The sequence below is a fragment of the Diabrotica virgifera genome, chromosome 5, assembly GCF_917563875.1.
Source record: "Diabrotica virgifera virgifera chromosome 5, PGI_DIABVI_V3a".
Classification (NCBI taxonomy): domain Eukaryota; kingdom Metazoa; phylum Arthropoda; class Insecta; order Coleoptera; family Chrysomelidae; genus Diabrotica; species Diabrotica virgifera.
The window spans coordinates 134440840-134504682 of NC_065447.1; the positions used below are offsets into that span (position 1 = coordinate 134440840).

The window sequence follows — 63843 nt, forward strand, 5'->3', positions numbered from 1 at the left end:
AAGAGAGAAACAAAGGAGAACGATGTATCAAAACAGGTTACACAACTTAAATGGAATTTCGCCGGCCACGCTCTGCTGCAAGAAGATGGAAGATGGAATAAGCGAATTCTACACTGGCGACCATGGAAACAGAAAAGAAAAAGAGGAAGACCGCGGATGAGATGGACGGACGAACTTCGAAGTTTTACAAAATTAGATAGAATTAGATTAAATGAAGTAAAAGACAGACGTACTCTCAATCATTTATTGTAACTTCCGACAGGAAGTTATTTTGTCGGAAATTACAATAAATGATTGAGAGTACGGCTGTCTTTTACTTCATTCAAAATTAAGTTTCACATGCAACCCATTCAACATTAGAATTATATTAATATAACAAAATTAAAAATAAACTTATAATGATTTAATAGAGATAAACGTGCAATTAAAATTTCAGATTGAGGTTACTTTACTTATAATTTATTGTTTACAGTTGAGTCTGGGAATCTTTAGCCGTACGTCATCATTTAAAGCGTACGAAATAAGTCGATGATAAGTCGGAAATTGAAATTTACTAAACGCAACAGCAAGTGACAGTAAGTAACTTGCTGTTGCGTTTAGTAAATTTCAATTTCCGACTTATCATCGACTTATTTCGTATGCTTTAAATGATGACGCACGGGTAAAGATTCGCGGACTCAACTGTATATATGATCCGTAAGTTTCATGGGTTCAAAGTGATTATTTTTGAAAACGCTGTAGCATGCTATACGCTCTGAGCTTCGCTGGTGTCGCTCCTAGCGGTTACTAATTCAACTTTTACCGGTAATTTTTAAATATATTATTTAATTGTTATCGCTTAATATTTACAACGCTAAAAAGTAATTAAATTGTAATAGATTTTTTAAAGATTTTGCTAATCATTTTGACGTTCTATTGATGAAATATTAATTTCTTACTTCGGATACTTTGACAATAATCGTGTAGATGGCGCTAAGATTATAATAGATGATTTATAATTAGATATTACGGAACATTAAAAAAACTTAAATTCAGTATTTAAAACGTAAGTATATTTAAGGTAAAAATATATACCACAGCTTTGACCAACTAATATTGTTTATAATTAATGTTTTTAATTTTAATTTTAAATTAATCATTTTGACATTTATGTCAAATTTCCAGTAAACGTTTACAAACTTGTCACTACTGGCGTTCGCGAATTTGTAAATATCCCCTCTACGTACGAGCTCACAGCGTATACGCTCTGAGCTTCGCTGGTGTCGCTCCTAGCGGTTACTAATTCAACTTTCACCGGTAATTTTTAAATTTATTATTTAATTGTTATCGCTTAATATTTACAACGCTAAAAAGTAATTAAATTGTAATAGATTTTTTAAAGATTTTGCTAATCATTTTGACGTTCTATTGATGAAATATTAATTTCTTACTTCGGATACTTTCACAATTATCATGTAGATGGCGCCAAGATTAATTTATAATTACATATTACAGAACATTAAAAAACGCAAATTCAGTATTTAAAACGTAAGTATATTTGAGGTAAAAATATATACCACAGCTTTTGTCAACTAATATTTTTTATAATTAATGTTTTAATTTTAATTTTAAATTAATTACTTTGACATTTATGTCAAATTTCCGGTAAACGTTTAAAGACTTGCCACTACTGGCGCTCACGAATTTATAAATATCCCCTCTACGTACGAGCTCACAGCGTATAGTTAAAATATTTTGAACGAGTCACTAATCACGAGTGTGTGCCAATTTTGGACAGGCATATCTTAACCAATGTTTGTCTTACAGGAAAATAAAAACATTCAAAACATCGAAAAATGCAAAACATACATTTTTTTACTCTTTGAGATTTTAGGTATCACGAATAATTTTAGTTATTTAAAAAAAAAGGATTTTTTTTTCAAATTAAAAAAAATTAAAAATTTTACTTTAAACATTTTTTTTTTCAAAAATGAGCACTTTGAACGGATGAAACTTACAGATCATACAGTGAGGACGTTTAGGTTCGAATAAGCTTATTTTCTCGAGAATGGGAGAACAGAACAGCAGAATGTCTCAACAACACAATCTGGAGGAACAGATACCTCACTCTCATTTGGTATTTGCATAAAGCAGACAAGAATATTTGATCGATATCAACAGCTAAATTTCTATGAAATGGGCTTTCAAAATTATATGAGATTATTTGGATTCGTCCGCATTATAAAGCTGGCGGTAAATACCAGATCATAAATAAGGAATCTACATAAAATTGGTTTGGACAATTTTGAAACTGGCTGTTAGTACAGGTGGCTGTTAACACAGGAGTTATTGTACCAACAAAAACATAAAATTCAAATAAATGCATCTCGAATATGACGCGTGCATTGGGGCAATAATGAAAAAATAATGGAAAAAAAATAAAAACTTTTCAAGTTAATTGCGTAACGGTGTAAAATACAAAAATATAAAGTTAATATTTATTTACCAGAGTGTACTACCCATTTTTTACAAGTCAAAGGATTTTTTATTGGAAATCTGAAGAGTCTTAATCCAGGACTTTTATAAGGTGATAAACCATACGTAAAATACGCACATATATTTCCAGTTTCCAGACATCTGTAAAAAACCATTTATTTATTACTGAAGTAATATTATTTAAATTCAAAATCACCTTCATTAAAATTTTAATATACCAAATGGCATATTCAAGGGATTCATGATGTTAATAATTAAAGGCATATATTTTCGAAAAATTTTAAAAATAAAAATGAAATATTAAGTTATTACAGACGGCCCGTTACGTTATTACAGACGGTGTATATTATTACAGTCGAAAAATTTAAAAGCAGAATGAAAGATTACGTTATTACAGAAAGTCCCTTCATTATCAATCAGCCAATCGTGCCAACTACTGGACATAGGCCTCCCTTAGTTCTTGCCAGTGTCACAGTATAAATAGGTTCCACAGTAAAACCACTCGTCGGTCGGCGCTTTGATCTCAGAAAGTAAACCGGCAAAGTACGAAATTGGTAATTCACCAGTGGTGGATGCTGGCGGAGGCCGCACGCTCCTTTGGTTAACCTTACAGAGCCGTACTAAATCTTTCTGGGCCTACATTATTATTTATTAAAATAAAAAATGCGATTTCTCATATTTAACTGTCCAGATGTTCTTACTAAATGTTAATATTACAAAACTAAAGGGTTTAATAAATGAAAAACAATATTACAATTCAATGTTTATATTTCAACTGTATTTATAATATCAACGGTATTGCGCAACTTTTAAATCTCAATGGTTTTTAATATATTGTACACGTCATATAAACGTCAAATAAAAAGGAGGTTAATCTCGAAGCTCTCACGGCATTACTGTACTCTGTTTTTAAACCAGGAGGAGTAATTTAAATTTACTGCGTCGTAACGCTTGTTTGTAATTCGTCCAACGGCAGGCAAGTTTACTCCACTGTTATGAAATTTTGACACTATTGACATTTATGAAATTTTGTCACTATTGGCATTTCATAGGTTAATTTGGTTATATCGGCTATTTTTTGCGTTTTCTGCATTATTCGTTTAGTTTCAGTTGTAGTCTGCAAAAAATTAATTACATTTTGCAATAGTCCTAACTTTTCATCAAATCAATCGCGTAATGTGCAAGAGTATATCAATTAAAATTCAAACTGCTTAAAAGTTAACCATTTATTCTATATATGTATTATGTAAAAGTTTTACATGGTTTTACAGTAAAACCAAATCTTAAAATCACAGTAAATGAACGGAAAAAGTTTTTTAATAGTCTCGAGAAGCCTTTTATAATTTATGGTGATTTTTAGCCACAAATTTAAATAAAAAAAATTTCTCTTCGTCTTTCTTATTTTTAACAATTTCAACAATTTTTTAATAAATTAAACGAATATTAACTATTCTAATTGTGAAATAAGCCACAATTTAACTTGAAAAAATAATTTTATTAACGTTTCGACTTCCAATTCAGACGCCGTTGTCAAAATACAAAAATAAATTAATATTTTGTATTTTGACAACGACGTCCGAATTGGAAGTCGAAACGTTAATAAAATTATTTTTTGAAGTTAAATTGTGGCCCAAGAAAGGACTTGAGGAGTCAGATCAACAAAGCATCTGCATTGTCAGGATGTCTGCGGGACATAGTCTAGTCAAATCCATTTTTAAACCACAAGTAAATCCAGTGACCACAGGAGAATGGGTTGATGCGTTTTTAAGAAAATTATGTCCAGTGTTATCCACTACACAATATTATCCACTTCAGTGTCATTTAGTTTGTATGAATTAGAAATAAGTCTTAAGAATAAGGGCGAATATTAATATACCTTATATTATGTTGGCAAATTTATATCAAAATAGAAAAAAAACACTATTAAATTTTTTTATTCAAATATGGATATCAGAAGATATTTCAGATAGTTGGAGAGAGTACCGGGTGATTCCTATTCTCCCCCTAAAAAAATGAGAAACTTGAATAATATATAGCAAAATAGCTCTTGAATTAAGTATAGAGCTGCAGAAAAATTTATTATATAATATTATAGAAGAAGTAATTATCAAAAAAATACATTATAAAACTAAATTATGAATTACTTAACTAACTAAATTATCAAAAAAACATAAAAAGGATTATTTATTAGAAATTAATGTTAGTATTAGTTTACGGATAAAATTGTATACGAAACATGACTAGAGATATAATTAAATCATTGAACGGAGTTTTGTGGAGTACCAAGATAGGGAAACAAAGAAAAATGAGAATATACAACACCATGATTAAGAGCACATTGGTATAGGGATCCGAAACATGTGAGAGTAAAGGAACACCAAAAAAGTAAAATAGAAGCTACCGAGATGGACGCCCTAAGAAGAGCAAGTAGAAGATCGAGATTGGACCGGGTTAGAAATGAGTAAGTAAAGCAAATAATGAATTTACAGGAAACGGTCATAGATGCATTGAGAAGAAACAATTAACGTGGTACGGACATGTTCAGAGAATGGGGGAGGAGAGACTGCTAAAGAAAATTATGAAATGGATGCCTACAGAAAACAGGAAAAGAAGAAGGCCAAGAGCGACGTGGATACAAGGAGTAAGATGATCAATGAGTGTACGAGGATTAGAAGATGAAAATTGCAATGATAGAAGATATTGGCAACAAGGCATCGGACAGCGTCGGAGGACGTTTTGAACCCGAATTTATATATATAAACATATAATATAAACAAAAAATCTTTGGAAAATATTTCCTGTTTGTAAACATAATTATTGTATCTTAAGTATTTAAAAAACTGCACGTAACATTTTACTATTTCCAATAATAATGATGCTATTCTGTTAAGGTGGTTAAATAAGCAAATTAAAAATTATATACGTACCCATCAGCTTCCTTGGGAAATCGGAAAAAACTGTAGTTACATTTTTTTGAATTGTTCGTGCACATTTTCGCTGAACACCGACTAATACCAGTTCGAATTTTACTCATGTTCAACTTCACAATATTAACAATTATTCACAAAACTAACTCAATTTAAGCAAAATACGGCACTGTTAACCCGTACGTTCCTACTCGACTAGCAACGGAAGAATGGTTCTCGGGCGGCCAGGAAATATGCGCAGTCGCCCTGCGCGTTGAAAGATTTTACTTCCAATTTTTCGGAGAGTGGTTCTACTGTGGAACCTCTTTATACTGTGCCAGTGTTCTCTACACTGGGCCGCTTGTAACCAGTTTCTCTTTTTATATCGTCGGTCCATCTAGTCGGTGGTCGTGATCGGCTTCTTTTATAGTTTCTGGGCCTCCATTCCATGATTCTTCGTATCCATTGTCCATTTTGTGTTCTAGCTAAGTGTCCTGACCAGTTCCATTTAAGCGTTGTAGCTATTTCGATGACGTCTTTGACCTTTGCCTGATTTGTTGGTGATTTGTTGGTTTGTTTTGTGGTCTCGAAGGCTCACGTTTAGCATTGCACGTTCCATGGCTCGTTGTGTAACTCTGAGTTTATTTGCGGATTTTTGCGTCGGTGTTAAAGTCTCTTCTCCATACGTTTGTACAGGCAAAACGCATTGGTTATAAACCTAAAATACCTTAGAATAAACAGAAATAGTACATTTTCTCATGGTTTTTGCTATAAATTTTAAAGAACCACTTGGATTGACATGAAATTTGGCGTACGCATAGCTAACATGTCAAAGAAAAAAATTGATTTTGTGCCGATGTGTGCTTTTGCCTTGGAGGTACGTTTTACTACTTCTCGGCGGTTATAAAATATACGACCAAATGGAAAACTGACTAATTTTAAGAACCTTTTGTTTTATAGAGTTTTTTCACTAAGTCAGTGTTATGTTCGAGTTATTTGTGAGTGAATATGTTCATTTTTCAACAAAATAACATTGCTTTTAGACAGTTTTTTGCAAATAACTCAAAAATTAATGTCCAGTTGTACCAACAAATAATAGGTATACAATATATATTATACAATATGCATACATACACGAGTAAAGCAAATTGTGAAGTGGTAACGATTAAGTTTATTTGAGATGTTAATTAGGGGGTGATTTTCCCGATTTTTTACCGAAAAAAAAAGGAATCAACTTTATTTTGAGCGTAACTTAGTTACTTTTGATGCTAGAAATTTTTTTATAAAACAAAAATAGAGCTTTTTAAAAATTTTTAACATTAAAAAAGTAGTACTTTTCCCCAAAAAGTGCTAAATTTTTTGGATATTTCACGTTAAAATATTCAATTTCGAATTTGACGAATATGAACATAGTTTTCATTAGCTATAACTCTGCTTCTACTAGGTCTAGCGACCTAATATATACACCATTTTTTTTTTGCTTTTTTACAGGCTATATTTTTACTAAGAATGTTTTTTTCGACAAAATATTTACTTTTTAAGTTATTTATAAAAAACCATCCAAAAACGTGCTTATTTTGTTGAAAAATTAATATAGTGCATTCACTGAAGGTTTTCACCTCCGACTTCGTTGAACCCTCAAATCTATTTTCATGAAAATTGGTGAGTAGTTAGAGGATATCTTAAGGAAAAAAAGGTGACATGATGCCAAGTTGAGCTTTGACCCTGGGGGTGAATGCCACCCCTTCTCCAAATCTCGGGGATGAAAATTATTTTATTAAAAATAATACGACAAATCGATACAGGGACACATTCTAAGCAAAATTTGATGTATAAAGTTATTAATATAAATCAATACTTTTTGATGTATTAAAGATAATTTTTTTTATTTTTTCGTAAAAACATGCTTGTTTTAAAGCTGTTCTTCACATATAACTAAAAAACTATAATATTTTGCAAAAAAGTCATTACCAAAAAAAGTTATTGCCAAAAATGGGTAATTGAATGTATATTTTTTTCGACGAGTACTCAGATCTAAGTATTCAAGCTTAAATAACTTGAAAACGATGCGTTTTATAAAATATACCTGCTAAGCTCTTGGCAAAGTACTTCGGAATGGTTTACTGTAATCGGCGGGTGTAATTTCCTCACCAAAATAATCTTTTACCTGCGTTTATAAGGGTATGTCATAATCCCACAGGTATCTTCCTCACCAAGACCAAAATGGTTATTTCAGGTAGATTTTACTAAAAGGCATTCAATTGAATTATTTATCTACTATTAAATTACAGTAGGTACCTATAATTATAATAATTAATTAATTAGTTATAGTATTTTATTTTTAGTCACAATTGGAATTTTGACAAAAATGGAATGTTTAATAGAAAGTGAAAGCGGTAAACCTTACGCGGTATTGGTATTTGAAAATTTTATTTTTTATAAAGTGAAAGTTTTAAAAAGTGAAGAAGTATTCTGGAGGATAAAACAACTTGTATTGCGAAATTTTTTACTATTGGTGCAACTTTTACAATATCTAGAAGTAGCCGACAACATAATCATGAACCAGATTGTCAGAAGTTAGATCGAAAAATTGTTTATAACTATTGTAAACGTAAAGCCCAAGAGAATTGAAAAACCAGCAAAAATTATACGCCAAGCACTTGCAGCTAATTTGTCTGAAACAATTACTACGATTGTTGTCAGTTACATAAGAAAAAATATATAATTATCGACGGAAAATGATGCCTGGTCGACTTCCTTCCAATATTGATGAGGTTCAAGAATTTGTGACGGGGTGTGCTCAAAAAACAACCAAGAGAGAAAATGTTCTCTTTATAAACTGTGTCAAAAGTAGGATAATTGTATTTAGTTGTGAAACAAATATAAGACTTTTAGCCACATTGAATTTTATTATATGGATGGCACATTGCAATTATTAATTATTCATGGGCTAATTAATGGGCATTATATTTCTTTATTATACTGTTTACTGCCAAACAAAAAACAGAAATTTACAACAATATTTTTTATTTGTTAAAATCAGAAATTTTTAAAGCTCTCAAAATTGAGTTTAATGCTAGTAAAATTTTTGAACATTTAGAAAAGGAGTGCAATTATTGAAATGTGTCCGAACACTGAAATACATGGTTGTAAATTTCACCTACACTAAGCTTGGTATAGAAATGTCTTGGTCTCTTGATTTAATATCAGAATATAAAAATGATTCTGAAAGAGGCAAGTGGCTCAAACATACTTTTGGCCTTACATATAAAACCAGAAGACGTATCAGATTGTTTTGTGTTTGATTTAATGTCATGCAAACCAAGAAAGGGAGCGTTCAAGTATTACGTAACGCACCTTGGGGGGAGGGGGGTCTTGCATAACGTTACGGCGCGTTACATGGGGGGAGGGGGGTCAAAAATCTTCAAAAACTGCGTTAGGTAATATTTGAACGCCCCCAAATGAAATTTAAGATAGATATGTTGATTATTTAGTTTAAACTTATATAGACGAAAATGCCATATTATTCTCCCCATATTTGTGGACAGAGGCAAATTCTTTTGTTATTCGTATTACGAATGCTTGCGAATCTTTTCATTCTCATTTTAATTTATCGTTTTGTAATACGCCTCCATCCATATATATTTTCTTTGAAAAGATTAAAGAATTTCAGGTAGATACGTATGTTAAAATTTAAAGTTTGCATATTGCAAAACCTATCAAAGATAAACAAGTTAAACTGAAATTGAAAAATATAGTAAATTTATTAATAAGATATCAGTCTAATCAAATGACTAGAATGGATTTTGTAAAGTGTCTGTCTTATAGTAAATATTAAATAATAATTTATATGTCTTTCGTATTATCTATATTATAAACTATTATTATAATGTATGGAAATCAATGTCTTGTATTCGGATTTCGGATGCTTTCATAATAGACATTCTTAAATTAAACCTATATTTTTATTTTATTACCTGAGCGAGTTGGTGAGGAAAATACCTACCGGATTAATAGGATCCTTTAAATTTGGTGAGGAAAATACCTGTCGGATTATATGTTTTTACTGGTTGGTGAGGAATTTACCTCCGTCCACTGTAATGAGGCCGAAATCATTAGACCGATAGCAGTAGACCGAACTCATTAGACCGGAAAGCACTTTACCGAAACCTCACTAGACCGAACAGTAGGAGACCGGAAAGCATAAGTACATAATACAGCGTGCTCAAACAGGATTGTAATCTGAGCAAGGGTAGCATCAACCTCCCTTCATCCTTTACGCAGACTTAGGACTGGCAGCACAAAGTACCTACTGGCGAGTTTAGAGGTTGTTATTTTTTGCTTTCTTTTTTGGTTATTTTTTTCTTTTTCTTTTTACTTGTCGCAGTAAAAGAGATAAGACAAATGTAATTACAATACAACTAAATGTTATTTGGATTATTATTAGAAACAATTAAAATGGCGTTCACGTCACTCTAGCCTTAATTTATTTTTACCTTCACTAATTTGTTTAACGGATGAAAATTATTTCATATCAGACTGTACAGAGTAAAAATTTACACGGTCTATAATATAGACGAATTTTATTATATAAAATAATACAAAAAAATTCAATAAACAAAAAGACAATTTACATAATATGTACCATTTCGGTCTAATGCTGTTCGCTCTAGTGAGGTTTCGGTAAAGTGCTTTTCGGTCCAATGAGTTTGGTCTACTGCTTTCGGTCTAATAATTTCGGTACAATTGTCGTGTACCCTTCGGAATACCTATCAATTGAGCTTAAGAAGAAATTAATAGCATTAAAATTAAGCAAGTTATGATGAAAATCAGATAACCCTTTCGAATTTTTCAGAAAAAAGTGAAAAATAAAACATACGCAATTTCCACAAAAATTAAAATTTATAGTAAACCTTAAAAGAATTTCTATATATTAGTGTAAGTAATGATTTCAATAATTTTGACCGGTTAAAAATGCATATTTTTGAAAAAAAGATATAATTCAAAAAAGCAGAATTTTTAAAATTATAGTACTTTTCATTTTCCTTTGATAATAACTTTAAAAATACTAAATATACGTAAAAAATGATATATAACCAAATTTTAGTTTTTTCTGTATCAAATATGATACCCTTTTACTACTTCGATAGGGTACAAAATTACCGAGATAGAGACTTTTAAAGCTTAAATTTTGCTGCGAGAACCATGTAACCGGGGCCATTTAACCTTTTATTTTTAAAAAAAGTAATAGGTTTAAAAGATTAAATTCAACGTGGTTTAATAGCTCTTGGAATTATCTTTCAAATGGTTTTCAGGCGAACCTGAGATCGTAAAAATTAACGGAGTTATTAAAAAAAGAAACAATAACATTTTGGAAAAAATTTTAAAATATAAATTTTGAAAAATTTTTGGAGCATAAATTTTAATACTATCAACTTGTTCGAGAGCTAATTTGATAGATATTTCTAAGTCTTTTGACCAATATTTAATAAGTTTATGTTATAAAATGCATCATTTTCCCGTTTTTTTAAGCTTGAATACCTACTTAGATTTGGGTACTCGCCATAAAAATATAAAATTCAATTACTTAGTTAGAATTAAAAGGTTTTTCTAGTAAATAGTCTATTTTATTTTTTATTAGATTCAATTTTAGTAATACTTTTTGCAAAAACTTATAGTTTTTGAATTATTTATGAAAAATCGGTTAAAAATATGCATTTTTTTTACGAAAAATTAAAATCTTTGATCTTTGATAACTCAAAAAGTTTTGATTTATTTTAATTTTAATTTTAACTTTATATAACAAATTTTGCTTATAATTTGTCCCTCTACCGCATTATGGGATTATTTTTAATAAAATAATTTTCACCCCCGAGAAGGGGTGGCATCCACCCCCAGGGTAAAAGCGCAAGTTGGCACCATGTCACCTTTCTTCCTTAAGATATCCTCTAACCACTCACCAATTTTCATGCAAATCGATGGAGGCTTAACTAAATCGGAGGTAATAGCTCGTATCCACCTTCAGTGACTGCACTAATATATTCACTCGCAAATAACTAAAAGATTATTAATGAAAAAACTCTATAGAACAGGGTTGCTTAAAATTAATAATTTTATTAATTTCCAGACTTATATTGGACATATAGTTTTTCACCGTCGAGAAGGGGCGAAACACACCCCAAGGCAAAAGCACACATCGGTACAATATCACTTTTATTCTTTGACTTGTTAGCTATGTGTATGGCAAATTTCATGTCAATCCAAGCGGTTCTTTAAAATTTAGAGATTTTGCAATATTGTACCGTTGTATGGGAGCAAATCATGCTAAATGTGCAGTCCCTCGAGCGTTATGGCGACATATTGGGTTTTGAAGAGTAGGTCCTAAAACCAGAAAAAGTTAAATAAAGTTTTCTTTATTTACCCGTTAAATAAAACCGTTAAATATAAGTTACTTATTTTTATGTAAGGAATCCAAATCTGCAATAAAAATGGGGGCTCCTATTTAAGATTTTAAAGTAACCTCCACCCCACCTCCGTGGTGGGTCGTGTTTGGTACCATTCGATAGATTTTTTTAAAAATATTGAATAAGTGTATTTTACAGTTTTTCGATCTGATGTTCATTTCGAGAAATATCGCGAAATTCGTATTTAAATTTACCCCCCCCCCCTCTCCGTGAGAAGTCGTGTTTGGTATCGTTCGAGATTTTTCAAAAATATTGAACACATATTTTTCAGTTTTTCGATCTGTCATTCATTTCGAGAAATAGGTATTCGCTTTTTTCTTGTGAAACTTTGGGACTCTCCCATTTCCTTACGCCCTGCTCAAATCGTCAGATTTTTAAAATATACACTCTTTCGCATGTACTTAACTTACCTTATCTTAATCTGACAATTTCTAGTTTTTTTAAGGATAGATTTGTTTTCGGACCCCCCTTAACGAACGCCCCTGTTTTAAGAGCCAATATATGGTAGAGGTATATCTTCAGGGTACCAAGTTTTTTCCCATATGATAATCTGACACACTCGAGTAACTGCAAAAATCCCCGCTGGGGCTCCCCTACCATAACGAACTTACTAAAGGTTTTGAATGAGATATTTGTAATTAAAAATTACACTAAATTTTCTCTTTTTTTTTCACCCCTGCAACTTATTATAATAAAAATTATAGAAGTTTTTAGGGACTATTGACCATCGGTAATAAGGCAATCTTTCATTCTGCGTTTAAATTTTTTAAAAATACTTAATAGTTTTCTCAGGATTCGAAAAAAATGAATGCTTTGAAAACACATTATCACGAAATTTTGCGCCTATGGCCTTAAAATACGGTAATATATAAAAATAATTTATATCATTGTTTAAAAAAGAAACTTTGTGTAAAGTTTAAAAATTATAATTTTTTAAGAAAGAAAACAAAATGAGGTGTTTTTAAGGAGAACGGAGCAAAATACAAAATTTTTATGCATGTCAAAATTTTCATTGTGTTTTAAATGAATTCTTTTTTTGAAGTATTTTTGTTTATATTTGTTTTTTAGTTTCAAAAGTATTTTTGAAAAATTTAAATGCAGAATGAAAGACTACTTTATTACCGAGGGCCGAAGTCCCTTAGAATAAATAAAAAGTTTCTTTTAAATGAAATATTTTCAATTAAAAATCACACTAAATTTTCTCTTTTATTTTCACCCATGTACCTATATTATTAAAATAAACATTATAGAAGTTTTCAGGGACATTCGGCCCTCGGTAATAATGTAATTTTTAATTCTAATTCGTTTAAATTTTTCAAAAACATTTATTAGTTTTCTCAGGAATCTTAAAAAATGAATATATTTAAGTCACATTAAAAATTTTGACGCATGTCAAAATTTTACTCGGTTCCCTTTATACGCTGTGAGCTCGTACGTAGAGCGGATATTTACAAATTCGCGAGCGCCAGTAGTGGCAAGTCTGTAAACGTTTACCGGAAAAACATTAATTATAAAAAATATTAGTTGGTCAAAGCTGTGGTATATATTTTTACCTTAAATATACTTACGTTTTAAATGCTGAATTTAAGTTTTTTTAATGTTCCATAATATGTAATTATAAATTAATTTGCGCCATCTACACGATAATTGTGAAAGTATCCGAAGTAAGAAATTCATATTTTATCAATAGAACGTCAAAATGATTAGCAAAATCTTAAAAAAATCGATTACAACTTAATTACTTTTTTGCGTTGTAAATATTAAGCGATAACAATTAAATAATAAATTTAAAAATTACCGGTGAAAGTTGAATTAGTAATCCGCCAGGAGCGACACCAGCGAAGCTCAAAGCGTATACTTACAATCTTTCATGTGTAAATTTTTTATTTAAATTTTAAAAACGTAGGATTTAAATATTTTAAACTAAAAGGGAAGTTCCCTAGGTTGGCTGTATACCATATAGTTAAAAAACTCTAACAAAAAGTAAAACCACTTCTATGTAAATTGGTATATTTATTAAAACTTAAAAATCCCAATGGATTGAATAAAATATGTCCAATTCAGAACGTTTTCAGACCTATCGGTCCATCATCAGTGAATCTACAATAAAATAAGTAATCCCACTATTAGAATTGAAAGATGGTTGAAATTTTTAAAAAGCTAAAAATGTGGTTAGATTACTTACGTGCATACTTGCTAAATAGCCCCAGAACCAAACAATGGTTGAATTTAAAATTCAATTTACATTATTTAAAAATAATATTCAACAGGCTAAACGCCGATGTTACAGGATATTGCCTATGGGAACATGGTGAAACCCTACCAAAACCTCAATCAACCATCTTAGGCCAACTTTGACTATAAAGTGACACTAGTGTGTATGGAACTGTTTGAAGTGACATTGACAGTAGAGAAAAAGGTAGTCGATTTAAAGTTAATTAACCAAAAGGTCATGACCCACAACAAATGATAAAAATTTTAATATCTGAAAATGTCTAACATTTTAAATCTATTGGTTATTGAAAAGAACTTGTGTTATACAAAATTAATTTAGAATATAAGATTATTTATATTGACTGTATACCATAACATTAGATTGATCAAATTGATAGAAAGAAAGTTGAGCTGCTGTCAATAATGATAAAAAGATAAAAATAGATGAAGGTGAGAGAAGAGAAAGAATCAGTATTAGTTGGAATGTTATTGTACAAAATGAATAAATTGGTAGGCAATTTAATCTAGTCTATATTGTATTGGTGGTTGTATATGTAAAAGGAAAATATTGTTATTTCAAAAATATAATAAATAAATGCAAATTTTTGTAAATAATGGATTTGAGTTAGGATACAGTCAAATAATTAAAAGCGAAATAAAAAGGCAAATAATTATGTGAATGAAAAAGAATTGTAATTATTATGAGATGTTTTATTTTTTAATTTTATTTCAAAAGTTTTGAAAGAATTCTTGTGACAAAGTGAGGGTATGTGAAGTTAGAGATAAAGAAAAGTATGATTATATATAGTTACTGTTATAGCTGTTAAATATTTTACTTACCTCGAATATTTTATAGATTTCCTATAGGGTAAAAATATTAATATTCTTCACGGAAACACTAAACTGTAGGTGTCAATACACTTAGGGCCAATTTCTCATATCGAGTTTAACTCCAGTTTAACCCTGAACTTCTAGTAAACGTCAGTTTAAAGTCAAAATCGTCTTTCTCAATTCGCACGTTCAACCGATGGCAGTTTAAACTTGAACGATGCTTGAACGGTGGAATTCGGCCGTTCAAAGATTTCAGAACTCAGTTCAGATGATTTCATGGACTACGCATGCGTTTTATTAACACGAAACGCTGTCATAATATAAATATATCCTATTTTATTATATTAAGCCTAACGATAAACGATAACATTATTTTTGTTTTTATAATATTTATTTATAATTATTAAAATGACTATTTGACTATAAATACTTAAATTTAACTTTATTCAAAAACAGCATAAAAAAGGTAGTTCAAAATGGCGACAGTTTTTAACCTTTTGCCATCTATTAGCATTTCTCGAAAGCTGTAGAACGAGCACTGACATGAACGTGCAATGAGAAATGCATTCCAAACAAAACCGAAGATCACCGGTGATCCTGGTTCAACTGAACCATAGATTACCGCAGGTATGAGAAATCGACCCTTATTGCCACTATATCACTGTCTATGAGATATTGCAACACTGGTAGATTGAATTTAGAGGAACAAAATGGACGCTGACTTTAGTTATCGTGGCACCATCTATTATAGCGTAGCTAAACAAATATTAGTAGATTTCTATTCAATTGAGATAGAAAGAGTGGTGACATCTAGTGACTGTCTCAAATAAAATCCAACAAATTTCGACATTAGTTTGAGTGGGCGCTGGATCTTTCACAACTCTCACTGGAATGGGTAATGCAGAAATCGTCACGCGCAGGTCGCAAAATGAATAAGTACCAAGTCGGATATGACCCTATTCTTATACACCCAACTCGCATACAGATTAAGAAAATATTTGATGGATAATAATTTTGTATTATAAATGGGAAGAAAAAGAGAAGAAGAGACGATCTACTATATAAAGCTAAAGCTAAATTAAATACCTAACCTATTTATAATGCCGAAATTTACAGGTTTCAAGTTTTAATGTAGAGCATAATTATGTATAGTAGAAACGCAGAAACCAAACTGGAGGTGAATCAGTAAATAATTTCTGGTATTTTAGAGAAGACAGCAATTGCAATTTTCAAGCATATCTAAAATCTGCCAAAATCTTTATCACTCATTGATTGACTTAATGGCCATTAGGGGAGAAATATTAGCCTACAGGTCCAGTAATTGAAGAAAGAATAAATTCCACTGATCACTGATAGAAAGAGTATTAAAAGAAAAACATTTAGTGAATGATGAATTACGGGATATAGATAAAGCCAATAGTAGACAGGATGTCTCCTAGGCAAAGGAACCAGATATTTTGGATAAACAGGAAACAGATAGCTTGTTGAAAATCCTTGTAGGTGAGTCAAAGTATGTGTATTACTGTACCTAGTAAATGAAAAACAAGAATAAAAAGCCTGGACTGTGGTCTGATAATTTTATTCTGCTTCTGTTTTTTTAATGAGATTTTGTTAATAATTGTTATACAGGGTGGGCCAAAGAAAACATAAGTCCACCTCGATATTTGGCAGTAGTTATTAGATTTTAAGGAAATGACGAAACAGGTCAATTTTTGTTCTAAGGGGGACATTTTTACGAAACACCTCTATCATTTCGTCGCTTGGATGCAGAAGTAGTCTAAGTCACAAGATGTGAATTTTACAGGAGAGCATTTTTTTGTTTGTTTTCCAGTGCTGCTTAACATAGGCTAGTTCAAGATTTGACCAATATGATCGCTAGTTGTAAAGATGGACCTACAATACTTCTGCATCCAATGTAACGATGCTTTTACTTTTAAATGGACATAAAATATCAAATTAGAAAAAATGGACATAGGCTACTTCTACAGTGGAACCCCGATAAGTCGGCCCCCGATAACCCGGAAGTCCGGCTAACCCGGACCGATTTTTATCAGACAAACATTACAACAATAAAAATGTATGTCCTTTATGCTGGATTTTCCAATTTCTTTTTAACATCTTAAAATATTTTCTTTTATCTTTCCTTATAAACATATTGTTCGAATACTATAATATCTTATATTTTTCAGGCTAATTTTATTTATCATTATAAACTTTCTTCGTAAAAATTTGTCGCTTTAGCGAATTCCTATATAGTTCATTCGTTTCAATTTTCAATGTCAAACACATTATACAATGAGAGATAATGCGTATTTGTGTAATTTGATACATAATATACCTTAGTAAAAATGACTGGCATGGCAGACAACGCTCTTTGTCGTGTTATCGAAACCAACAGGCCAGGGCCGGACTGGCTCCTAAAAAAGGCGCCAACCCAAATTCTAAAAAAGGCGCCAACCCAATCTCTAAACAAAGGCGCCAGACCCCCTTCTAAGCTTTTGCATCAAACTTTTTTGAAATCCTAGTGCATTAGGCCTGGATCCCGCGTACCAAAAAAGTTGTATAATAGCAAGCTGAAAATTTGTTAATAGGTTAACGATGTCTAGTCGGATAAACTTGGATGTATGGGAACACTGGAATATGTGAAGTTTTAATTGTGGTAACAGGTTAAACATTTGAAACGTCAGACTACGAAAACTGTCACATGTATTTTGTCGGACAGAACTTCCAATTTATTTTTTACTCACTCATTAAACTCTCATGGAAAAATCAGACTGGTACCAACTGAGCATTTTAATAAGTCAGACACGTAGAACATGTTAAATGACAGAAATTATGTTGGTGATAAATAGCAGTCTGATTTTTGCATAAGAGTTGAATGAAAGGGAAACAAATTAATTGGAAGTTCTGTCCGACAAAATACATGGGACGTTTTCGTAGTCTGACGTTCCAAATTTTTAACCTGTTGTACAATTAAAACTTCCCTGTTCCAGTGTTTCCAAACACAAGTACATCAAAGTTTGTCCGATTAGACACTGTTAACTTATTAACAAATTTTCAGCTTGCTATTATACAACTTTTTTTGGTACGCAAGATCCAGGCCTACATGTAAAGTAAATTAATATTACTTGTGAATTTTTTTAAGTTTAATATTAATTTAAAACAATAAAGTAATTTACCATTTTTCAACTGCTTCTACAGAAGAATCTACTGGTTCAAAAACATTGATCAACAATCATGATCATTGGTGTTCAACAGAAGGTACTTTTAAAATCATTTCAAATTCTTAGAGCGCTCTAAAATAGCAGAGTAAACCTCGATAAAAAAGCCGCAATCACACTGTTTCAGGTGATCCGTAAGTGAGCAGTGAATGGCCTAATGTCAGTCGCTCGCAAACGGAGCCCTCGGAGAACTGGCGAAAGTTCTTTGTAATTCAAGCCTTAGCGTGGGCAAGGGCTCACTGCCTCACCGGACAGTATAATTCTCTCCTAATCGCGGGAACTATATGGATAAGTATTTAATCACTTAGGAAAAAATAAAACAAAACGAAGTGAGAATGGAGCGTGTCACCGGTGGTGGTGCAGCTTTAACAAGGTATGAATGAGATGATAAGGTGTTCATTCTAGTAAAGGGAACAAAGGAAAAATTCTAAGCGAAGAGGGAAAGAGGAAGAAAGAGACTACGATCTTCGGAAGAATGGGATCTGTTCGAAGATCTCCGGTCAGTGGTAGGGACCTGACCAAGACGGATCTCCCAGGGGAGACAACCTTGCAAAGGAGCTCCTCATTAATGGTAAGAACAATGGATAAACTTACCAGAGTTTCAAATAATTTAGTGAAACTAATGTCCGACCATACAAACACGAAGGTCGAGATCAAGAATGAGGTAAAAAACTTAAAGATAGTCACCAAAGACATGAAGAGCAATCTCAGACAAGTCGCCCTCGGCAGCATTGAGAAACGAAATAGAATTGTAGAGCACACCGGTGAGGAAGGAACGACTAAGGAAACGGCAGGAGTGTCCACACAGGTCGGCTTCGAAAGAGTTCTTTCCCGAAAAACTTAGTGAAGAAGAGATAGAAATGATCGCAACGGTTCTGAACTCAGGAGAAAGAGGCTTTAAAAAATAAAGGACATCATAAAGATGGGAAGAAGCTCACTATAGGGTCGCCAAACCGGGAAGATAGGATAAACCTACATGCGACTTAGTAGTGGTCATGGAATCAGTGAGGGGGAAAGGTTTCACGACCTGACAAGGAAAAACAGGAACTGGGAGTATGTGCAGGAGGTACATACAGACCAGGAAAGGTGGAGTACTTCCAACTTAGTACTATAAGCACGATGACAAGGACGGGTCAGAAGGAAGAGAACCGGGAAAACCGTCAGAATATTTTCATGGTCCCTGTAGAGAAAAGGGTGACGGAAATCGACGGGGACAAGAGACTACTGGCAATTATTTCTAAATTGAGGAAAGACATGGAGATACTGGGGACCAGAGAGGCGTCCCTAAGAGTAGTGGGGGCTACAAAGGTAGGAAATTCAGGAAGCTCCTGGAAGTTACATTTATGGGTATGGACTTTCACCTCGCGCAGGTGGAGTATGAATGCGGGGAAAGTAGGATGTAGACGCAGAAGGTGATCATGAAGGAAGGTAGAAAATCCCATGCCGAATTGCTCAAGCAAATCAAGGGTAGCCTAGACACAAAGAAGGAGGCGATTAGCATCACAAGCGCTAAGAATACTACGGACGGGACTTCACCCTCAAAGTGGCAGGGAAAGAACAGGCCAAGCGCCCGAAGAAGAATATCGTGGCCCGCACGGAGGAAGGAAAAATAGAGAAGGGAACACAAACGTCATGGTCGGACTGACACACATCACAGCCAAGAAGCCTCTGGAAAGAAAACATATACCAATTGACTGGAACTCGTGCAAGATTCTAGAGAGACTGCATGCCCAGCGCTGCTTTAGATGCCTGCAGTTCGGGCATAGTAAAACCGACTGCAAGGGAGAAAACATGACGGACTCCTACTACAGATGTGGCAAAGGGGGCACCAGGCACGATAGTGTAGTAGTAAGGCGACTTTTTGCCTCACTTGTAAAGAATCCGGTCACAGAGCCGACAGCTTACAGTGCCCGCAGTATAAAAAACTCATCCTCGAAAAGCGGGGGCTTAAGAGACACCTGGCCACAAGGGATGAGGAAAGGGTGGATGAAAGCACCTAGGACCAGAACTCAGACAGCCTATAGGTATGTTAGAGAGATAAGAACCATCTAATTCGAAGTTCCTTTAAATAAATATGGGAAGGGCGAGGGCCGCTCACGACGTTGCAGAGGTACTCACACGAAGGGAATGTTATCACATTTAGTCTCTCAACAAAGAATCATTAAAGATAAGAGATCTAACGTGACCATATACGTGATGAACCGAGGAGTTGGCATCACCAGACACTTTGTTAAGAATCGGTATGTTGAAGTACAAGTTTGATACCTGATGGTGTGCAATTGCTATGTTTCACCAAATGTCCCGCTTTGAGTATATGAAGAGTATATTGACTCGATTATCAAGAGGCTGGGACGGAGAGTGTACCGGTCTCCGGTTACCGATGGTAAAACCCATCGTCTATTTGTTGACTTCAAAGCCGCGTACGACAATGCTAAGAGAACAGTACTATACCAATCAATACATGAGTTTGTTACACCAGAATAACTCGAATGACCAACTCCGACCAACTAGAATGACAATGTCTGACTTAAAAGAGTGCGTAAGTATAGAGAAATATAATTCTAGAACTTTTGAAATAAAGGATGGACAAGGGGATGCGCCGGTAACCTGAATGTGAACGATCGTCCATGGAACCAAAGAGTTCAAGATGGGAGAGGGAAATACCTATGATAATGGATCCATGCACCTACGTTCGTAGGTAATAGTAAATACTTTCCGGACATCTCGCTGGTTTCAACGTTACTTCTAAACAGGGTCGTAAGCTGAACTGTTTTAAAAGAAGAATCACTCAGCTTACATAAATATGTGAGTTTTGAACTAGCGAGCAAAAGGAAGAAACGGAAAGATGAAGATATCGATCTAAAGAGATTTTTAAATGAGTAAGTCTTTGTGGGTGCTTTTAGCTTGATTGGTCTGAGATGCGAGGATGTGAGTGAGTTGATCGAGGATCTGAGTGGGGCACCGGAGTTGGCTTGTGTTAGGTCAAATGGGTGGTATGAAAGAAAATAACCGTACTGGTAGAATGAGGGGCTTGAATATCAGAGAACGAATTGTATGAGAGTAAGAATGGAGTGGAAGAGGTTATTAAAATTTCAAGCAGGAAAAAGATAATCAATGAATTAAAGCGAATGCAGAACCAGTACAGAAATGAGATTACATGATTGAAGAGAGAAAAGTGGAGTAACCTGCTTCAGGATCTCAAAAGAGGTATCTGGGGACAGTGTTTCAAGATGGTGTGTATCTAACAGAAGGGGAAAAGACACACTATCCCCTGCCCGAGGAGAAGAGACTGTTTAATACGAGAGCGCTTTCCTCAAGTGGAGAACAGACGTTTAAGTGTTACTTGTTTCATAGAGGCGGTACCCTTTACTGATTTGGAACTCGGCGAGGCCGTTGGATGGATAAAGATCCGAAAGGTACATGGCATAGACGGAGTCATACCGGAGAAGCTAAGGCTTGCCGCACAACTGAACCATAAGAGGTCAGAAAAACCTTTGTGCCATTTTCGAGCTATGTGTGTTGGCCTTTGATTACCTGATACGAGTTGAATTTTGTTGTACCTACTGGCTTCATTATGATGTATGATTCTAGGGTGCAAAAATCCTGTATGTATGATTTAGTTATGGCGCGCAGAAAACTGCACTCATTAGGCCAATTGTGGGATGTAACACTATTGTAATATAATATAAACAGATGACATTGATACCTACGAAAGGCTCCTGAATCGTAAAATAGCCGCGCGACTCATCTAAGCTATTTATTATAACAGAAACCGTGGATACGAAAGGCGCCCGAATCTTAAAAATGGTCTTCGAGGGCGCCGCGCGTCCTCGGAGCAGATATTGATACCAACAACAGGTCTTCGAGGGCGCCGCGCGTTGCATCTAAGCTTTTTATTATAATAGAAACAGCGGAAATTGATACCCACGAAAGGCGCTCAAATCGTAGACATAGTCTTCGAGGGCGCCGTGCGTTGCATACAAGCAATTTATTATAATAGAAACAGTGGATGTTGATACCTACGAAAGGCGCCCGAATCGTAAAAATTGTCTTCGAGGGCGCGCGCGTCCTCGGAGCAGATATTGATACACACAAAGGCGTTTGAATCGTAAAAATGGTCTTCGAGGGCGCCGTTCGTCGCATCTAAGCAATTTATTATAACAGGAACAGCGGACATTAATACCTACAAAAGGCGCCCGAATCGTAAAAATGGTCTTCGAGGGCGCTGCGCGTTCTCGGAGCGGATATTGATATCCATGAAAGGCGCCCGAATAGCCTACGTTATTTGATTATCTGATATCTGGTATTTTGTTGTACCCACTGGCTTCATTATGTAGGTTTCTGGTGCCAAACGGCGAAATCACAAGCAAGTAGAAACATTTTTTAGGGGAATGGTAGCTGCGTCATATTTGTGTAACAGTTCAAAAAAAAATTTTTCAGCGTTTAATTTTTTTAATGGATAGATAGTAACCAAGGCAAAAGGCGCACCGGCCCGATGGCCGGTGGGCCGGCGGGCCAGTCCGGGCCTGCAACAGGCATCTGTAGTATTTATCCTTTATTTACTTGAAACTGTCTAGCATTGTTTAGAAAAGACTATTAAAAAATTATTTTTCAAACAATGGTCTTAGTCTTCACTCTTATTAAATAACATAAGTTCGTTCTCGTTGCGAGACGGTATTGTGTGTGTGTAGTAAAGTCGCATTGTTCGTTCCGTTCTGTAATCGTTCGTAAATATATTCAGATTTTGTGTTGGCGTGATTTTTGGTCTACGTAATGGCAATAAAACTTAAAATGTTGTTTTTGTTTCAAAATGATAACAAAAGACAGTTTGGACAATCGGTGCAAAGCTAAGAAAGCTAAAAATGAGACTCTCGACGACGCTTTGTATGTGTGGAACGCGAACGTGGTTTACAAGTGTCTGTGTGCCAATTATAATGGAGTTTATCTGTAAGCATACCATATTTTAATAATTTTTACCATTTTCTCCGGCTAACCCGAATTTTCGATAACCCGGATCGGCCGCGGTCTCGATTAATCCGAGTTAACGGGGTTCCACTGTACATCCAAGCGCTGATTTGTCAATCCTCTCCCTTCCACTTCCTTTCCAAACCCCTTATTTGTAAATAGGGAATATAACATGTGCGGCACATGATTAGTAAGGCCTTGAGATGGAGCATTCACGATTTTTTTTCGATATTTGCACAGTCTTTGCAAAAAAACTTTTAATATATTTGAAGCACAACACCTATTTATGTACTATGACATGTTAGCAAACCATAGGCATTACGTTTCATTTTTTAAGAGGTGTTATACTTCAAATCAAGACGGTGCAAATGTCGAAAGAAAAAACTTGGACGGTCCTTATGTCTGAATACTCCATCTAAATGCCTTTCTAATGATGTGCCGCACATGGTATATTTTCTATTTAAAAATAAGGGGTTGGGGAAATGAAAAGGAGTGAGTCGACAAATGACAGATGTAGGTATCGTAAAAAAATGTTCCCCTTAGAACAAAAATCAACCTGTTTCGTCATTTCCTTAAAACCCAATAATTACTACCAAATATCAAGATGTACTGTTTTCTTTGCCCCATCCTGTATACATAACCCTCAAAAGATTTTTTCTTTGCAGGTGAATACATTCTTGATTATATAAAAGCCATTCAGTGGGGCAGAACCCATGAAAAAGATGCCATAGGCCCATAGAGCACCTAAGATAAAATTATAGTTGTAATGTTCTACCAACTGGAGTATGGAACAAATTTGGGACTCCTTGGTGCTAGTTCTGATGGAATTATTGAAGAAGGATTATGTTGTACAGTAGACTCCCGTAAGTTCGGCCTCGGTTAGTTCGGTCTCCGCTTAGTCCTCTCTTAGGCTCTCTGGGCATTAGTCACACACTTTGCACATCAGAAATCATTAGAAAAGAAAATTCAGAAAAAAATTACTGACTTTTTTTAAGTGTTTGAGAAGCCAAACCACCAATGTGCAATAATATTTTTAAATTTTATTAGGCTTAGAGTTGTGTAAGTATTGATTTATGGTATTTTTGTAACAGTTTATCTTTTCATATATGTTAAATATATGTCAGAGTATTCCTCTGTGTTGTCTTCTACTTAATGTACAAGTGTTTTGTTTTTGGTAGATCCATACAAACAATTAATGGGCATTTTTTAGATAAGCATCGGTTAGTTCGGCCACTTTTAAGTTCGGCCTAGGGTCCGGTCCCGAGGTGGCCGAACTTACAGGAGTCTACTGTATTAGCGATTATGATGAATTTTGTAGGTTACAATCTTTATGTAGCTAAATAGGGACTGTTACATGTAATTTTCTCTGCCATAAAGTTGAAAATTCAAGTTTGTGCATTAATGCAATAAATTTTAAGAACTATAAATTTAATGAAATAATTCTAAATAATAATTGTAAACGAGCATGTTTCAGTGCGTCACAGTTTTTTGATTTCTTTCTAACGCATTAAATTGTATGTGACAGAAAAAAAGGCACGTCTGTGATTACAGACATTTATAACATTTATTCTAGTTGTCGATACATGGCGCTATAATCGAAGAAAGAATTATATCTACAGATATAATCTGTACAATTTATAAGACTATACAAATCAAATACCATTTTACAAATGCAATAAACACAATTGATTTGTTTTTATGCCAAATCGCAAATAAAATGTGACAACTGTCTGATTTAACTAAAATGTCATGTTAGAATAAATGTCATAAATGTGTATTATCACGGACTTCCCTTTTTTTCTATCATCTGTGACGCACTGAAAAATGATCATGAAAAGGACTCTAGCATAATTATATCAAACAAAGTCCCAAAAGCATGGATTTCACAGGAAACGTAAAAATGTAAGTAGGTGAGAAGTTAGCCACAGTTTTAGTGACTTAAATCTAAACGAGTATAAAACTGTGTGTACCTATATGACAATAACATTGTTGTTTTCAGTATTTTCTTTACAATTTCATCACATTTTCTCACCTTTTAAACTTTCCTTGGATTTCTACAAATGTTTTAAAAGCGAGATTAGCTAATTCAGTTCAGTCATTCTGGAGCTGTTGTAAAAAATATATAACAAAATAAAATGAAGTTTATTAAATGTCATGCAATTTTTACATATCGAAACTGCACCGGACACACTGAGTGACTTGTTGCATTAGAGTTTTATAAGATTAGATACTGAAGAATTGCTGAATTACGATATAAACTCTTTTTAGAATTATGTTAATTATTGTAAGAGAAATAATTTTAATACGCCATGGTGCATGAAGTTTAATGATTTTGTTTTTAGTGGACCACAATCAATTGTTGATGATTTTGCCAATTTCTTCAGCAGTTGTGACGTTCCGTCACTTATCTAATTAATTATTAATGGGAACACCTTATTGGATTATTGTTAAAATTATTTTTTTTATAATATTAAAAACCCGTTCGCACAAAATTCCCTTAGCGACGTCATACTGGGTGTATCGTGGCCACATTGATATTTCGTGAGGTTGGTACTGACGCCTGTCGCCAGCTGTCACGAGGTCGGAACGGTGAAGGGAGGCCATTGACTTGGGAGTGTCATGTGAGTGCAGATGGCGGCGTGAATTTCTTTGTAAATTAAATAAGTTATTTCCTGTTGCATAGTTCAATTATTGCTATTGCAAGTTATATTTGTTTTTTTGGGTGAATTAAAGTGACGGAATAATGGAACTGTAAGAAAACGGATCTCACGCCGCCATTCTGGAGAAATCTCATTACTGATGGTAAACCCTCTCTAACACCGAGAGCAGACACTTCCAACGTTCGATCAATCAGGGAACAAGCCAAAGGATACCGTCTCCCATTTGTTTTTGTATTGATTCATCATCCTGCACCCTCCGAGGGTAGTTTCATTAGCTATTGGGCAGTTGCACCACTTCGGTGATAACTTCGTTCCACGGATTTGGTACCAGACACCAAGGATCGTTGTTGGAACATGTGAAAAGGGGTTTGTTTTGGGGGACATTTGTTCATACCAGTTAAAGACATATTTTTTTTTTCTAGTAATATTCAGGACATTTCATACTTTCATAATTTAATTACACATATATGTTTTTCTTTCTCCACAAATTTAAGTACATTTTAGATATAACAGCCATACCTTACAGTTAGTAGTGTTCCCCAAATTTATATAATTCCTGGTAGAAGTTTCGAGCTCGAATATTCTCCACCTACATGTTCTTTTCACTTGGTTTGTATTAATTTTAGACTTGTTTCCTCATTTAATTTAAAAATAATATTAGTTCAATTCACCTAAATTTAAAATCATTTAACTTGCTTCATAATTTTCAATTTTTATTAGATTTTTTGGTAAATATTATTTAACTTTCGCTATTAAACTTTTTATATTAAATTCGAATAAATCCCTAGTACCCATCCCCTCAGGAAGGTACTAGTTTTACTTGCTGTTAGTATTTAGAACCACTAGTCAGAAAAGGATCTTTGTATCCAGTACTAAGTTGGTTCATTTAGGGACTTGTTACCCATCAACTCATTGAGAGTTGTATAATATATATTATATACATTAGGTATTTTCATTGTTCTAATATCAGGTAGTATTCAATTAGGGTGTACGTATTACAATCGTACAAGTGTTATTTGGTGAAGGGTTCATACTAATCTAGGTGTAGTTTGTACTTCCTATATTAGAGGTACTCATTTGTAAAAATTTTCTAACCTCATTCACATTATTGTTACATTATTTAATTGTATAAATCTGTAAATGACTTTCACTAGTATCTACCATTTCTTGTCATTTTAGAGTCACATACTAGTCACTTGTTTTAACTCAGAGATTGTGAATATCTAGTAGTTATATTTAATAAATATATACATTTATTGTGAATTTTTTTTAATTCTTTAAATTTATACATTTAATATACTTGTACTACAAATTTAATATACTCTATAGCAGCGTAGAATACCTGGAAGAGTGTTAACCTAGTTAGCCTTCTTCTGGCGCCCAAAAATTTATTCTATTTTCATTATATTATTATATTTACTCTATCTATCTTCTGAACATTATCTTAATATCTTCTTTTCTAGCCATCATTATCATTTCCTTTAATTTATTGTCTGGTCAAAAATAGGCGTGCAAATTGGCAGAATCCTTCCTTGAGTGTCAAGTGGCCATTCTCTTGCATATTTAGCTAGCCATTCAAGTTACATTTATCTATTCATAATTTTTTTCATCCCCTTTCTCTATCAAGTATACTGTTTTCATTTGCATAGTTCCATACTAGTACTACTGCAAAGTAGTATTCTAGTTACTTCGGCTTCTTCAACGTAGAAACCATCCATTTTTGTTCCTTTGGCTACATTAAGTAGGTCTTCTTTTTCCTACGTCTGTTTGGAGTTTATCACTCTCTGTGCATTCACTCCAACAGAAAATCTTCTTCTTTCTTGTTACATTGGCGCCCAACGTGGGGCTCGAACCCACGACCCTGAGATTAAGAGTCTCATGCTCTACCGACTGAGCTAGCCGGGCTCTATTATTTAGAGGGTGGCGGCGTGAATTTCTTTGTAAATTAAATAAGTTATTTCCTGTTGCATAGTTCAATTATTGCTATTGCAAGTTATATTTGTTTTTTTTGGGTGAATTAAAGTGACGGAATAATGGAACTGTAAGAAAACGGATCTCACGCCGCCATTCTGGAGAAATCTCATTACTGATGGTAAACCCTCTCTAACACCGAGAGCAGACACTTCCAACGTTCGATCAATCAGGGAACAAGCCAAAGGATACCGTCTCCCATTTGTTTTTGTATTGATTCATCATCCTGCACCCTCCGAGGGTAGTTTCATTAGCTATTGGGCAGTTGCACCACTTCGGTGATAACTTCGTTCCACGGATTTGGTACCAGACACCAAGGATCGTTGTTGGAACATGTGAAAAGGGGTTTGTTTTGGGGGACATTTGTTCATACCAGTTAAAGACATATTTTTTTTTTCTAGTAATATTCAGGACATTTCATACTTTCATAATTTAATTACACATATATGTTTTTCTTTCTCCACAAATTTAAGTACATTTTAGATATAACAGCCATACCTTACAGTTAGTAGTGTTCCCCAAATTTATATAATTCCTGGTAGAAGTTTCGAGCTCGAATATTCTCCACCTACATGTTCTTTTCACTTGGTTTGTATTAATTTTAGACTTGTTTCCTCATTTAATTTAAAAATAATATTAGTTCAATTCACCTAAATTTAAAATCATTTAACTTGCTTCATAATTTTCAATTTTTATTAGATTTTTTGGTAAATATTATTTAACTTTCGCTATTAAACTTTTTATATTAAATTCGAATAAATCCCTAGTACCCATCCCCTCAGGAAGGTACTAGTTTTACTTGCTGTTAGTATTTAGAACCACTAGTCAGAAAAGGATCTTTGTATCCAGTACTAAGTTGGTTCATTTAGGGACTTGTTACCCATCAACTCATTGAGAGTTGTATAATATATATTATATACATTAGGTATTTTCATTGTTCTAATATCAGGTAGTATTCAATTAGGGTGTACGTATTACAATCGTACAAGTGTTATTTGGTGAAGGGTTCATACTAATCTAGGTGTAGTTTGTACTTCCTATATTAGAGGTACTCATTTGTAAAAATTTTCTAACCTCATTCACATTATTGTTACATTATTTAATTGTATAAATCTGTAAATGACTTTCACTAGTATCTACCATTTCTTGTCATTTTAGAGTCACATACTAGTCACTTGTTTTAACTCAGAGATTGTGAATATCTAGTAGTTATATTTAATAAATATATACATTTATTGTGAATTTTTTTTAATTCTTTAAATTTATACATTTAATATACTTGTACTACAAATTTAATATACTCTATAGCAGCGTAGAATACCTGGAAGAGTGTTAACCTAGTTAGCCTTCTTCTGGCGCCCAAAAATTTATTCTATTTTCATTATATTATTATATTTACTCTATCTATCTTCTGAACATTATCTTAATATCTTCTTTTCTAGCCATCATTATCATTTCCTTTAATTTATTGTCTGGTCAAAAATAGGCGTGCAAATTGGCAGAATCCTTCCTTGAGTGTCAAGTGGCCATTCTCTTGCATATTTAGCTAGCCATTCAAGTTACATTTATCTATTCATAATTTTTTTCATCCCCTTTCTCTATCAAGTATACTGTTTTCATTTGCATAGTTCCATACTAGTACTACTGCAAAGTAGTATTCTAGTTACTTCGGCTTCTTCAACGTAGAAACCATCCATTTTTGTTCCTTTGGCTACATTAAGTAGGTCTTCTTTTTCCTACGTCTGTTTGGAGTTTATCACTCTCTGTGCATTCACTCCAACAGAAAATCTTCTTCTTTCTTGTTACATTGGCGCCCAACGTGGGGCCTTATTTTTGGTCTAAGACAGTATTCATTTAGGTCATTTCTTTTCTTTTATCTGAAGTTTCTTTGTTATTTCCGTTGGTATATCTATACTCATTTTATTACTTATTTATTTTATCGTTAATATTTTCTGATATTTATCAGGTATTCTTATACGCTGTATTTATTTATTTTTTTTCCATATTTTGAGACCTCATTATAGTTTATGATTGTGCAACTCACATTCTAGATTAGATTTTGTATTTTATTGGGAACTTATATTTAATATTGCTATTACTTATATTACATACAACATATATTTTATTCCTCCATCCAATAGTGGTATATTTGGAGGTACACTTAAGCGTTGATCATATATATTTTTTTTCTAGAGTGGTAGTAAGTTACATATAACTAAAAATTTATTTCCAGTATTTAGGTACTAGATTTTCTTAAGTATACTTTATTTACTGGATCATTTATTTATTTACTTGATCTTATTTATTTATTCGCTTATATACCTGATAATATATATTTGCTGGCCGTTTTGATTTTGTTGGTGTGTTGCTAATCTTTTCTCAGTACTTATATATTCTGCGTGCAAACTTAGTTATATTTCATACTTCTGATCTTTGGACTGTTTGTCAATAATTTTGTTATCATCATGTGTGCTTTTAAAGTGGAACATCTTCTGGTGGACGAATTGGACTATGAGTTGAATATTAGGGACGTAGTACCAGAGGAGTCGGCAACAGTCGATAGAAAACGCAATCTTCTGCGGGGTGCTTTAAAACAAGAAGCAGGCAATAGGAGTTTTCTCCAAATTTCAGCTGCACATATTCCTTTTGAGGAACAACAGAAAAGAATCTCTGAAACATTAGACAGCTTGTCTAAAAAAATCGAGAAGTTTCGGGGAACTGTAAATGATGCAGAATACGCGCGATTAACATCTCGTTTAGCCCATATTTCTGGCCGTGTACACTTGTTACACTGTGCTACTGAAGAACAGGAACCTTTTAAGAAGTCTGTTTCTCTTAGAATATTAACCCTAGAGGGTGAACTTGATTCTAGAGTTAACCCCGTAGCTACCTCTACTCCTAATGCTCCCGTCAACGTATCTAGCTTCACCTACCCCAAACCTGTGCAAGTACACAAATGGGGTATTTCATTTTCTGGTGAAAAACAGCACACTGATGTAATGTCGTTTTTAGAAAGGGTTGAATGTCTTCGTGTGTCTAGAGGTGTCTCTGAAGAGGATTTGTTTGCTGCTTCTGCTGAACTGTTCACCGGTCCAGCTTTTACATGGTTTATGAATAATAGGGGTAGTTTTTCTTGTTGGTTGGATCTGATTAAAAGGTTGAAGTCAGATTTTCTTCCTTACTCATTCCAGGACGATTTACTAGATCAAATTAAAAATCATAAGCAGAAACCTGGGGAATCTGTTACTATGTTTATTAATACTATATTAGGTATGTGTAGTCGTCTAGACACTCCTTTGTCAGATTTATCTAAAATTAAAATTATCCTTAAGTGTCTATTACCCTTTTACCATCAACAATTAGCTCTGATGGACATTCAGAACATTGATGACCTCACTGTAAAGTGCAAACGTTTGGAGGAAACGTTATCCTGGTCTTCTCAACCTCCATCCACATCTAGATCCTCTTCTAATTCTTCTTCTCAGCCAACTTCCTTTAGGCAACGTTCTTGGCAAAATAAGGGTCATGAACATAATGTTTCTGTTGTTAGTTCTGTTGTCTGCTGGAATTGTGGTCAGGTTGGCCACCCGTTTTACAATTGTAGGATTCCTCAAACCCGTATTTTCTGCCATGGTTGTGGCCTAGAGAACACCCTTAAAAGGAACTGTTCTAAGTGTTCGGGAAACGAAATGTCGGAGTTCCGTCCCCTGAGCGTTTCTCCGTCCACCTCCCAATCAGGGAATCAAACTCCATCAGGCAACGAGACCGTCGGCCCAAGCACACCCAGCAACTCAAACCCATCTTCCAGTCGGAAAGGGAAGAGAGTACCGTTCAAGAAACAAGCACACACCACAAATCAAAATCAGTCCAGAGATTAACTTTTTGTCAGGATACGTTGAATTCGCAGGGTTCACATGATTACAAATCCACAAATTCTTCTTTAATTAGTAGTGTTAAGCATAATAATAATTTTGATAGTGAAGTAGTTCCATATAACGGTTGTAGCCAACCAAATACTTTAGACTTAGATATTAATTCTCTATTGGTTAGGAAACAAAATGATAATAGGCCGTATCTACCTATACAAATTTTAGGACAACCGTGTTTAGCTTTATTAGATAGTGGCTCTAATATTTCTTTGATAGGGGCACATTCATTAAATTTATTGAAAATTGCTAATATTCCCATTATGCCCATTTCATCCTTGCAAGTATCTACAGCAGATGGTACAGTTCAGTCTATTACAGGCAAACTCCAAATTGAAATCACAGTGGCAAACTTATGTAGGCAAATTACATTTTATGTTATTCCTTCTGTACAGAATTCTATAATTTTAGGTATGGACTTCTTCAATGCATTTAATAGCACCTTAAGGTGTTCTGATTTTTCTTTTTCCATATCTGAATTCAATCTGTCTACTCTTAGTGCTATTCATGATTTTTCCAGTTTATCTAGTGCTGAACAAAGGCAATTGGAGAATATGATCTCTCAGTTTACTACTATTTCTTCAAATGATAAACTAGGTCGTACTTCATTAATATCTCACACTATTGAGGTGGGAAATCCTACTCCCTTCAGATTATATCAGTATCCCATACCTCAAGCCTGGCAGGCAGATTTAGAAAAAGAAGTAGATTCGATGCTTGCTTTAAATATCATAGAACATTCAACGTCGTCCTATTGTTCCCCACTCTGGTTAACAAAGAAGAAGGATGGATCCTTCAGGATCTGCTTTGATGGTCGAAAACTAAACAGTATCACCACTAACAGGGATGCTTATCCAATTCCCCGAATCGACGTGATTTTGAGCAAACTTCAGAATGCCAAATATATCTCTTCGATTGATTTGTCTAAGGCCTTCTTACAGATCCCACTGAGTGAAGAGAGCAAGAAGTATACTGCTTTTGCTGTCAGTGGTAAAGGACTGTTCCAGTTTGTCACCATGCCTTTCGGTCTTGTTTCTGCTCCCCAGACAATGTGTCGTCTGATGGATTTAGTCATTGGTCCACAGTTAGAGCCCTATGTTTTCTATTATTTGGACGATATTTTGGTTGTCACCCCTGATTTTTCCCTTCATATGGAAATTTTAGATAAGTTGTTTTTACGTCTTAAGGAAGCTAATTTAACGATTAATTTGGATAAGTGTCAGTTTTGTCGCCCTAGTCTTAAGTTTTTGGGTTATGTTGTTGATAATCAGGGTCTAAGGACTGATCCTGAGAAAATAGTTGCTATTAAGAATTTCCCTATACCTAAGACCACCACCCAAGTCCGTAGGATATTGGGAATGTGTGGATATTATCGCCGGTTTGTACCTTCGTACTCTACCTTGTTGTCACCCCTTACTGATCTTCTGAAGAACAGGAAAAAAGGGCAGACCATTACTTGGACTCCTGAGGCCGATGAAGCTTTTAGGCGCGTTAAAGAGGCTTTAACTAGCGCACCGGTTATGATGTCACCTAATTTTAACGAGCATTTTTATTTGATGACTGATTGCTCTAATACTGCTTCTGGTGGCGTGTTGTTTCAGTTGAAAGATGGCTCTGAACATCCCATAGCCTACACGAGTAAGAAATTAAATAAGGCCCAGAAAAACTATTCCACCACGGAGAAAGAACTCTTAGCTATCATACATGGGTTAGAAGCATTCCGTTATTATTTAGAGGGTCGTAATTTCACTATAATTACGGACCATAGTTCCTTGGTATGGCTTCATAGTATGAAAAACCCATCTCAGAGACTTTCTCGATGGATATGCAAACTGGCTGCCTATTCATATAAAATTGTTCATCGAAAGGCCAACGGTGTAGTGGTTGCTGATGCTCTTTCCCGTGTCCATGATCTTAATGTTTTAGATTTGTCCACATTAACTCCTGATGAGTGGTATCACAATATGATTGATAGGGTCACTCAAGACCCACAAAATTATCCTGATTTTAAGGTAGAGAACAATATACTGTACAAACACATCTTAAGTCCTATAGAGTCCTTATCCAATATGTCGGAGTGGAAAATAGTTGTACCTACACCAAATAGGGAAAATATTCTGCATATGTTTCATGATGAAGTTACAGCTGGTCATTTTGGGTTTTATAAGACTTATCACCGTATTGCTGAATTATATTATTGGCCTGGCATGCGGAAGTCTATTAAAAAGTACATTTCTAAATGCATGGTTTGTGCTACTTGTAAACCAAGTAATTTACCACAAGCTGGACTTATGGGGTCCTTCAGGAACATTAATTTTCCTTGGCAGATGATCTCAATGGATCTCATTGGACCGTATCCTCGGAGCTACAAGGGTAATACCTATTGCTTGGTAGTTGTGGATTATTTCACCAAATTTCCTTTAGTTTGTCCTCTTCGTCAGGCCACAACTCCAGCAATTTTGAAATATTTGGAGGAACAAGTCTTTTTGGTGTATGGTGTTCCCCAAATTGTGTCATGTGACAACGGTCCTCAGTTTGTATCAAAGGCCTTTAAAGATCTTTTAGCTAAATATAAGGTTCAGAAGACCTTTTATAATGCTGCCTACCATCCTCAAGCCAATCATACTGAGAGAGTGAATCGCAGTATCGTCACAGCCCTTAGGTCCTATACATTCCCAGATCACAGAGCTTGGGATCAATATATCCATTCCATAGCTCAAGCCATAAGGACATCTGTCCATGAGGTGACCCAATGTTCTCCGGCATATCTCAATTTTGGTAGAAATGTTGCTTTATCTGGTGACTATTTTGGTGCAATTTCAGACACTTCCACAAATCTCCCTCAGATATCCGATAACCTTCATCGCTTAGATGATCTCCAGACTCTACCTCAAATTTTTTCTGACATTAGGAAGAAGTTAAAAACTTCCTATTTAAGGAACCAGCAGCAGTATAATTTGAGGAAAAGAGATCTGCGATTCTTCGTTGGAGATAGAGTGTTGAAGCGAAACTTTGTAAAGTCTAATAAGGGTGATGCTATTTCGGCAAAATTTTGCCAGAAATATATTCCCTGTACGGTTGTGAAGGTAATATCCCCTTTAGTGTATGAATTGAAGGACAATTCGACTAACAAACGAATTGGACAATTTCACATAAAGGATTTACTGCCTGATAACACCAGGGATGAGGTTGATTCGTCATCTTCGGAAGAAGATTAACTTTATAGGGTTGTTAGAGCTAACCTCTTCCTCTATTTGTCTTTAGCTCAATCCTTATTATTATTTGATATTATAGTCTAATGTTGTATTCACCATATAGGGCAGGTACATAGCAATTTTATCTTTTGGCATTGTTGTTAGCTGACTTCCAATTTAGGAATCATTAGGTTAATAATTTATGTAATACTCTTATGTATGAGCTTATCATTTTTTTTTTGTATTATTAATGGTGCCCTTTAATTACCATGAGTCAACATTTAGCAACTAATCCTGTCGGTAGGATTATCTATTTAATAAGAACTTCACTTGTATTTTTAGTGTGTACACCTCACACCTTATTATAGAAGGGTGTTGATTATTATAGATTTATATTTGAATATGTAGGCTCATACAAGTAAGTTGGTTTAATATTGATATTTATTATGGAACTATGGAACTAACGATATTATACACTACTTATCTCAGGTTGTGTGTTTTATTTTTGATATTTGATTACATACTATCTTTTAAATATATCCTTTATTATCTTCTTATTGGATTTGCCATATAGGAAAGATGTTGTGGGTCTTAATTTGATATTGGTTACTGTATTGATATTTGTCACGGATCTCTTGAATACTTTGTAATAATTTATATCTTTATGCCCTAGACAATATGATTCTGGAATTAGTTTGGAATTTTGATGTGTGTATGGATTTCTTCTTCTGAACTAGTCTGCCAATACTCTGTTAATTCTAGATAGTGAATACGTGGGTTCGAAATTCAGCAACTGATCACTGCTATCCGATTTCGTAACCTATGTCTTCATGGCAGAGTACGCAGACGTCTATTCGTCATCACATCCTTGTGTAATTAGTCTAATTATTCCAGTTACATGTTTACCATTTGATAGGGAAGTATTTAGTTTATATTATGTCTCGTACTTCATAGTATGTTTTGTTGTTGACTATCCCTATACATAGTAGTTCGTTAATTTGGTGTTTGGGGTGTTTAGACAAATGATTAATTTTTTTTAGTATTTTCCCACTTCTTTCCTTAGGCATCAGTTGTTGTTTAGATTCAGGAATATTTCCTGGATAATTCTATGTATGCGAGAACCCATGAATCTACAGTTTTATTTAAAATTGGTTGCACGTTCTCAACATATTTTTTTTCTTTCTATCATGTATCATGGTGTCATAGAACTTGTAAGTTCTCTATTTAGATTTTATTATTACAATTGGTTCTTTACCTATGTTTGGTTATTCTAATACCCCTGTTGTAGCAAGATGCTATAATTAGTGTGAATACCAGCATGAACCAATTTTAGTTCATTTAGTATTAGTGAGAATTGGTCCAAAAATCTTTCTGATCGTTCTTCTTTGGATATGCTCTTATAAATCTGGTGTCCATTGATAGTCCGATTTTGGATTAAGTGTCCGATTCTTCACTTATTTTGTTTATTCGGTTGGATAGGTTCGTGTTACCGGATGTGGGTGTACGTAGACCTAATTTATTTCTATGATTTAGTATTGGTGTGAATTGGTCAATAAATCTTCCTGGTCGTTCTTCTTTGGATATGCTTTTATGAATCTGGTGTCCACTGATAGTCCGACTTTGGATGTCTTTGAGTGTCCGGTTCCACATTTATTTTGGTTAATGAGTTTGGATACCTTTGGTATGTTTATTATTTGTATTATTTGATATTGGTGAGAATCGTTCCATAAATCTTCCTGATTGTCCTTCTCTGGATATGCTAGTACGAATCTGGTGTCCATTGTTAGTTCAGTTTTGGATTAAGTGTTCGATTCTTCACTTATTTTAGTTATTGATTTCTTTGGTCTTACTTTAGTATATTTACTTGCGTTATTGTACGAATAGGCTCACACCTTTGCCTGGTTGTTCGTCCTTGGATATACACTTTATAAAGCTGATGTCCCTGGATAGTTCAATTTTGGATTTAGGGCCCATTCGACATTTATTTGTCATTATGAACTTTAGTAAATTATTTAGTTTATCTTTGGCTTTTAGACAAAATGCCGAGGATATCTTAATATCACTTCGAGTCATCTGTTGCGGTTCATGATATCTGCTGCAGTGACCATCCTGCTTTCTCCTGAGGCATGGTTTGTAGTTATTTGTAATCTTGCGAATCGACGAGAAATAATACACTACTACTACTTTAGTTTAATATTTAGAGATATAAAAAAAAAAAAATTTGATTAAATTTTTTTTTCTCCCAGTAGGAGGAGAATGTGACGTTCCGTCACTTATCTAATTAATTATTAATGGGAACACCTTATTGGATTATTGTTAAAATTATTTTTTTTATAATATTAAAAACCCGTTCGCACAAAATTCCCTTAGCGACGTCATACTGGGTGTATCGTGGCCACATTGATATTTCGTGAGGTTGGTACTGACGCCTGTCGCCAGCTGTCACGAGGTCGGAACGGTGAAGGGAGGCCATTGACTTGGGAGTGTCATGTGAGTGCAGATGGCGGCGTGAATTTCTTTGTAAATTAAATAAGTTATTTCCTGTTGCATAGTTCAATTATTGCTATTGCAAGTTATATTTGTTTTTTTGGGTGAATTAAAGTGACGGAATAATGGAACTGTAAGAAAACGGATCTCACGCCGCCATTCTGGAGAAATCTCATTACTGATGGTAAACCCTCTCTAACACCGAGAGCAGACACTTCCAACGTTCGATCAATCAGGGAACAAGCCAAAGGATACCGTCTCCCATTTGTTTTTGTATTGATTCATCATCCTGCACCCTCCGAGGGTAGTTTCATTAGCTATTGGGCAGTTGCACCACTTCGGTGATAACTTCGTTCCACGGATTTGGTACCAGACACCAAGGATCGTTGTTGGAACATGTGAAAAGGGGTTTGTTTTGGGGGACATTTGTTCATACCAGTTAAAGACATATTTTTTTTTTCTAGTAATATTCAGGACATTTCATACTTTCATAATTTAATTACACATATATGTTTTTCTTTCTCCACAAATTTAAGTACATTTTAGATATAACAGCCATACCTTACAGTTAGTAGTGTTCCCCAAATTTATATAATTCCTGGTAGAAGTTTCGAGCTCGAATATTCTCCACCTACATGTTCTTTTCACTTGGTTTGTATTAATTTTAGACTTGTTTCCTCATTTAATTTAAAAATAATATTAGTTCAATTCACCTAAATTTAAAATCATTTAACTTGCTTCATAATTTTCAATTTTTATTAGATTTTTTGGTAAATATTATTTAACTTTCGCTATTAAACTTTTTATATTAAATTCGAATAAATCCCTAGTACCCATCCCCTCAGGAAGGTACTAGTTTTACTTGCTGTTAGTATTTAGAACCACTAGTCAGAAAAGGATCTTTGTATCCAGTACTAAGTTGGTTCATTTAGGGACTTGTTACCCATCAACTCATTGAGAGTTGTATAATATATATTATATACATTAGGTATTTTCATTGTTCTAATATCAGGTAGTATTCAATTAGGGTGTACGTATTACAATCGTACAAGTGTTATTTGGTGAAGGGTTCATACTAATCTAGGTGTAGTTTGTACTTCCTATATTAGAGGTACTCATTTGTAAAAATTTTCTAACCTCATTCACATTATTGTTACATTATTTAATTGTATAAATCTGTAAATGACTTTCACTAGTATCTACCATTTCTTGTCATTTTAGAGTCACATACTAGTCACTTGTTTTAACTCAGAGATTGTGAATATCTAGTAGTTATATTTAATAAATATATACATTTATTGTGAATTTTTTTTAATTCTTTAAATTTATACATTTAATATACTTGTACTACAAATTTAATATACTCTATAGCAGCGTAGAATACCTGGAAGAGTGTTAACCTAGTTAGCCTTCTTCTGGCGCCCAAAAATTTATTCTATTTTCATTATATTATTATATTTACTCTATCTATCTTCTGAACATTATCTTAATATCTTCTTTTCTAGCCATCATTATCATTTCCTTTAATTTATTGTCTGGTCAAAAATAGGCGTGCAAATTGGCAGAATCCTTCCTTGAGTGTCAAGTGGCCATTCTCTTGCATATTTAGCTAGCCATTCAAGTTACATTTATCTATTCATAATTTTTTTCATCCCCTTTCTCTATCAAGTATACTGTTTTCATTTGCATAGTTCCATACTAGTACTACTGCAAAGTAGTATTCTAGTTACTTCGGCTTCTTCAACGTAGAAACCATCCATTTTTGTTCCTTTGGCTACATTAAGTAGGTCTTCTTTTTCCTACGTCTGTTTGGAGTTTATCACTCTCTGTGCATTCACTCCAACAGAAAATCTTCTTCTTTCTTGTTACACAGTGTCCATAATCCTTCTTTTTCCTGCTTAGGCGAGTGGAGTCATGGACCCATAATCACTCACAGCCATATTCACTCCTTAACTATTAAAATTTTTGACATTCTAGCATGTTTACATATACAGAAATTGTCATCCCCAACTTGGAAATTCAACTGTGATCTGGTTTCCCATTACTCAAGCATGTATTGAAAAGTTAGAGAGAGTTAAAAGAATATTTCTGATGTACTTGTTCTTTTAAATTGTGTAGGCCATAGTCTTAATCTGGTATGATCAATTTCTTGAATCTGAATTATCTTCTTATCAGAAGAGTTAACTTTAATATGAGCTTTATTTTTAAGCTTGTAAATGGAATAATTTAACCTTCTGAATTGCTTCAGCTAATTTGTTATATTCCTTCCCGTTCACTGTGTTACAATTCACTTTTCCTTGTTTTTTATCGCAGAACGAATTATGGTCTGACCATAATTAGTTCAAATACATGTATGGTATGCTCTGACCGCTATGCGTGCAAGTCAGTTACCTCATGAGATATAATTTGTTTAGCTTATAATGTACCAATAGCTTTAGGTAGTATTTGAAGCACTGAAATGCAAAATGATGCATTGTATAAAAAGTTTGTATTCATTTATATTTTATTTTTATTACTAATTTTATCTATTTTATATTTCTTTAATGCTGCATTCTTATATAATTTTGATAGTGGGTTTGTCTCGTTTGTTAGTAATAAATAAATATCAGTTAATTAATATATTAATGTAATATGTAATAAAAGTTCATTTAAAAATTTATTTTATATTCCCCAAAATACATTCTTAATAGAAGTAAGTCCACCGGACCTATTGTTTGGATGTCAGATGAAGGTCCAATTTTCGTCATTGGACATCCTCCCCGGATGCTTAGTAAGCGCGACATTTTGAACCAACCTAGGACGTCTAATGAAGGTGCAACTGACGTCCACCGACCATCCCCTCGGGATGTTTGGTAGCGCGACATTTGGACCAAAATAAGACGTTATTCGTACTAAAACGGACGTCCGGGAAGGATGTTCATTGGACGTCCATGTGCTATTAGGGAAATATAGGGAAAAGAAGGAGCTATATCTAAAATGACTAAACACAAAACAAGATAAAGATCGCAGAAAATACAAAGAAAAGAAAAAAGACACAAGACGAAAGGTCATGCAAGGAAAAAGAGAAACATGGGATAAAAAGTGCAAAGAAATAGATTGATACTTATATCCGAGGTAGACAATGCAGTGAAGCATGGAAATTCATTAACAATGAAAGTCGATAAAAATCCTTTAACCCAATACAGCTAATACCAACAAAAAAATGGATAGATCATTATAAGAATCTGCTTACCGAAGAAAGAACAGAATACAAAGATCAAGCACAAAATGAAATAAATATAGAAGGCGAACAAGTATGTAGGGGAAACTGGGTAACAGTGAGACACTTTAAATATTTCCCTTCTTTTCGCCATGTGTAGATATTACTTGTGCTTGTTTGCTGTCAAGGTTACTTATTTCTAATATGTTTCAGGCGGCCTTGCAGTTTCAGTTTAGCATTTATTGTGATTGAGTGTGTTTGGTGGGGACTGTAAAATAATACAGGTGTTTTGAGAATTTTTTATAAAGGCATGTTAATTATTAGGATTTATCTAGTATTACCATGACATTGTGTGTAGATTAGTAAACATGATGTCATAGTTTAGCAAAGCAAACTAAGTTTTATAATAATAAAAATAATATTTTTTTAAATTTATGGCAAATGGGTAACAGTGAGACGGGGTACATTGAGACATGTCTCACTGCTACTCAGACGTTATAAAAAATTACATTTTGTATTTTTTTTCTAAAATTTCTAGTAAAAGACAAAGATGAGATCGCCAAGGCCAGTTTGATATAGTCATACTAAACGGCAAAATTCATTTTTCTCATTCGAGAAAAATTTCAATTTAATAAATGTACGTTAATTTTCAATCACTATTTTTTGAATTAATTAGTACTCTGTAACTTAAATTTGTTTTTAAAATTTTTTTTTCACATAAAGATTTGTCTTTATGTTCATATAAATATTATACCGTCTCAGTGTTACCCATGCATGGGTAACACTGAGACAAATGACAAATTGACCTTATGTGTCGAATACAAACTAAACAGACAGAGCTATTTTCAAATTTGACTCTTTCTTGTGTAATATGAACACATGTGATAGTACAATCCTGAAGAAATTTTGTTTATACATGCCATAGTAGTGGACTTATGGTTAAATGAAAAAAAAAGTGTCTCGCAGTTACCCAGTTTCACCTACCTACTAATTGATGTAGCAGTAGTGACTATAAGCAGTAAAACAGCGTAAAAATGGAAAAGTCCCCCGGCGGAATATCAGCAGAATTGATAATAAACAGACTGCAAAAATTGTTTATTAGATATCTTGCATACATATTCACAAAGTACACCAATGGAGAAAGCAGCCCAGAGGAATGGAAAACAGCTTTCATAACGTCGATATATAAAAAAGGTAACAAATAATTATATAGACTGCAATAACTACCGAGGTCTTTCAGTAACGAGTGTACGGTGAGTAGGATATGTGGAAGAATAATCAGAGATATGATCGAAGATGAATACTAAATCCAAGAGGAAGAGCACCAGCGCCCATATAAAAATTTCTAGGACGGGGGGCAGGCGTGTAGATGTTGCACATTACATTTTGTATACTCTGGATAACCATATACAATACTACAGTCCCCAAAATTCAGGGGGGCTACGGCCCCTCCTGCCCTTGGGAAGAGGAGCAGATCGGGTTTCGAGATGGTAGATCTTGCAGAGACAACGTGTTCTGCTTGAAACAAATTATAGAGAAGAAACTAGCACGGAATAGAGATCAACACACCTTACATTCATAGATTTAGAAACTGTGGCAGGTACTCCAGGAAACTTCAATCAATCATACACTCATAAAGGCTGTCCAGAATAAATACAACAACATGGAAGCCCAGATAAAATAAGTAGGCAACAGAATATCGGAACCATTCAAAGTCAATAAAGGCCTACGACAGGGGTGCTGCATATCACCGATACTTTTTAAAATCTATATTGGTAAAGCTCTCCACCAGTGGAAATCGAAATGCAAAGGAATGGGCATACATGTGGACGATGACACTTGACACTTGTTTGTATATCCTCCAATTTGACGATGATCAAGTAATATATGTGCAAATGACAAAGAGGATCTCGAATACATGACACGAAAATTGAATGAGGAATTTGAAAAACGGGGTCTGATAATGAACATAATGGAAAAGACGGCGTTCCTCTGCGTAGGAGAGGAAACTAGATACCTACTGACCTGCAACTGGAAAACAATAAAACTGTCAATTCCAATATAAAAAAGGAGCACTCGTGAGTGTAGGGTCTTTCGGTCAAGTAAGTGGAGAAAAAAGACAACGACTTCGGCTACTTTATCTGTTTATTGAAGACGTTTCGTTCACTTTTCAGTAAAAAAACAGTTCATCTACAAATGAGTGTTATAAGCAAGAACATCCAAAAGAGTACTTATAACTAAAGACCGGATTATATGTTTTTTGCATATCGATAACCATCAAAGATACAATCAAACGCTTCAGGATGTGGACGAATTATGATAATTAAAGACGTTTGACACTAATTTAATTTTACATATTTAGAATATTTTCGGTTTTTTAACATATTTTGATGGTTTGAACATATATTCGACCGTTTGACATATTTTGGCATATTTTTGATATATTTTGGCATATTTTTAACATATTTTGGCATATTTTGACATATTTTTGGCTGTAAACAGCTTGACACAGTTAACCATGTAACAATGGTTAGGTTTATAAACGATGCATTCATGAACTTTTTCCTTCCCGACATTGTTCCAGCTAACAAAATCTTGCTTATGGTTTCCGATGCGCGTCATACATGGTCAAATCTGGCCAACAACTAAAAGTTTTATATCCCAATTTAATTCATGTGACGTGTTTGGCGCATGGTTTAGACAGAGTGGCGGAAGAAATTCGAAATTCATTTCCTACATTTAATAGTTTAATTAGCAACGTAAAGAAAATATTTTTAAAATCGCCTTTAAGGATTCAGATATATAAAGAAAAATTACCAACTACTCCTTTGCCACCGGAGCCTATAATCACAAGTTGGGGAACATATTTAAAAGCTGCCTGTTTTTATGCGGTTACATTTTCTCCCTATAAAAGAACTAATTTTATGTTTTGAAGAAACAAAAAATATTGGTGCGATTTCAAAATGCAAATCAATTTTAGAAAACAGATCACTGCACAATGAGCTTTGTTTTATTAAATCGAATGATGCATTTGTTTATAAAACCATCCTCAATCTTGAAACTGAATCGTTTCCACTACAAAAGTCCCTTAATTTAATTCAGAAATTTAAGGAAAACGCTGAAGAAGTTTCTGGAAAAATTGGACAATCAATAAATAAAAAATGGATTGAAACTTTACAGAAAAATAGTGATTTCAAATTATTATTACAGGAAGCAAACCAAATTATTTGTGGCGATTTTGATGTCAATACCAATTTAAATGCGGAGATTGTTAATGTTATAAAATTTGCACCAATCACATCACTTGATGTTGAACAAAGATTTTCAACATACAAATTACTACTAACGGATAGGCGACATAATTTTACTATTGAAAATATTTAAAAACATTTGATTGTGAATTGTTTTTATAAGAAGGAATAAAATGTAGAAACGTAAGTAATAGTAACAGGTACTAGATAGGTATACATTTGTATATTTAGGTAAATTTTGTTAATATATGTACTTACTGTTATTTAATAAAACTTTTATACATTTTTTAATGCACATTTTCTTGGTACTTTAAAATGTTTTTCACATATTCCACATATTTGGAACATATTTTAAACTTTTAGGGAATATTTTCAACATATTTTATTCATATTTCAGACATATATATGCACATATTTCAGTCAAAACAGGAACATATAATCCGGTCTTTACTTATAACATTCATTTGTATATGAACTGATGATGTTTACTGAGCAGTAAACGAAACGTCTTCAATAAACAGATAAACAATTAATCAAGAAAACTTAATGCCTATAAGTTATTATTTGTGTCTTTTATGTAATCTGAGTTTATCTTTTTTATGTCTTTTGGTTGGTTTTTCATTGGAAGTTCCCCCTACGGCAAATTTCCCCTCCTAACGGAAATTTCTACATCCGTCATTGCCTCTAGCATGAAAAAATCTTTATTCCTAGTCCGCAATTTCAAAATGGCAGACGGTGACTCTGACTGACTCCTTCAGCATTCCCCATATGTACGCATCTGGTGGCGTTAGTTCTGTGAGTCAAAACTCCCAAAATGTTCGCACAGTATTCGAAGAAACTCCCTGGCAGTGTGACAGAGGTTGTCCCGTCCTGCTGAAAGTATTGTTTATTTTAAGCTTGGACCGTTTTCGTGACCTTTTCCGTATTACCGAAAATAGTACTCTACCATAAATTTTTTTTTGCAAAACTGATAACCTTTCTGAAGCACCTAAAATTATCATGACATTCACATAGGTTATAACGACGTTCAGAAACCACTCAGTCCGTTTCGCCGCCTGACACAGAAATTTGAGGCTTACGAATTTCAGTACTTCTTTCTTTCAGGTTACAGTTCTGTTCTACTTGCATATCTCTTGTACAGTCTAATATGATTAATTTATACCATTAATAATTTTGTGTAGGTATCTTTAAAAAATTAATTTTTCTATGGTTTTGTGTAATAGGTACCAGCACGAAAAAACGCTCATTTTGCCCCCCGCCTATATAAGTGCAGTCTGCTGTCATCAGATAAATCACGTGATTTTTCTTATGGCAGGTCATTTGCTGTGAATTAAGTAGTCTTTTAGAGTAAGTGTGTTTATTTCTTAGTGTCTTAGTTGTAGGGGAGAGTTGGACAAAACCGGGTACCACTCCAAAAACCGTCTGTATCTTTTGCTATGTGAAAGTAGCAAATGTTTGCTGCAAACTGAAATATTCTCAAATGACTTAAGTTTGATATACCAATGTCAATTTTTAAAAATATTCTTAATTTTTAATTTTTTTTTATTTTTATGAAAATATTGCAAAATACCCGGTTTTGTCCAACCGGTATGATAAAACCGGGTAGTAACTTAATTACCATGTAAAAAGACTAATGGGTAGAAAATAAAATATTTATTAAATGTATGTGAACAAAAATCGAAAATCTATGAACAGAAGACACAAATAAAAACTTCATCTAAGTACATCATCATATGCACTACAGGCGTCATAAGCCCATTTGGTGCAAGACACACATTTTATCCAGCCTTCCTTCGCATTATAATTTGAAAATAGTTAATTGTAATATAGACACGCATCGTCATTATTATCTTCTTCCTCCAAACTCTCCAAAATTTTGTTTTTGATGCAGCCCTTCTTACCACGTTTTTTCTTTTTTTTTTCCAGTTCATTTAGTTTTAATTTTTTTACGACTGGAGATTTTTTTAATGTTTCCTACTAGCTTTCTAACTAGCTTCTTCAACAGAAGAAGCCACATGTTGTAGTTAACTAAAAGCAAAATAACCACTGCAGAAACTGGAGGTAACAACAGGACTGATAAAATCGAGTACCCGGTTTTGTCGATTTTCGGACTACCCAGTTTTGTCAAACCCATAAACAAGACATTACATGTTTTTTAAATTTTTAAGTTATGAAATAATATTCAAAATTTTTGGCCAAATTAAAGGTAATATACCTACTAGGTTACATGTATTAAATTTTGAAATGGCCATTATTTATTCATTAGAGGAGAAAACAGTTAAAAATCGAGTGTCCTGCATAAAAAAACTGGTAAGGTCTTACTGCTCCGGCACAGATTATTCAAATGAGGTAGAATAAATACACACGACTGTTGGTGGTAAAGGGACACTAATTTTAACATTGTCTAATAGTCTAATCGATAGCAGCAGACAGTTATAGAAGAATTAAGGGGTACGACCCAAGTATAATCACCCAAGAAACCTAAAAATACATTTTTCGAGGCAAAAAAGTAATTTTAAATTTGCTTAAAAAATTGTTTTACCCGGCACCCTTCTGATTTGTTTAAAGAGGACATTTTTGAACAGGAATCCGCAAAGAAATCGAGCCAGAAACATTTTTCATACTAAAGTGGCCTCACACATGGACTAAAATGGAAAGGAAAACTAATAATATCCGATTGTTTTTTTGGTTACTGTATACTTTTCTGTAAGTTTTCCTGGTACAATAAATAAAATAAAAATTCATTGGGTATTGTTTTGATGTTATTATCAGTAGGTATATTTTGAAAACATCAGTATTGTAAATTGTTACTGAGAATATTTAAAAAATTATGAATTTATATTTTGAATGCTAATGAAGTTTTTAGACATCTTCAATTTTCTAGAAAGGAAACTGAGGAATTTAAAATTAATAATCATAGTACAAAATGCTAATTAACATGTTATCTTTTCTACATTAGTTTCAGTGCAAGGTGTTTCTTGCAAACTTATTAAATCTGAAAATTATTTTATTTAAATGCACATCTGAAATGTACTCCTACTTAACATAATATTTATAGTAGAGAGGAAATGAATATTAAAAAATGCATATGACAATTTTTTATTACAGCTAACTTAATTTCAAAATTAATGATTAGTAAGTAAGTATAACAATAAGGGGGAAAACTCTTTACAAAATTAAATTATCAAAGAGAAAAATGAAATTTTTTTATGTACAACCTGTCTGAAGTTTAGAGTGAGTTTAGTGCAACTGAGTCTCATAAGGGAGTTGAGATATTCATCTCTTAAGTGAGATCTCTACCAGAGCCTATTTTACTTCAAATCAGGCCCGAGGCACTACATAATTTTCGGGCCCCTAACAAAAATTTAATACAAATAATAATTTTTTAAATGTATTAATTATTTAATAGAAATATAGTTGCACCAGGAATTTAAATTTTTATTAACAATAAATAAAATTTATATTTACATAATTAAACATTGTTGAATTGTTTAAAGTGCAAAAACTACCGTGGAATTTCTCTACTATGTACAGCATATTATTATAAAGTCCTCACGTAAGTATATTATAAACCAGCGGCTCCAACCACTAGTACAAAATATTAATTGGAGAGTATCCAACGGGCTGCAGACGGGGAAAATCGACAATGGATCAAATATTTACAGTCAAGCAGGTCTTGAGCAAATCATGGGACACGGCATTCATGTTCACAACAACATGTCTTTAGACTTCATACAGGCATACGACTCAATCAAAAGGAACAGACTATACTATATGATCAGCTTATTTCGGAAAGGGACTCGAGTCATGTTAACTAACTTTCGAGATATATGTACCTATATGCAAAAAACTGTCTGGATATAAACTGCTTTTCTCTAGTAAACGAGAAGTACACCATACGATTTGTCTATTATTATAATATATTTAACCTGGTTCCTTTCTACAATAAACTATATGTCTACCACCGTAGTGAATAAATCCACTCTTAACAAAAAATAATAAAAGACTGACTTAGGTCCCTTTCTGTAATAAGCTGTTCATATATTGGCTGAATTGGCAATATCACACAAGCTAATTAGACTAATTAAAGCCACAATGTATGAAACTCAGGCATGTGTACGAGTACAAAACCACCGGACAGACTTTTTCAAAGTCTCGCAGGGATTGAAGCAAGGAGATGGGCTGGCCCCAACATTGTTTAACCTGGCACTGGAGTATGCGGTTAGGCAAATACAAACTGGACGAGAAATCTCCTGACCAACAGAACCGTTTAACTGGCCTCTTATGCCGATGATGTTAATATTATGAGTAGAACATGAACAGGAGCACAGGAAACATACGCAGAATTAAAAAAGCAAACGAAAAGGCTAGGTCTGGAAATTAACATAGAAAAAAACAAAAATAATGATACAGACGACAAGAAAAAATATAGTCCCACAAAACATTATATCTGAAGATGACATTGAAATGGTTGGAAAGTTTACATACCTGGGAGTAGAAATATGCTGATAGATCAGAAAATGGAGAAATATGGAAAAGAATACCGCAGGCAAACAGAGCTTATTTAGTCCGCTCCAATATATTTCGGTCTAAAAGTGTCTACCGAAATACAAAGATGAGAATCTATAAAACCTTAATTCGACTAATAGCATGCTATGGCAGTGAAGTATGGGTCCTGAAAGAAACATCCAAAAACAAACTAGACACATTCGAAAGAAAAGTACTGAGGAGAATACTAGGACCTGTGAGGGGAAACGGAATCTTCACAATTCGATACAACAACGAGCTTTATCAACTTTATAAGGAAACACCCCTGTCAGACTTCATTAGAATACAAATATTGCAATGGGCTGGACATGTGATAAAAATGGGAGAGGATAGGCTATAGTCGATTCGCTAATCGGAGACACAGCTGTCTACACTACAATCACAATAAAGATGCACTAGAAATAAACCAGCACGAGTAGCACTCCCAAATCATGATTTGGGAGTGCTCCTCGAACATTCAACGTGTCTTGGTTTGTTTATTTCTACATAGTGCATTTTTATTGTGATTGTAGTGTAGACAGTTGTGTCTCAGATTAGCGAATCAACTATATCAAAAAAAGCAATGAACGCTAGGATGCAGATGCAGGGAAAAAGACCGGTTGGAAAGCCTAGAAAGTGCTGGGAAGACACAGTAACCAGCGATGCACAAGTATTTTTAGAAGTCCGTGTATGGATAAGAGCAGTCACAGATAAAAAAGTGTGGAGGCAAAAAATAAAGAAGGCCAAGGCTCAATTTGGGTTGTAGTGCCATAGAACAAGAAGAAGAAGTTCATAATGGGAGGACGAACTTCCTTTTTGCGCACTGTTTTGAGGTGTAAAATAAGATAATATTTCATCTTTTTGTGCATGCCGTTTCTGTTCTCTTAATTTTTTACTTTTTTCGTTTTTTACTGACACTTAAATGATTGTAACTCATGATAACGAAACGATTACTTAGATAAGAAAAATAAGTGTTTACAGAAATTTAATAAACGACTGATGATTAATAAATAGATTAGTTAAACTTAAAATGCACAGGACTGAAAACTATAATACATACAATTAAGCAATACCTTATCTTTGCATAAAACGGCATTAAACATCAAACTAAATATTAAATTTAAAAGTGCATTTTAAATAAATATGACAATACATTTTATGATGGTTTATGGTTTAAGAATGGTTTATGGACTTATGGTTCATGAATATCACTCTAAACTAATTTGTTATCATTTATCATTTCCTGTTCGTAAAATGAAATAATTTTGAAAATTTATTTTGTTTTTCAATAAAAATTTTCTTTTAGTGATGTTTTCGGGCCCCAATAAAATGCGGGCCCGAGGCAGGGGCCTCATGGGCCTAGTGGTAAAATAGGCCCTGATCTCTACCGATTTTTAATAAAGTTCATTTGAGCCAAACATAGTCAAATTGCCAAACACTAGGTATATTCTGAATTTATTGACGGTCCGCACAAAACTAGCTCACGGTCCGGATGCGGACCTCGGTCCGCTAATTGGTGACCCCTGCTCTAAAGTTCACTATCCATTCTATCCGTTCACAATGAGTATAAAATTATACAAATGAGTACTTTCAGAGTACAGGATTTGCAAAGAGTACGGTTTGCGAAAAAAGAGTACAAAACTCAGTAAATGAGTACAGTTTGATCACCTTAATAAATTCTAAGAAATTTTTGTTGATCTTCGCAATGCCCTATCGGTGTAAGAAACAAAACTTAGATATTATATCATTATTGTTATTATTGTTCTGTTTTACTGGCATATCTCTTGCACAGTCTAATATGATTAATTTAAGTATTATAATATGACCATTAATAATTTTGTGTAGGTATCTTTAAAAAATTAATTTTTCTATGGTTTTGTGTAATAGGTACCAGCAGGAAAAATCGCTCATTTTGCCCCCCGCCTATATAAGTGCAGTCTGCTTTCATAAGATAAATCACGTGATTCTTCTTATGGCAGGTCATTTGCTGTTAATTAAGTAGTCTTTAGAGTAAAGTCAGTGCGTTCAGTTCTTAGTGTCTTAGTTGTATCCCTGTATCGTGGCAATGGCAACGTACATATCGACAAAGAGAGGCCAAAAAAAATTAATCTTCCAAGAGTACTTCTACCATAGAGTTAGGCGTACTCCTAATGGCAGAACTTATTGGACCTGCGGCGAATCATGTGGCGGTTCTGCAATAACTATCGGTGATGGTAACGATGGCGAAAACGTTATTATCAGAAGAGTGCACAATCATGGGCCTTCTCATAAAATAGGACCCATGACTGTGCAACACAAGATAAGAGAGGCAGCTAGTTCCAGTCATTATACACCTAGGGATGTTGTGAACACTGCCCTAGAAGGGATATCGGATGACACGAAGGTTCATTTGCCACAACTAACATCGATGCAAAAGATGGTGAGAAAAGTACGCCGAAGAAATCAGATAATTCCACGAGTGCCTCACTCATTTAGGGAATTAATTATCCCTAATGAGTTGAGAAGAACCAAAACATCCATACCTCAGGATTTCATTTTGAGCGATACTGGAATAGAGGATCAAAATCGTATAATTATATTTGGTTGTACTTTAGACCTTACTCGTTTAATCCAATGTGATACATGGGTTGTCGATGGCACTTTTAAAAGTGCTCCGAATCTGTGGTACCAACTATGGATTATACATGGGGTCTTTCACAACAGAACATTACCATTCATCTACGCATTTTTGCCAAACAAAAATGAGCGGAGTTACGAGAGAAGTTTGATTAAAATTTTCGAAAAAATCGATATCATTCGACCTGGAGCAAGACCTAATACAATCGTAATTGATTTTGAGATGGCAGTTGTTAACACTTTTAGACGATTAGTGCCCAATATTAGAGTTCACGGTTGCTTCTTTCATTTTTGTCAAGCAATATGGCGTAAAGTGCAGCAGTTAGGTTTAGCACAACTTTACAGAGATGAACAATTTTTTAAAACCTTAATAAAATCATTTTGTGCTCTTTCGTTCGTGCCACCAGCAGAGGTTTCTCAAGTATTCGAACTATTGGAGACCGAGTTAATTGATAGCTTTGGAGAAGACGAAAGATGCCACAGTTTTATCGACTACTTTATTACAACCTGGGTTGGACGTACACTTCCGCCAAGAAATCCATATTATGCAATTGACATGTGGAATTGCAATAATATTACTCTGGAAGGGTTACCAAGAACAACAAATTCAGCGGAATCCTTTCACCATGCATTTAATAGCATGTTCAGTTGCCGCCATCCTAATCCATACATATTGATAGAAAAGCTAATCAAAGAGCAGCTGAGGCAAGATTTGATTAGTAGCCGTCTCGAGGCAGGACTAGAGGAGGTACAAGATAATAGGTACCAGAGGGCAAATGGAAGATTAGCAAACTTACTAAGAAATTATAATAATATGAATGTGGGCCAATTCTTAGAAGAATGTGGCCAACATATTACTTATAATGTGTAAGTCCCTAATCTTCTTTAGCCCTTTTCTATTATTGAACTTTAAGCCGGGTTGACATTACTAGTGAATAACGAACGTGGCTTACGCTTACGTATTTTGCCCGTGCTATTGTTAGATATTTTATTATCTATTTTCAAACTCGAGCAGTACATTTGTATTATTTATGCATTGCATAGCAATACAAATGTACTGCTCGAGTTTGAAAATAGATAATAAAATATCTAACAATAGCACGGGCAAATTACGTAAGCGTGAGCCACGTTCGTTATTCACTAGTAATGTCAACCCGGATTTAAACATAGGCCTTCCCCAAATCTTTCCATAATCTGTCTGTGTCTGTCCTCGGCTGTGCTTTTCCAGTGAGTTCCTGCAGCTTTTATAATACCGTCCCTCTATTGCATCTGAGGTCTTTATCTTCTTCCTGTCCACGGTCTCCAGTTTTGTATTTCAGCATTTCATCTTTTTATCTTCCTGTCTGGCATTGTGGCCCGCAAATCTCCATTTTAACTCTGTTCAGTTTCATTTTTTACTTTTGTTTTCTCTCTTATCCATTTGTTTGATTTTCTGCCTTGCAGTTTTATTCACAACATGGATCTTTGCATTTTCTCTGGGTTATTTCTATTTTGTTTATGTTGACCTTTGTTAATGTCCATGTTTCTGAGCCATACGTCAGAACACTGATCAACTACATGGGTTTGTGTATTTGTGCTTTTTAGTATCCCTCGTAACTTTCCAAACGCTGCCCACGCCAATCTGATTTTTCTTTGTACTTCAATTGTTATTGTTTATAATTGGATCTCTTTATTAGCTTTGATTATTTGACACAGGTAGATATATATTCTTCAACAACCTCAATATTTACGCTATTTATATTCATATTTATTCTATCATGATATTTGTTTTACTCATGTTCATTTTTTTAAATAAATACATTAAATACATTTTGTACTTACACTTTTATTAAATACATATTTGTATTTTTTTAGGGAATTTTCCAAGATATATATACAATATATACATATATGTATAATATCAATTTACAAATTATTGGGGTAACAGCTTAAATGGAAGACTCAGTGTACTCTTTTCTACGATTCCAGTATGTTGTTAAGAGTCGTTAACATCATTAGGGACGCAGTTTGAGATTTTAGTCAACGATGTTATAGGTATATGTGCAAAAAAGCGGCATTAAGAAAACGAATTGCAGTGAATGTTATTAAAAATGAAAAATATAACTACCTATAATACATATAACGATGCAAAAAACCACTAATTATTAAAATCTTTTAAAATTCGTTGCACAGAAAGGTTTTAGAGACAATTATATCAACGAAACCTTTCTGTGCGACGAATTTTAAAAGATTTTAATAATTAGTGGTATTTTAATAACATTCACTGCAATTCTTTTTGTTAATGCCGCTTTTTTTCACATATATAACATTGTTGACTAAAATCTCAAACTGTGTCCCTATGATGTTAATGACTGTTAACGAAATATTGGAATCGTAGAAAAGAGTACACTGAGTCTTCCATTTCAGCTGTTACTAACATTTCAGCTAATTAACTAATCAGCTGTGATCATTTCTAGTTTATGTATATGTAATATTTACAGTCAGCGCCAATATACTAGACACATAGGAACATTGAGACATTACAGTCCTGGAACCTTCACTTGTTGCAATGAACCTTACTTCACAAAATACAATTAATTAAATTTACCTTTATATAATAATTGCATATCATATCAATATTGTGGAGCAATATATAATTTTTCTGCTTCAATGACAGAAGGTATGAAATATACGTCATTTTGACAATTTCAATTGACAATATGAATTATTTAAGATAGTTGTAATATTTCTCCGCGACTCGCGCACGGTCGTTTCTCGTTTCCCTTCCAAGTACTTGCACACCGCGAATATACATATACAGTGATGAGCACGCTAATAACTGGCAGAATAGCGCAAAAGATGGAAAACATAATACATTGCGAAACAAAAAGAGATGAAACTAGTGGAGGTGAAAATTATTGTTATAAACGTATACAGTGATGAGCATGCTAATAACCGGCAAAATAGCACAAAAGATGGAAAACATAATAAACAAAAAACCTACATTGCGAAACAAAAAGAGATGAACCTAGTGGAAATGGAAATGATCGTTATAAAAGTATAAATTAACATTACATTACATAGTTTCCCACCTTTAGACAGATGTATCAGAAGAGTATGACAACTGTCACTGTGACAGAAGAATTTTGTAAAATACTCCTGTCACAGACCACTAAAGGTGGGAAACTATGTAATGTAATGTTATTTTATAAGTTTATAACGATCATTTCCACCTCCACTAGTTTCATCTCTTTTTGTTTCATAATGTATTATGTTTTCCATCTTTTGCCGGTTATTAGCGTGCTCATCACTGTATATAATTAACATTATATTACATAGATTCCCATCTGTAGACATCTGTGACAGGCATATTTTATAAAATTCTATTGTCACAGTGATAGTTGTCATACTCCTCTGATAAGTCTAAAGGTGGGAAACTATGTAATGTAATGGTAATTTATATGTTTATAATGATAATTTCCACCTCCACTAGTTTCATCTCTTTTTGTTTCGCAATGTAGTGTTTTCCATCTTTTGCGCTATTTTGCCGGTTATTAGCATGCTCATCACTGTAGGTATATAAATTTATGTTGTACTTTTTCACTGTCATCAATATACTTGTAATATTTACCTAACTATAAGGTCAGAAACTCATTCTTTGGTAATATCTGTACTCTAGAAAGCTTACACATGTGCTTTATTAAAGTTTTGTTGAGTGTTATGATGAGTAGGGGTATTCAAAATGAGTAATTTTGGGTAAAAAACAGGTTTATTTGACATGTTAAATGTTTATGCAATTTTAAAAACATTTTCTCTTGAACAAATCGTTGCTTGATTAAAAATGTACGTCCACAAAAAGTAGCCATATAATCTTTTTTCATTCAATCGCATAAATAGAAAATTGCAATTGTATTTCGATAAACTGCGCTAACTTTAGAATACCTATGTATATTATAGTATAATAATAAAAAATTTAAAATATGTATTGTGATTATTTAGAATTTTTAATACAATTTCGAATGTAAAAATGGAATTTTCCTTTTCAAAAGTTTCCAAACTACTGACAATGTCCACTGCTGGATCCAAGTCTAGATTCCTGGATTCAAAAAGTCTTGCATGCATTCTTTTGGAATGCAATTCCAAGGCAAATTGGTTCTTTATGGTAGATTTTAGATGTGCTTAAAAATTGCAATTCATTGCTGTCTTCTCTAATCCTAGAAAAATTATTGCACTGATTCTCCCCCAGCTTGCCTTCTGCTTTGAAATCTGTAAATTTCAACAATTTCCAAAGGGTCAAGATTGTAAAAATTGTCCATTGGTGTAACAACTTCAATGAACGTTTTATCTATGATCTGCTGGTCTGGTAGAAGTTGTGGCTTTAGAAATACACTTCTTTCTTCAAAAATTACTTTATTTTATATACAGCATAATCAAATCATTGTAATAGGTTAGGTAGGTAGCTCAAGTCTTCTTCTCTTTTTCTTCCCATTTATAATACAAAATTATTATCCATCAAATTATTATTAACATAAAAGTATTACATACATGGTACATATTTTATATTTTATATTTCTATACACATTTTGTAATATTTTCCAAATATTTTTTTGGGGGTTTTTTCAAATTATTAATAACAAAAAATAATGGTCAAGTATTATATTATATAATGGTTATAACAGTTATTTATGTACCAAGTCAGTAAAGTTACTCTTTATGGAACGAGTCGACATTATTAGCCGAGCGAGCCTAGCGAGCGAGGCGAATAACAGACGTGTTCGATAAAGAGTCTTTACTGACGTGGTGCATACAAAATTTTATCGCCAACAATTTGATATTGGTTTTAATACTTACTTACAATTTACAATTTAAGAATTTTTTTTTAATTTTAGACGTAATAAAAATTTTACGACAGTGATCACAGGTGACTTCTACATGATGGCCGCTTTCGATTTTTAATCGATAGTTATCAATATTGAATAATAAATAATAATTCTAAATCGGTAAAGTGTCGATTTATTTTATATGAATATAATTACAAAATACTACAGAATTTCACTTTTTGACATCAATTTAATAAACAATGTCGTAAATTTGGTACAATATTTTTAATAATTAAAGTAAATAAATTGTAAGTTAATTCAAATAAATAATCGATTACTGCCATCAACCACTTACATTCAAGTCCGATTATTCGCGGCAGGTAAAGTAAAATTCTTCTTTCAGTACAATAACGTGTTACTTTACTGCCGCAAATGAGTACAATAATGAATTACTTTAGTGACGGTTGGCGATAAAACTAATTATATATGTATAAGTTAGTTGAAATTTATAAATACTGCCTAGTGTCAATAATGTTTAATACAGAAAGGTTGAAAATAAAATAAATTAAATAACAAAATATCAATTTTGCCAAAAATTTACAAAGGGGCGAAGATGTGTCAACGTCTCCCCTTCACATAAAAGTTAGAAGCATGCAATTTATTTAGAGCTTGGGAGGCAATTCGTATGTGACCATTTTAGCGACAGGTAAGAAACCCTTCTTCGGGAGGCATTTCATATGCGCCCTTTATAAGATGTGACAAATTTGTATTGTTTACTTTTTTGATAATCTTCTTTCTCTTGAACAGCAAAATCATAATCCCAATGAATTTTGTTTTTGTTAAGTTTTCTTTGTCTCTCAAAGAAAAGACAAAATGACATTCTTTTTGGTAAATTGTTTGCTTCGTTTTATTTATCCGACATATATCTGAATTAATTCTAATAGCTATAATCTCTAATTTTCCTTTTCTCAAATTTAATAAACGAAAACCAGGGCAAATAAAACATTGATATTCAGAACTAGTAAAAATGATTTATTTAAAAATAAATAAACATCACAAAAATTATAAAATAAAACGTAGAAACTTACTTTAAAATGTTTTTGTATAGTTACACTAATATTTAATGCGTTAAATAAGTCTTTCGCCATACAATAACAGTCATAGTTTCAGTCAGATATTTAAAAGTTACAAAATCTCATATTAATATTTTTTAAATACAATATGACAATAAAAGGACATTGTTTTCAGAAGAAGGACAAACATAGAGAAATATGAAGCCATGGTTTTATAGGGCTAAATGTAATAAATAATATGTTGCTAAAAAGTTCGAATCGTTTAGAATAAAAATAGAATACATACTATAAAGTATACAGCATGTAACAAAAAACAAATCATAAGAAAAGTAACTTTTTGTTCAAACATCTTTTGTTTAATAACTTAAATTATTTTTCATAACTAGGTACCTACAGGGTTATTCACTATATTTTGACTCCAATGTAAACTGCTTTATTTACAGATTTAGAAAAAAAAACACAAAAGTTATTCGATATTTAAATTATGATTTTTTGACATATATATATCGTACTAGTGACGTCATACATCTGGGCGTGATGACGTAATCGCCTATTTTGTTAAACGAAAATAGTGTTCGTTTGCTAGCTCATTTGAAAGATTATTCAATTCCCTATTTAGTAATATAAACAGGGCCGTAACTACGATGTTGGGGGCCCCGGGGCAAACGTAATCTGGGGGCCCCGGGGCAAACGTAATCTGGGGGCCCCCTACCTCCCAGCGCAAGGGAGGGTCCGGAAAAATGTTTGATATTTAACCCCTTGAAAACGCATTTTCCCTCCTGTGTGAACACCACACTCTCTTCTTTATTTTTTTTTTCAGCATGTTCTTGTAATAATTATAAAATTAGCAGCGCTAATGAATACAGCTTCATCTGTATCTGACATTGTGGACGGATCATCAACGAATGCGTTCGTAACCTACAATGTAAATGGTCTTACTTTGTAGCGAACGAATAACCAAGCGAAAGAAAAATTTATTTTAATAGTTATTTATGATATAAGTGTTAAAAGTACACTTTTAAGGCTCGCATGTGAAAGTTTGAACAATGAGCGATAGCGAGTTCTGCAATTCACACGAGTGCCTTAAAAATGTACTTTTTAACACGCATATCATACAATATTTTTTCTACAAACGTAATTACAGGACAATATCTACAAAAACTTTTAGTTGAACTTGACCGACATTCCATTTTTATATTTTTTTGACATTACATCAAAATTGTCTATACGGTCAATACGAACTGCAGTGCCTTAAAAATATTTTTTTAAAGCACTAGTGCCTTAAAGTAGCATTTTTAACGCTCGCATGGAGTGCTAAAAAGTGCATTTTTAACACGGTTGTAGAAAAAAAATTTAAAATACTCCTTAAAAAAAACACAAAATAGTTTAGATTTTATTTTTTATTTTACTTGTTTTTGTACATTTTTCAATAAAACTTTACGCGGCACTTGATATTGTCCATCTACAACTACTGTAAAAATTTGGACCTTCTATCATCTACGGATCCAGAGATATTTGACATCAAAAGTTAAAAACCTAGTATTTGGGAAATCGCAAAAACATAAAACACTCAATATGTTATAAAGGTACCGGTACCCGGTAAGTTGAGTGCAGACGATCAGAAAACAAATAATTTTGTAACCATGGATATTTTATACTATAATGTGTTATATATCGTAGGAAAGAAGATTTCAGAGAATCATTTTCAATCATAACCCAAAAAAGGTAAAAAAATTAATTTTCGGACTTTGGGTGCCCTTAAGCAACTGCAATGTGAGCCAAACACAGTCAGTGAAGCTGGTCAGTGTAGTGGTGGGACTAATCCTAATGTGCTCATTCTATCTTACCCTTTCCCTTCTTTTCAAAATGTGGTACCTTTCACATACCAAGATGTGGTCTGGGAAAATTGGTTAAGACAAAGTAGCTGGCCAAAATATCCAATTTCCTCAGCAACAATTTATATCTTTACGAAAGGTCTCGGGGGTCCTTAGCCCGGGCCCCTCTTCCAATGGCATTTTGGTTTTTGTTACGCCGAAATAACTAATTTCCTAACTAATAATTTAAATTTTTATGTTAAGGTCTCGGGGTCCCAACTTAGCTCAGACCTCAGGGCCCCTGTTCTGTTCCAATTGCATTTTAGTCGAAAAAGACTATTTTCCCCGTGACTCTTTTTAAAATTCTGTCGATCTGTCACGGCCAACCAAAAGGAGGCCTTTGTGGGGCCCCCTTCGTCGGGGGCCCCGGGGCACTGCCCCGGTTGCCCCAATGGTAGTTACGGCCCTGAATATAAACATTAACATGATTATTTATACAAGGTGTACAAAAATTTTTTTTGGGCACCCTGTATAAATAATTATCTTAATGTTTATATTACTGAATAGAGAATTGAACAGCCTTTCAAATGAGCTAGCACACGACCCCTATTCTCATTTAAAAAATAGTCGATTACGTCCTCATTCTCAGATGGATGATGTCACTAGTATGATATATACCTATGTCAAAGAATCATAATTTAAAATCGAATAACTTTTGTATTTTACATCTTTTTTCAATTCTGTAAATAAAGCAGTTTATAGGAGTGTCAAAATATAGTGAATAACCATGTACAGTGACTTTTTGTGAAAATATATTATATGTAGGTACCTACTTGTTTATAGTAAAAAAAATCACCAATGTTAACGCATGGAATTCATTGACAATAATTAAAGATATGAAGTATATTAAGAAGTGTAAATATGCTCTATTAATGTACTGATTAATTCAAAACTAAGTTGCAAGCTATATACATTAAGTTTAATTACTTTACATTTACTATTACATTTTATGAATACAAAGATAAATAAGATAATGAAATAATGGATTAATCCTAAGTAAAAACACAAACGCTAATCAAATCACTAAGTAAAAAGACAAGAAAAGACACAAACAGAATTTAAAAATTTATTATGATAAAGGACATCCATTTAAAACATATGTCTGTATATCAAAGAGAATTGGTGATTTCAAAATGTAATTAATATTAGCCCCATAATATTCATAATGTATCTTTTGTTTCAAAGATTAAGATTTTTTCAAGGAATACTCCTTCTGAAAATAGGTCCCTGATAAGCTTTAGTCAATAAAATGACATTAAATGCCCAAAACACAGCATTCACAGGATAAAAATATATTATACTAATTTACTAAGATTTTTTTAGAATTATCAGTCTTAAAGAGTTCCATCAGTCTCTCAAAATTCATTAATTGCCATTAAATATTGCAAACTGGTAACTATTCCTTATAAAATTATTTACTAAATTGTTGAGGTAGATTAAAATCTAAAAACTATTAATAGAGGAACTATGATATACTAAATTAAAAATAGCTGTAAACTTAAGACTAAGATTTTTATAACAAATAAGCTATACAAAATACATAATTGGCATTTTAGTAGAACATCTCTGGTATTACACTTTTTTCCATATGTAATTGATATCGTTTAAGTATTTGTGAATGCTTTAAAAACAAGTGGTTGGACTTCGAAAGTCTTAAACGCCGTCTACACTCTCGCCGAAGTCGATCGAAGTTCAACAAGTACGAGAGTGTAGAATGCCACCTTGTCTAACTTTGCTCGACTTCGCACTACTTCCGAAATCTATCGGTCTGTTCAAAGGAATCTTTATCGGTATCGCACCGCGCTTTGTCGGTATCGCACTTCGAACGAGTGTGTAGAGAGGGTACTTCGGACTGCGGTCAACTTTGGCGAAGTAACTTCGCCGAGAATGTAGAGCCCGTTTTAGGTTTTCACTCAACGTGACAGGAAGTAGAACTAGAAGTACGTCGATAGAAATGTTATTTCACTAATTTTGAGTGATTTTGGCCAAACTTCCGGTCATACCTTTTTAACCGCAAATGACACCAAAATCTCGACTTTTTAAAACGCAATAGTTCATATACCACATGTAGGTACTACACTGTACGTCAAAGAAAAGGGTCACCCCAAAAAATGGGTCATTTTTGATGTCTCAAATTCCCTAAACCTGTTGTACAATTTAAGTGATTTTTTAATGGTATAGCCTTATTCCTTAACAATATTTCTGTAATAATATTGTTGTTAAACAGGTTTGCATGGTTATAACACCAAATCTAATACGGTGTAAATTAGAGCTGGAGGGTCAGATAATAGAACAAGTCATAGAGTTTAAATATTTAGGCATCACACTATCCAGCTACGGAAAGCTCGAAACAGAAGTGGAAGAGCAGGTGAATAAAGCAAACAGAGACGCAGGTTGCCTGAATGAAACAATATGAAGAAATAAAAACATCGGAAAGAAGTGAAAGGCAGAATTTACAAAACAGTCATCAGACCAATAATGACGTACGCGGCAGAAACACGACCTGATACAGAGAAGACAAAAAGAATGCTAGAAACAGCAGAGATAAAAACACTTCGAAAAATCGATGGTAAGACACTATGGGACAGAGCAAGAAGTACAGATATACGACGGAGATACACGGTGGACAACATTAATAACTGGGTGAAAAACAGAAGAGTAGAATGGAATGACCACATAAGCCGAATGACAAATAGAGTAGTAAGGACGGCGAGAGACGGTTCCCAATAGGAAAACGATCAGTCGGAAGACCACGAAATTGGTGGAATGACAACCTACTGGAGGCACATTGAAAAACAGAGAGAGTCATATCTACACAAAAAGAAGAATAAGAGAACAGGTAAATGTTCATTGTATACCGGGTGGACCAATCAAATTGTTTTTTGCCCCAAAGTTCGAAACACCCTGTGGAATATTATATGATCTATAAAATACTGAAATTAAAACCAACTATAGCCTCAGGTTTTCTTAACATTCTGTTTTTTGATTCATTCGCTTGTGTGGGATAATAAAAAAAGTTAGGTACGTTAACAACTAGCCATGTTCTTCAGCAATACGGGGTGTTTCTAAATAAGTGCGACAAACTTTAAGGGGTAATTCTGTATAAAAAAATAATGACCGTTTGCTTGTTAAACATATGTCCGCAAATGCTTCGTTTCCGAGATACGGGATGTTGAATTTTTTCTTACAAACTGACGATTTATTTATTGCTCTAAAACCGGTTGGGATATGCAAATGAAATTTGGTAGGTTTTAAGAGGAAGTTATTGCGCATTTTTTGATGTACAATTAAGAATTTTATAGTCACCATTGGCGTGCATAAGTGTCATATTATCCGGGCTTATTACCTGCATGCACGCTAATAGGGAATCTAAAATTCTCAATTGCATGTCAAAAAATGGGCAATATTTCTTAAAACCTACCAAATTTCATTTCCATATCTCAACCGGTTTTAGAGCAATAAATAAAGCGTCAGTTTGTAAGGAAAAATTCAACATCCCTTATTTCGGAAACGAAGCATTTGCGTACATATATGTTTATAAAGCAAACGGTCATTATTTATTCATGCAGAATTACCCCTTAAACTTTGTCACACTTATTTAGAAACCCTCTTTACTGATGAAGAACATGGCTAGTTGTTAAAGTACCTAACTTTTTTATTATCCAACATAAGAGAATGAAAAAAAAAAGAATGTTAAGAAAACCTGAGGCTATAGTAGGGTTTTAATTTCAGTATTTTATAAATGCTAGAATATTCCACAAGGTGTTCCGAACTTTTAGAAAAAGAAACACAGTTTGATCGGTACACCCGGTATGCAATGGCAATCTACCTGTCTAGCAACAATATTATTACACTGAGATTGTTAAAGAATACGGCTATCACATATTAAAAAATCACTTAAATCGAACAACAGATTTAGGAAATTCGAATTCAGTCAAATGTGTTTTATTTATGTAGTAATAAAGTGAGAGACACGGATGGCTCATCCGGTCTGGAGTGCAGATGTTGTCGAAGATTGTTGATGGCTTGTCGGTTCTTATTTTACTAAATCAAGGCGTCGAGGGTTACTTTGCACTTGATAATATTGCATTTCTTTACAAGTAATAATAATCGTTGAACGCATAATTTGAGAAGTGTTATAAATAGCGCAGTATGTCTTCTTTGAAGCTGGACAAGCTCAGATAAAAAAACTGTACGTTGAAGTAATGTCAGATGAATATATTAGTAACTCGTTTGGCAGCAGTAATTTATCAGATGCAGATCATATTAGATGATTTTACAACAATTAAAAACAAACCTAAGCTTTATTTTTGTTTAGAATAAATATTTGTACAAGTACATATGACTGTTTTTTATGCTTCATAACTCGACATCAAATTATCCTTTTTTGAAACCGCAAATTTTGAAGTGTTCCCCTAAACTGGCGTTTTTCAATGATATCATAGATAATATTGCATCATGTATCTTCACCTGCTCACGCGGTCTGATGTAAAATTTAGCTGTGAGACACACCCGTAAGCTCACGCGGTCCAGCAAGGTCACAGCACCGTGAGACAGCATCTGGGTCACGTGAAGCTTAACCTGTTAAGCAAAATAGCAAAGTAATATGAGTGTTTCCCTATAAGACAAACTACGATCTTGATACGCAAGGAGATAACCTCCATTAATACAAAAACGAGTGGAGGAATATAGGCGAAGAGAAGCAGGCAGAAATAGCGGAAGAACATGAGCGAAGCAATAAAGGAAAATGGAAGTGGAAAGGAAACGGAAGATAGTAATGATAAAAGTTAATGGACGACGAATATCAATAGAAGAAACAAAAGAAAATCGCACGGATAGAAAGACATAGGAGCTGGTGAAAAAGGGAATGAAAGTAAATTCAATTTAAAAAATAGTGGAACAAAGACAGGATTGTGAAAATAAAGGGTTGAGTCGATAAGTTAGTAAACCTAAAAAAAGCTGGTGGCAAATACAAAGAATAAGATCAACATAAAGCAGAAAAGCAGAATGGGTGTGGAAAGGAAACGGAAGATAGTAATGATGAAAGTGAATGGACGACGAATATCAATAGAAGAAACAAAAGAAAATCGCACGGATAGAAAGACATTGGAGCTGGTGAAAAAGGGAATAAAAGTAAATTCCATTTAAAAAGTAGTGGAACAAAGACAGGAATGTGAAAATAAAGGGTCA

General features: G+C 33.7%; 1 protein-coding gene and 1 non-coding gene across 2 annotated transcripts; one reads left to right on the plus strand and one right to left on the minus strand.

Annotated features, from left to right (window-relative positions):
* Positions 1-15964: 15964 nt before the first annotated feature.
* On the plus strand, positions 15965-31594 carry LOC126884421 (uncharacterized). The gene is made up of 3 exons (XM_050650325.1): positions 15965-16390; positions 23742-26762; positions 28712-31594. The coding sequence occupies exon 3, from the start codon at positions 30173-30175 to the stop codon at positions 31583-31585; it is 1413 nt and encodes a 470-aa protein (XP_050506282.1). The 5' UTR covers positions 15965-16390; positions 23742-26762; positions 28712-30172; the 3' UTR covers positions 31586-31594.
* Positions 27569-27641, minus strand: Trnak-cuu (transfer RNA lysine (anticodon CUU)). The gene has a single exon. It is a non-coding gene; the product is annotated as a tRNA-Lys (tRNA).
* Positions 31595-63843: the final 32249 nt, after the last annotated feature.

Coding starts and splice junctions, on each gene's coding strand:
- LOC126884421 (XM_050650325.1), top strand. CDS start 30,173: ATGTGTGCTTTTAAAGTGGAACATCTTCTGGTGGACGAATTGGACTAT.